This window comes from Paramormyrops kingsleyae, chromosome 16 (genome assembly GCF_048594095.1).
Source record: "Paramormyrops kingsleyae isolate MSU_618 chromosome 16, PKINGS_0.4, whole genome shotgun sequence".
Lineage (NCBI taxonomy): Eukaryota > Metazoa > Chordata > Actinopteri > Osteoglossiformes > Mormyridae > Paramormyrops > Paramormyrops kingsleyae.
In genome coordinates, this window is record NC_132812.1 from 17,781,879 (window position 1) to 17,853,967 (window position 72,089).

Below are 72,089 nucleotides of genomic sequence, written 5' to 3' on the forward strand. Positions count from 1 at the left end.
AAATGAAGACTTTTCTGAGTCAAACCTTGGGTGTGAGACCAAGGTGAATTTGGAACGGAATTCAACCACTGCACTATTCAAAACACACCCACTTGCACTGTCACTAGTATTTGTTTACGTGGTCTGACCAACGATATTGATTTTTAATGCTGTAGGTTTAACATACTTTCCCTTATCAATGGCAATGTATTCTAGGTTATTAATTCATTTTTATAATACTCAGAATTATATTCTTGCAAGAAACTCCCAATGAAATAAATTTATTTAGTCTATTTAAACCTAAGAAGACTGGCAACACTTTACTCAGTGAATCGAGTCATGATGCACTGTAGCTACAGTATGTTAATATTTTAGCAGTATGTCTGGTACCTGACCTGTCAACTGACACGGTCTGACCAGCAATCTCAGCATTTTATCTATCTATTAATTTGGTAATTTTTTATTCAATTTCATTTTTTGCATACTATCTGGGGAAAAAAAACTAGCATTAACTGAAATAAATGGCCAAACAATTCTAACTGTTCTATCCAAAATTGTACTAATTGTTGTGGGCTTCACTGGATACTCAGTGATCTATGCATTTGATCTTCATGGCACTTGGTTACATCTGAAAACCAGCAAGATGAAACTTCATTCTCTTCGGCAAGCATACTGCAAGTGTAGCCTGCCTTACGCTAACCCGCAGCTAATGAGCTGAAAATTCACCAGCTGTGAATTAATTATTAGACAATTAGGATTCATGTAAGACGGCCTTAGAAATCCTCCTTCATGTTCAGCCTCAACACATTCCTCACATGCTTAAGAGCACAACAGAATCTAAATAATCTCTTAAAGCAAGATCTAATGATACATTTAGCTGGATAGCAAAGTTATGTTAAACCTTGTGACTTCTAAGAGCTGCACTGCTCTCCATATGTTGACTGAATAAATAAATAAAAATACTAGGGGCCAATAGCCTCTATCAGCCTGTGTAAATACATAATCAAATGATGTGTTCCTATAGTTATGAGCTTTAACTGCACAGATTATATCAGCTATATATAAAGCTGTATATGATGTCCAATCAGGCCATAAAAAGAAAGGAGCATTAATAGATTACTACAAATGTATTCAATTTATTAAATGAGATTATCTGACAGTGTCAGGCCCATAGCCACAAAAGAGAGTCATGGCGGCAGGCCTGGGATTCGGCAGATAGGGGGCAAGGCTGAGGTTTGGCTTATTGGGGTGCGGATGGGCTTCTGCAATTAGGGGGCAGGCCTGGGATTCGGCAGATTGGGCGTGATCCACTACATACATTTAACCAATGGCAACAGGAAATTGGCTAGTTAATTGGCTATATGCATTTTGGGGAATGTACAGAATGTACATGCTGGGTACTGTGAGACAGTAACTTCTCAATGTCTGCTGGGTGAGAGACAGTGGCTGAGCTTCTCAGTGCTTACTGGGTGTGAGACAGTGACTTATCTTCTCAGTGCTTGCTGGGTGTGAGACAGTGACTTATCTTCTCAGTGCTTGCTGGGTGTGAGACAGTAACTTAACTTCTCAGTGCTTGCTGGGTGTGAGACAGTGACTTATCTTCTCAGTGCTTGCTGGGTGTGAGACAGTAACTTAACTTCTCAGTGCTTGCTGGGTGTGAGACAGTGACTTATCTTCTCAGTGCTTGCTGGGTGTGAGACAGTGACTTATCTTCTCAGTGCTTGCTGGGTGTGAGACAGTGACTTATCTTCTCAGTACTTGCTGGGTGAGAGACAGTGACTTATCTTCTCAGTGCTTGCTGGGTGTGAGACAGTGACTTATCTTCTCAGTACTTGCTGGGTGTGAGACAGTGACTTATCTTCTCAGTACTTGCTGGGTGTGAGACAGTGACTTATTTTCTCAGTACTTGCTGGGTGTGAGACAGTGACTTATCTTCTCAGTGCTTGCTGGGTGTGAGACAGTGACTTATCTTCTCAGTACTTGCTGGGTGTGAGACAGTGACTTATCTTCTCAGTACTTGCTGGGTGTGAGACAGTGACTTAACTTCTCAGTGCTTGCTGGGTGTGAGACAGTGACTTAGCTTCTTAGTACTTGCTGGGTGTGAGACAGTGACTTAACTTCTCAGTGCTTGCTGGGTGTGAGACAGTGACTTAGCTTCTCAGGGACTAGAGAGCATTTGATTGTTATTGATAACTGTGTCTTTAAAAATTATTCCACCTTAGTCACAGTTCCAAATTTAACAACAGAATTGCATGTATTTAGGCATTAATACATTGTAGCCATTGGCAACATGCAATTAAAAAACTGTCTGTATTAGAATATCCTACTTCAGCGAGAATAGAAATATTGAAAACATATTTGGTCTTTACAGTCTTCTGTAAAATGTTAAATTGTATTATCCTCTGCACTCCATATGTTATCTACTATCTTCTGATTGGCATTTTTCCGCATTTAATGATTGTAGCAGAGATCCAGAATTTATCAAAATTAAGACGACACTTCAGCAACATGATTTTAAGTGGAAATTGCTTAACCTGATATGTAATTCACAAATGGGTTTTGTTTGTGTTTCTTTTTGAGAATATCTCCCAACGGACTCTAATGCCTTAAACGTTAAAGCAAAATTATTTGTATTCATATCCAGTAACGAGACAAATGATTCCTGCTTGCTGGATTGGGTTTTACTTGCTCATGACTGCCCCTAATAGCAGTTCATGTTCTTAGTCAGAGAATTGGCTTAAGATTCCTGAGGTGCGGGGATACATTAGAAAAGCAACCCTTATATTATTAACACAGAACCAAATAACCCCAATACTGCAGCTATGACAAAATGATTACAACGAGAATGACAATATTGTTGCGTGTATATTTCACATAAAAGGCTGAAGAACAAAAGAACACAGATCAACCCTCTGGCCATTGTTGACCATCTTTGAAAGCTTCCTTTGCGGTGAGACTGCCATGTCACCACAGAGACGAAAGGCAGGAGAAAAGTCATTTTAGCCTGTGGGATATGTCTGGCCTGTGACTCCTTCAGAACAGTCACTTCCTTTATGAAAAGATCAGAGTGTCAGGAAGAATCTCTCTGAAGCAGTTAGTCAAAGGCCTGCAAGTTGCTTTGTTCCAGGCCTAGGTGCCCTTTGCAAGGCCAGATACAAAAAGCTGAGTACAACTGGCAGGACATGCTTGCTAGGTTGCAAAGGAGAGGTGGTAATGTTTTGATATTAGCTATTATCGATTAGCATGTTAGCAATTAACCAGAAGGAAAAAACTGAAATTGTTTCTATGAAAAAAATGTGATGCAGGCCCTGCTTTAGGTGTCAATTTTGTAACAAATGTCTGAAGGAAGGTCTCCTAGTGGAAACATCGTCGCAGATGTTGTATTGTTGTCTACTGCCTAATGTTGTATTTGCTCCTGAGAGATGGTCCATACCAAGTAAATAAATATAAATGGTAACAAACAGGTAAAAGCAATTGTAGCTTGTGGTAATGAATACGTTTATAGCTATCATGGGAGAAGTTTCGCTATTAATTGGCTTTAAAAGCACCACATATAGATGCATTACGACATCCAGGCTTTTAGATGTTGAGTGCTTATTGGGTCACCAATAAGGAATCAACAGCAACTAGCCTTGTTAAATAGAAGGCTGACAGACTTAGTGTCTTATTCTAGCCATCTGCTGTATCTGACACCTGCCGCCTAATGGTTGGTGGTGTCCATTCAAGATTCAAGAGTTTTTATGTCACATACGCAGTTATACAAGTATAACGTAGTGAAATGTGAAAAGGTTAAAAAATTGAGTTAAAGATAAATATATGAAAGGGCTGAGACTAAGGTAGCAAAATATATAGAAAAAATATATCCAAACACACATTACAATTATAGTCAGTAATTATAGACCGTTGTATTTCTAATGTTGACACAGACCAATGAGATCCCAGTGCATGGTGATCTCACCAGGGGCTCTTCTGCACTTGACTGCAACATGACAACAAAAAAGTTAATTCCAGTTCCATTTGTAGTGGAAGTTTTCAATGCCAGGTGATTATAATGTATATGTACTATGGGAATATAGCACATACAGTATACTAATTCTCCTGTGCTTACTCACACCTGAGATACAATCCCTGAAAACTATGATTTTGTCATTTTCAACACAGTCCATCTGTGGCCCATCTAGAATGTACCGTTACACAGTCTGAGCACCTCTGATCACCAGAGACCGGGAATCTGTGCGCGCGCGGACAGATGTCTCCATTTACCATGTAGGCTATATATATATATATAACACCCTGTATCCAGCCTATATATATATATATATATAACACCCTGTATCCAGCCTATATATATATATATAACACCCTGTATCCAGCCTATATATATATATATATAACACCCTGTATCCAGCCTATATATATATATATATAACACCCTGTATCCAGCCTACTGTACAGGTATATATATATAACACCCTGTATCCAGCCTATATATATATATATAACACCCTGTATCCAGCCTATATATATATATATAACACCCTGTATCCAGCCTATATATATATAACACCCTGTATCCAGCCTATATATATATATAACACCCTGTATCCAGCCTATATATATATATATAACACCCTGTATCCAGCCTATATATATATAACACCCTGTATCCAGCCTATATATATATAACATCCTGTATCCAGCCTATATATATATATAACACCCTGTATCCAGCCTATATATATATAACATCCTGTATCCAGCCTATATATATATATAACACCCTGTATCCAGCCTATATATATATATATATATAACACCCTGTATCCAGCCTACTGTACAGGTATATATATATAACACCCTGTATCCAGCCTATATATATATATATAACACCCTGTATCCAGCCTATATATATATATAACACCCTGTATCCAGCCTATATATATATATAACACCCTGTATCCAGCCTATATATATATATAACACCCTGTATCCAGCCTATATATATATATATATAACACCCTGTATCCAGCCTATATATATATAACACCCTGTATCCAGCCTATATATATATAACATCCTGTATCCAGCCTATATATATATAACATCCTGTATCCAGCCTATATATATATATAACACCCTGTATCCAGCCTATATATATATATAACACCCTGTATCCAGCCTATATATATATATATATAACACCCTGTATCCAGCCTATATATATATAACACCCTGTATCCAGCCTATATATATATAACACCCTGTATCCAGCCTATATATATATAACATCCTGTATCCAGCCTATATATATATATATAACACCCTGTATCCAGCCTATATATATATATAACACCCTGTATCCAGCCTATATATATATATATAACACCCTGTATCCAGCCTATATATATATAACACCCTGTATCCAGCCTATATATATATAACACCCTGTATCCAGCCTATATATATATATAACACCCTGTATCCAGCCTATATATATATAACACCCTGTATCCAGCCTATATATATATAACATCCTGTATCCAGCCTATATATAATGCTGTATATTATATCTCATACACACCTGCTGACCACTTCATTAGCGCCACCTGTTCAACTGCCTTGTTAATGACAGCGGTAAGACATGGATCGCCAGACTGGCTCAAGCTGATAGGCTGATAGAAAAATTTTGAGTACTTTTTTCTGTTTCATATGTAGCTTTATTAATAAGAAATAAAACTTTAAGTCTGTCCATCGTGTTCAGTCAGCTCCGTTACCTCGGTTACAAAGCCCTTCAGAAATCTTCATTGGTTTGCTCTAAGTACATGTGACATGTTGCCACTGCATTTTCAAGCACCGTTTTGAGGACAGTAAGGCATGGTAGAATTATTCTATTGTTTTTTGCAAAATATTAAGGTTTCCTTTAGATAATTTACTTAATTGTTGCCATATTATTATTATAATGAATAAAATAATCAATTAATAATACAATGAAAATTAATGAAATGATGTCTTATGCATGCCAATGCCATTTGATTGATGACTGCATATTGAGATAACTTTCAATAAGCCTTCCACTGTCAGCTCGATTGCTTAATAGTGACTGAGTTGACAAAAGGTTCCCGGAATGTTTCCAAATTAATTTAGAATATTTTGCATTATTATCTGCTGAAGGTCATGGATTTGAGAATACAAACATTTTGTTCTAAAAGTTTTTTCCTTTGTTTCTAAACTTCAGATGTAACCACAGTTCGGAAATGGCTCGCATGCTGTGACCAAAGTTGTACCTCTTACAATGGAAGAGTCTGCTGTGTCTTGTTTTAGGAGTGTTATGGCTACATACTTTATTTAATGCTCAGGGTTATTTTGTGAGGTTTGATGAGTGGGCCTGCTTGCTTATGGAGTCCACCCATCCATCCAAGGTGATACAGGTTTAGCAAGCTACCAAAAGGGGGCAGTCAGTACCCGTTACATAGACCTTTTAATGTGACATTAACAGTTAGCAATTCCTGCATCAGACCCAAGTTGCACGATTTGTGGTTTAGTTGTTATGGTCAAGTAGAGAGCTTGACACAGACCTTTCAGGTGCATAACTGCATATGAATGTGATTCCCAAGCTACATAGATTGAATGTTTTTTAGAGAGAAAAGATTTAAACGTATCTATAGTTAGTGAGTAAATTACCATCAAGTGTTGATGTCTGGAGCAGTTATCTAACTGCAGTCGTCGCAAGTCAGGAACAATGCGCGATAATAATTATGTGTTAATTATATTAATTACGGGCTCAGTGGGGACTAAAAAGGAGTCTTTAAGCCATTAAATGGAAATTTAATAGGCATCTAGCTGGAAAGGGAGTGGAATTTAAATTACAGTTCTAGCTCAGATCTTTAGTAAATGTAGCAATCTGTATTTGTGAATGGAAGATGATGATAAAACAAATTTTGCTGTCCAGGTAGAAGTGAGATTTTGGACTTTGTACAATATCATTACTCAGTTTTATTTAATAATAAGCCTGTTACATATTCAGACTTCAAAGTTTGTGAATTAATGAGAAATTTATTGACAAGGAAAAGACAAAAGATTCATGTATTTTCTTAAGCAAAATAAACATAGCAATTTCCTGCATTTTGTGTAAACATTTGTTCTTGTGTTTTAGCATTTTCAAAATTATTTTAACCTTATTTAAATAATGCTCTCAACATACACAGAACTTATTAGAGTAAAAATGAGTTGTGTGCATGTGTGCATGTCTGTGTGTGTGTGTGTATGTGTGTGTGTGTATGTCTGTGTGTGTGTATGTCTGCATTTGTGTGTGTGTGCTTATGTTTGTTCTCTTGCCTCTCAATCCAGTTCAGCTTTATCATCATTAGAGTCAATACAGGTACACATATAACAAGAAGTCACCTTTCCCATGAGTTCTGGGTACCGTAAATCCTTTGGCAACAGCTGCTTTGCATTACCGTCAGAGAATAGTGATCCGTCATGCTGAGCAGATGTGCAAACCCAGAATTCGTTTGTTCCCCGTGAAACACCTTAAATAAAAAGATTGTTTGAAAGGTTGTGGGAAAGGACTGGCTTAGATATAATTCCACTGGAGAAGCTCTGGGGTGGGATTCTGAGAGTCTGTGATACAAGTCGTGTGAGTAGACCGTAGTGGGGGCGAAATGTGTGGTATCCGGGTTCCAGGTTATTCATGTGCAAGCCACACCAGCGAGAGAGGCAGGGCTGTCTTAATCTTTATAAAAACCTTACATTCTAATGGAAAAATACTGCATAATTTAATGTTAAATGTATTACATTTAGAGTAATTATAATAAAAGCAAAGACTCGGGAAACTCATCAGCATTTGAAATTGTAGCCAATTTACTGATCTGTTTCTACACAGCGATCATCAAGTCTGTTGTCAACTTGTCCATCGTGGTCTGGTTCAGGTCAAGCAACAAAAAAGACAAGAACAGGTGACACCGTATAGTCAGGTCTGCGGAAAAGATCATGGGCACTGAGCTGGCCGGCCTGCCGGAGCTGCACTCATCCCAGGCAGGAAACAGGCAAGGAGAATCTGCACAGCCACCTTCTCTCCTCAAGCAGGCACCAAAACAAACAGGCACCAGAACGGCTTCTTCCCACAAGCCATCACCCTTAGGAGCAGCTCAGCCCCCCCCCCCCCGCCTGCCCAAGCCCGCAATGCCACATGGTTATAAAATGGCAGAACTGTAACATTGTATTATTTAATGCATATTGTATTTATTCAGGCATTCCCTGCATTGACATGCACTCCTGTGCGTTTTATAGATTTATCAACCACAAATGTCCATTGCATATATTAAGTAGACTGTCCCGTGTGGTTGACCTGTGGTGCCCCCTGTGGTTGTCCTATGGTGTTCCCTGTGGCTTTCCTGTGGTTGTCCTATGGCATTCCCTGTGGCTTTCCTGTGGTTGTCCGATGGTGTCCCCTGTGGCTTCCCCTGTGGCTCTGTGTTTTTTTTTTTTATATATATATTTTTATGTTTATAATAGAAATACAGTCCATAGATCATATGGAGCAAAGCTGCAGTACATTTCCATGAGTGTGCTTATTGATGCAGTTCTGGAAAATAGTAAAATTACTGTATGTCACATACGTGCATTTGGGAAATTCTGTGTTCTATGATCAACATCATTCAGAGCCAGGGGGTGGGAAGTTTCAGAGCCCTGTGTTGCTCAGCATCTTAGGCTGGCACAAAACTATTTATTTTCATAATCAATTAATCATGTGATCAAGCAATCAACTACCCAATTAGTTGGGCCAAAATCCAGGGTTTAAGTAAGTGCATACAATCAGAATGTGCAATGAAAAGAGTGTAATACATATTGTTTAAAGCACCAATGCTTTGGTGTTTTCCATAATGTAATAAATTACCTTGTGACTGGCCAAAATAAACAGTTCTTGTTTTTAAGTGTGAAGTGAAATTTTATAGGAAATAGAAATTTAATCTGGAATCTGCACCTGACTTCTGCAGTAACACAAAATTTCTCTACTGAATTTAAATAGGCGCTTCGCTGTGAGAATGTACTGGTTTATATATTTTTTTGAATGCGACTTAATGCAATTAAAGCACTCACTGAATGCAATATGTAAGGGTGTTAAATGGAGTAGCAGTAAGTGAAATTACCATAAAGCAACTGAAGTCATTTTTAAATCCTTGCATTGCATAAATGATCAATGCAGACAACAGTCCTTGTTGAGGAGTGCTCTTATTACTATGAAATAGGCCCAGTTTGATAACAAGGGGATACAAGAAGCACAAACTGCGCTGATAAGCTGCTTTACATAATATTGCTGTTGGCTAGCCTGCGCATTTACATGAAAGCTGTTACACGGAAATCAAAGCTGACCTAGAAAAGTCCCAACATGCTGCAAATATAATATTGCTGTATATCACCCTGCTTACATACTGCATAAAATAGATTAAAACATTTTACCAAGCCCTGTTTTTAATCAGTAATGAACAGACTGCCGCTCATATGGTATGAACAGGAATAGAGAATTGCCGTAATTTGTAACACTTCAGACAAGGAAGCGAACACATCATGCATACATAAATGTATGCATACATGCAAGCATCGCTCTTCTTAAGCTTGTGTTGGTAGCAGAAGTTTGATAGCTAACAGCAATGCATACATTACCAGTCAGCGACTGTTTTTATCTGGGCTGCTCTGCCGCTTCGTAATCGTCTGGTTACAGCTGAATTAAATAAGTAAATACGATTGCTGTGGACTGGTGGGATCTGCACTGGTGTGGACTGGTGGGATCTGCACTGGTGTGAGCTGGTGGGATCTGCACTGGTGTGGACTGGTGGGATCTGCACTCCCCCCCAAAGTGCTGCAGTCAGGCTTCTATCCCTGCTGACGGAGTATCAGCAAGAGCTCACGAGAGACGGCAGCCCCCCCGGAGAGCAGCGCCCGGGGAGGTGCCCAGGTCAGCACCTTCTTCCGGCTCCGGATGGCAGACATGGTCATGAGGTTAGTGTGGGGGGGCAATGCCCAAGAAATAAAGACATCATAACAAGAAATTCTGTTTAAAAAAACAAGGGCGTTTTGTTTAGAGCATGACTTTTCTTAAACCAGGGCCCCTAAAACTGAGTGATCTTAGAACTAAGAGCTATGGTGGTGGGGGGCTTGTAATATTCCTTTCTTCTGGGGACCACCCCCCTGAAATACATTTGTGTAGCCACTCTGTGCACTACAAGGGGCCCAAGGACCCCAGGTTGAACACCTCTAGGTTAGAAAAACTTTATCCCAGGAGAAACAAACAGGTCACTCTAGATCTGCTCCTACTGAACTAGATTTAATGACGAAATATGAGTATGAATACTCATAGTAAGAATTATATCAAATTAAAATTAATTTAGACAGGCTTAAACTATGGTTGGCCTTTTACAACATACCACTTAGTCTCAGTATAAGACAACCTCTCTGCTGTCCATGTTGTGATTATGACATTAACACTAACTTTCAAAACCTGCTGGCATAGTCTGTGGTAATTAAACCAGAGATTATTTATATTTTGAATGCATAAATAATTCTTAAATATTTTATCAAAGACTAGGCTACATCAGTCTAAGACCCAAAAACATATTGACCACAAATTGCATCACAATTCTTCATGCTTATTTCTTTTTCAGATCTTCTGATGAAGCTAAACCCATAGTAACCAAAAAGCTCATCAAATGCAGTGGGTATCTAATTATTCATTCACAATATCATTTTGAAATGGAAAATATAATTGACTTTTGTCCTTTAAAAAATTATTTAATCAACAAAAATGAAGACAATATGTAGAGTTTTTATAAATACATAAATCACTGTCATGGACAAACAGTTCGATAAATGTGGCTAATACTGTTTTGGAGTAACGAGCTGACCTAAGGAAGTAACATCTCACAGTTCCCAGTGTACAGGAAATCCTGTTTTCTTTGCGGTTCCTGGTTGTACTGCTTAACAGATCAATACATCCCTATTGCACTAAAATGATACAAAGGAGAGGGCATCGTCTTTGCAATGGCTCTCGGAGCTGCGAGACAGACGTGGGCTGTTACAGGGGGGCCAAGCCGCGCCCTGACGTTTAAACATTTAGACTACACTTTATCTAAGAGGGTCAGTGAATAGTTTGTCGCCTACAACAGAATTATCTGTAAATTGAATTTCTAATGCTGTCCCTGGACAGGGGTTACAATGAAAATCAGAATATGACTAAATACAGAATATAAAGCAATATATTCCAAAGTACGGGACTGCTACATTTCCTTGACATTCTGCTTCATAGGCAGCGTAAGAGTAAACAAGTGCGAGTTTTTGCATTAAGGTCTAAACTGTTTCTGGGATAAATTTCTACTGAGTGATCCTATGAGTTTGCAAAGTATTTGAGTTATAGAGTCAATATATTATTACAGATATTGAAAATCCAGCATCACCACAGAGTCTCATTTTATTCTTTTTGCTGCATTGGTTTCTGAAAGCAAGAAGCCTGTGAGACTGGTGTATCATTCTGAGACACGTTGATTTTGAAGGCCATTCATTTCCTACTAAAAAAGCCATCAGACTCATCTTAAAGATTGAAGCTGTGCCCCGGGACCCATGAGGCCACCAACATATCAGAAGGTGGGCTGGCAGCAGTCAGCCAGGCCACGGTGGGAAGGTCTAGTGGGGCTGGCCGACCCTTGGAGCACGTCCAGCAGCAACCATGGCATCTGCGCGTTCCCTCCATGGTGATGGTTTCGAGTGTGGCACACCCCCCCCCCCCCCCCCCCCCGTCAGCAAGAATTACTGTTTCAGACACAGAAACTTCCATATAAGAAGCTGTGCCGGCTGAAGCTGGGCTGGCTGAAGCTGTGCAGACTGAAGTTTGACAGAGTGAAGCAGGGCAGACTGTCACTGGGCAGACCAAAGCTGTGCAGACTGAAGTTGGGCTGACTGAAGCTGGGCAGAGTGAAGCTAGACTGTGTGAAACTAGGGAGACTGAAACGGGGCAGACTGAAGTTGGGCTGACTGTCATTCTTATTCGGAGCCCGTCATTCTGACTGGGAGCCCAAATTCTGACTGGGAGGCCATCATTCTAACTGGAAGCCTGCCAGTCTGACTGGGATGACTGGGAGCCTGAATTCTGACCGGAAGCCCAAATTCTGACTGGGATGACTGGGAGCCCAAGTTCAGACTAGGAGCCTGTCATTCTGATTGGGAGTCAGAATTCCTCCCAGTTATGTAGGTGGCACACTTGGGGGTTTTGGGCAATAGTTGTCAGCCGAGGTTCTCAACAGGCTTATGGCTGCAGGCACCTCCAGGCCTGGTCAGAATACAAGTCAGAGAGTGGTGCAGGAGGGCATCCAGAGATGGAGCTGACGGCCATCGGCATGGCAGTCTTCCTCAATATGGGGGGAGGTCTACACAATGAGAAGGACATGGAACCCCAGACCAGCTGTGACTTAGCAAAGTCTCTGGGGTCATTCTGATAAATTTATTGCTACTGCCACCTTCTCATCGCTAAATAAACAAATTTGTTTTTGATTCAGAAGTCTGTTGACAAGGACCAACAAGAACGTAAGAGCAAAAGCTTGTGTAGGTTGCAATGCTCCACATGCATATCTAGAAATATTTATTCTCATAAAGTGAGTAAGTTTATTAGGTGATATGTTTTACCTCTGCTAATGGATATTGCTGTACAAGACTGAGAGACTGATTTGTGTGTTTATAAACAGTACATACCTGCAGCTTAATATGCTCTTTCGTAAAGCTAATGATTGTCATAACGATGCTTTTCCCCACAGAAATCTTGGTTCATAGTTCAATACTATACTTGTCACTATATACTCATTATTTTAGCTGAGCTGAAAACAAGGATTTTTTTATTTTTTTTGCTTTTCAGACAAACCCTATGCCACATATTACCTATTATTTTAAGATGTTTTGTGAAATGTGTTTGCACTCAGCTGGCAGTTTTGATTTACAAACAGACTTAGAAGTGTGTTTCTGAAATAATTCTAATGAGAGAATTGTTGAATTCTTGTTCAGTCTTGTTGATGTCAGGACAACAGTATTAAGTGAGAAAAAGACTAAGTAAGACAGCTGGTGCAGAAAACTAAAAAATATAAATAAACAGGAAACTTTCATAGGAAGGAAGTGGCATCTGTGAGTTTTACGTGATAGTTTACAGACTATCTGTGACAGCTTATCCCTACATGCTGCGTGACAGCCTGCCGTCACCATACCTTCTGCAATAATTTGATTCTCTCAGGAATATGTCTCGACATATAAGTTTTATCCTCATGCGGATCGTTATGTGTTGCTATTTAACGTGACAGCCTATTCAAAGAAAATCACGGAATGTAACTTTTGATATAAACTGTTTTTAGAGTTACATTTGCTTTAAAAGTTATATTCAGTATAACTGGCCCCGACCGGAAAGATGAGTAAATTCTGATCAAATTGCATTTTATACATTTCTCTGTCAAATTCACTTGGTATAAACCGACTATGTTAGCAGCCAAGATTAAGAATAACACGTTTTACTCTAACTGAAATAAAACCAATAGTTCTTTTCACTGAACGCATTGACTCAAGGTAACGAGTGCTCAACAAAAAATGCATTTATTTCAAATTTTACCTGTATTATACAGCATCCCATTTTACTTGCACGTTTGCGATGAAATACATCCCATTTTACTTGCATGTTTGTGATCACTCAGTGTTACCGAACACTTAACTTTCCCCAGCAAACACGTCTCTCCGTGACACTGGGCGCCGAAGTGTTGCTGCACTTCCGTCCGCTCGGTGAATCTCATCGGTAGGTGTCTGTGTGCACTAGCCCGTCTACTTAGGCAGAAGTGTGGCTGGTTAGCTGCTTTGTTTGCATGATAACTTCCAGGATAAAATGTCCATGCAACGGCGCCTCTGACCTGGGGTACTCCCATCTTTTACTTTAAAAGTACGTCAGTAGTTAAAATACACATCACTGCATTAGTGGAATCATTATCAGAAATCTACGATTTTTTTTTTCCAAATGTCGATTATACGGATTTCAGCTTTGTTGCCGTTGTCTATGCATGTGTATAGAAACAGGAAGATCAGAGTTGCAACTTTCTCTCGATGCCAGGTTTCGCTCTTCCTTCTTCATAGGTATGTATGGTACTGGAATTAAACGCTGCATGTGTGGGTAGAATAGAGCGTTAGTATTTTTTACAGTTTATTCATGCTTTATCACTGGCCATTTGGTATATTCCTTAAACGTGTACAAGCAAACTCCATCATATTAAGGTATTTATAGCAGCATGGATTTTTAAATTAAATTATTGTTTTAGAACCCAAGCAAGTATTAAGACATTGGAGTATTTTTGGTTTTATTGGTTTCTCACTATGTTAGTCATAGTAAAATATCAAACCTTTGTTTAAAGCCTGTAAATAATCTAGTTAAATTAAATTATCAGCGCACCTCCATGTGTAGGGAAAATGTACATACCTGCGCACATAAAGCATACTCTTCAAAGCTGATCTGTGGTATTGCGTATGTTGTGCTGCCAGCCTGGATGTGGACGAGAAGGAGTGACTGTAGGGACCTTAATCGTGATGCAGTCAGACACTGGGTTCCGTGAATTTAAGCTCTGGGTGTTAAATGGTGCATCAGACTGGGTGTTCACAGGGCAGGACGTGACAGCCAAATCCCAGTAATCTTGGATTTCACTAGCCCTCTGCTTTACCCCTGAAAGGAGAATGATATTCCTGACATAACATGTAAATTATTATACATGGCTTGATCAGTCATCTTTCACTGTGTTCTTGAAGTGCAGATCTGAGTGTGGTTCTGTCCCATTTCTCCCACTCTCTTCACATTTATTTGCTACCACACTTGGCGTGCTCATTCAGTGGCTTAGCGCAAGTATTCTAGGGTGTCCCGTTCCTCTAATAAGCCAAGTGCAACACTCTTCACATGCACTTTATCCACACTTTGGGAAATACTGCATGGAAGCAGCCTTTGGCTACTCATTCACAACCGATGTTTGCATCAAGCACGAGGAAGCCCACCGGTGCTCAAATGTTTGCATAGCAGAGGTTACATAGAACGATGACCCGAAACACAACTAAGACAAATGACAGCATAGTTGTAGTGTGGCTCTTGATTACCTCTTCAGTATGTCCCACTGGCTTAAAAAACTCCCCGCACCTTTGTGCTCTTTAAATACATGCGTGCACTTTGTGTCGTATGTCAGAACACGTCTGCACACAGGGCACTTGGCCATCAGTGTGCTGAATGTGATCTGCTGCAGAACAAGGGTTGGCCACTAACAGTGGTTTCCGGACATGCTGTCACTGTTTAATTGGGACTAAATGGTGATTTAATCTCCATCAACTGAAGGAATAATTTGATGGAACACACATGTGGAATTTCTCCTTAGAAAAGAGTTCAAGAATGACATACATAAACCAGTGGTGTGAAAATTTAGTTATGCGTCTTTATAAAGATGAAAGGAAAGCCTGATTTGTGCGGCCTGTAGATTTTGAAGGAAATCTCCCAGAAGGAACAATGCTGTCGTAAATTTTTATGTATTTCTCCGTCAGGCACTGTTCTAGAAGAGTAACGCGGAGTCGCCTTGAGTTCTGGTAAAGCAAGGAAGCAAAATATTTACATAATTCACTTCGGCTTTTGGCCATAATCAAGTCAACAGATTAGGTATATTTTGTGGAATTCTGTAAGATGACCTATAATTTATTCCTCCATGCTTGTGTGTTCAAATTGGATGATACCATAGTGGAGATTAAGGAGATTTTCACATATTGCTTTTTTTAATGACCTAGATTGGAGCTGCAGTTGAATCCATTTCTTAAACAAGTTTGTATGATATAATGAGTGAATTATCTTTTTTTATATTCAAAAAATGTTTTTTATATTCATCCATGGTGTTGAAAATATGGTAAGCATTAGATATTGTGTTTGAGCCTAATGTTTACAACTATATATGAAACCTTTACATTTGTTCACACTTTAATCGTGGTTCAGCTTTGAAATACTGGTTTGGATAGTGGAATAGTGGCTAGGGCAGCCGCCTATCAAGCAGGTGACTCTGGTTTGGTTCCTGGTATAGTGGTTAGGGCAGCTGCCTATCAAGCAGGTGACTCTGGTTTGGTTCCTGGTATAGTGGTTAGGGCAACTGCCTATCAAGCAGGTGACTCTGGTTTGGTTCCTGGTATAGTGGTTAGGGCAGCTGCCTATCAAGCAGGTGACTCTGGTTTGGTTCCTGGTATAGTGGTTAGGGCAACTGCCTATCAAGCAGGTGACTCTGGTTTGGTTCCTGGTATAGTGGTTAGGGCAGCCTCCTATCAAGCAGGTGACTCTGGTTTGGTTCCTGGTATAGTGGTTAGGGCAGCCTCCTATCAAGCAGGTGACTCTGGTTTGGTTCCTGGTATAGTGGTTAGGGCAGCCTCCTATCAAGCAGGTGACTCTGGTTTGGTTCCTGGTATAGTGGTTAGGGCAGCCTCCTATCAAGCAGGTGACTCTGGTTTGGTTCCTGGTACTGTATAGTGGTTAGGGTTAGGGCAGCTGCCTATCAAGCAGGTGACTCTGGTTTGGTTCCTGGCATAGTGGTTAGGGCAGCCTCCTATCAAGCAGGTGACTCTGGTTTGGTTCCTGGTATAGTGGTTAGGGTAGCCGCCTATCAAGCAGGTGACTCAGATATGGTTTCTAGTAAATGCAGCCAAACTGATTTCTGTAATGTGCTGTTTGCCTCACTTGTATCTTCTAGGTTTAGGCTCTTAATCCCCAGGCATTCCGATGACTCGCTAATCCATGTTTCTCCAAAAAATGTATGCTGCTTTGGATAAAAACTGCCAAATACATAAAAGGTCAATCTACCTAATCTCACCTTACACAGTATAAAATCACCTCAAATTTCAGGCCAGTTGAAATCAGCAGCTGTGTGGGGTCAAACCACTGGTCTGAGGGTTCTCTCCGAACAGTTTTGTTTCGTCTTTTCTGTTGCAGCAAGAAATGAGGACGCAGTGTCACCTAAGGTAAGCGTGCTCTCAGCCTGCCCTCAGCCGGCCGCGTTGCATCATTTCACCACAGTGTGGCGCCATTTCACCTTCGACCTCTCAAAATTGTATTTTAAATTTGTTCGGGTGACTTTGCTTATCCTTTGGATCATTTCAAAGATTTTCATGGATGTTCTACAATAATTATTTGGTCTGTGTGTTATTTATGAACGGATTCCTATATCCCATCAGGAGGCAACTCCAGCTGTAAAGTAAGTGCTGAATGACTTGATACAGTATTGAACTGTACTGCTTTCACTTGTAATTGCTGTATCCTGCTGACATGTGTGCCTAATATAGAAATATACACGTCTCAATGTTTTAAAGTAAAAATTCATTCTCAATCATTTTCTATCTTCTTATGATAATGTGTGGTCCTAATTTTGTCATAAAAATTTGAAACGGCTTAACATTTTAACACGGTCCCCGATGTCCTGGGAATGACTGGTACCAGACACAATCTCATGTCACTGTCACCATCATGGTGAAAAATGCCAAGAAGGATGACGCCTGTATTTCCTTTGAAGAAGAAAAGGTATTCAGACTGTGCACTGCTGTTTATGAAAGAAACCGATAGCCCTCAGACCATGGGTTTAATTAAACTCCGTGAAATGAATTAACCAGCAGGGTGACAGGTAAAAGGATTTTTTTCACCCTCACCGGATAAACATTTCATGTGCACTGACAGTTATTAATTTGTAGAGCGTTTCATTATAGTATATGATTACACTTATATGCGTTGAAAGCTAGAAGATTAAAAGGCATAGGAGGAAAAAAAAGACAAATTATGGAAATAACAGCACCGGAAATCAAAGTGTGAACCTGTGTTTGATCTATTCTATAAATTAATTAAAATTTTCAGTTCTGTATAATAATCTGGTGCAAATTAGATGGAAATGAGATAAAATATTAATTTAGTTATCTGGGGAATCTGCCTGGAGGGGTTTTTGTAGGCTTCAGTCTGGCTGAAAATGCCGTCCATATGGCAGTCAGGAGCGCTGGTCTGACGCCTCGTGGCGGGGGTGAAGTCTTCTGTGACGCGTGGCTGCGAGGGTTTGATGTGAGAGGAGCTGGATAATGAGGCTGTTGTAAGGCCCTAAGTACAGAGGGTACCCCAGGGGTAGCATACATTACGGCCGACCTTCACCGGCGCTGGCTCACATGCTTGTTAGAAACCCTTTTCTCTCCCGTTAGCCGTTGCTAGCCTATTGTGGCGACCGCAGGGCGAGTCTCCGTAACGCACGCCAGTCCTTGGCATTTAAATGAGACGCGATGTCAAGGGCTCAGCCCGCACCCCCCCCCCCCCTCCCCATCGAGTGTTTCGAAAGTAACGTCAGGAAATAAAGTGCAGGCATCTTCTTTTAAGCCAAAGAGAGACCCATTGCGCTGCTGTCGTTTTGACACGGAGCTGTCCACTCCTGGAGATGCTCCAGCACCCAAAATTCTGCCCTTTATGCTTTTCACCCTGCAGATGAGCGTTGTGGTCAAAACGGCACCACAAGAAGAAAAACACCTGAAGTTCCAGCTGTCGCATCCTGTTGTTCCTCAAGAGAGCACCTTTAAAATACTCTCCACCAAGGTGAGACAAACTGCCTCTTCCTGCAAAGACTCCCTTCTACTGAAAGTTTGAGCAGCAAAGTACTTTAGGCCTGTTACTCGTTTGTACTGCAGGATGTTGACTGAAGCTTAGGCTGGTCATGTGCTGAGCTCACGGGCTCCGGTGCACCTCCAGGTCCAGTTAAGTACTGCTTTGCTTGACAGTTCGTTAATCCTATATATATGGGTTCTGGGATTGGAAGTGGCTGTCGGGCGTATGAGTATTAGCTGGTTATTATTACCGAAATGGTACTAGCCACCAGGCAGAATGCTGCTTCCAGCATTTTTACAGATAATAGGATGATAAAATAGATGGAAACAATTTACTCTAGTTAAATGTCTAATGCCAGGTTTTTATCAATCCTAGAATGGCAGGTGTGCAGGGGGCAGTTTCTTTCTTCAGTAATGTGAAAATGGGTAATAGCTTGGAGAATCGTGTTAATTAGCTGTGGATATGCCAAAAGATTTGCTGTGTTAGTGGATAACGTTAACTAGGAGGTGTTCTGGAATGGAGCTGGTGATAAGTTTGTTTACTAGCTCTGGGGTGGTGTATCTTGAGCAGTTAGATCTGCACAGTGTCAGATCGGCGAGTGGTCAGAGGATGAAGGAACCTGCTCAAACGCTAAAGCCTGTAGCCTTACTGCAATTGGCTAATATGTGGTGGATGCAGCCATCTGATAGACAGTTCAGGGCTATAAAAAGGCTGATCTCTGCTTCGTACCACAAATGCCATTGCATTGAAAAGAACTTCAAGGCCGGATTCCAGAACTGAGGCCATTTATCAGGTATCAGTTGCCTCAGTTCATTTTGGATAACAAACCACATTTGTGTATTTAATACATATGAATGCAAATGGCTTTGGGAGCCGACCACTGCAGACACTCATCTTGTTGACGCAATAACTCAAAAAGTACTTGACGGATATTTTTTAAACTTTGCAGAAACATTGAATGGGACACGATCTGGACCTGCTTGGATTGTGAGACAAATTGCACCAAAACTGAAGCACGCCACATAGTTGCAGCACATGAAATTGTAGGCGCAAATCTGGTAAACCTCACTACTTTCAGATAAGTCACACAAAGTTTTAATAAGGATTTTTTGGAGAGATGAGGAGGGGGTAGGGTGGGGCTACATATTATAGTGGTTGGAGGTGTGTAAGGAGTAGGGATAAGATGGTGGTGGGGGGTGGGGGAGATGGGGCCATCCAGGGAAAACACTGTTATCTTTCCTATAGTGTCTGGTTTTGAAATGAATAATGTCTTGGGAGCTGATCATTTGAGAAGCATTGCAAGTGTTAGGTTGTTTCTGGTGAGCAAGATACATGCGTCTGAAAAAGCAGCACTGAGGGAGGTTGTTCAGAGTACAAGTACGAGTTCAGAGCTGAGGTTTGCCCCCATCTGTCTGTTTCCTTTCCAGTCTTTATTGTCCAATACATGCTGTGTAAAGCAACGCTTCCTTTCACTTAGGTGATGCTGTGCTGAAGATCTATTCATACAACCAGCAAAGGAGATTTAATATGCTTGCAGAATTTTTCTCCCTAAAAATGAAAGGTGCCATTGAATTAATTTTTTAAGTATTTTAAATTGTTGTTTGGTGTCTATATAGAAGGTATGTGAACTTGGATTTGTTGAAAAATGCCCAGAAGTGGTTTTACACCCTATTATTTTGCCTTAAAATGAAACAGGCAGTTTTCCCTTTTTTGGTGGGCTCATTAATACATTGATGTGCTCTGCTCTGATTGGCTGGTTCACAGTGACTCACGTAGAACCAACATCTCTACAGTCATGTGCCACATAACAACGTCTCAACAGCGTACAACATCTACGATGGTGGTCCCATAAGATTATAACGGAGCTGAAAAATTCCTAGTGCCTAGTGATGATGTAGTACGACACATCACTCATGTGTTTGTAGTGATGTTGGTGTAAACAAACCTACCGCGCTGCTAGATGTGTGTAGCGTATACAATTATGTACATAATACTTAATAACAGTTGCGTACAATTATATACATAATACTTGATAATAACAGATAATAATAACAGTTATACTACTGGTTTATGTATTTACTATACTGTATTTTATATCATTATTTTAGAGTGTACTCTTTATACTTTGCCACACATAACTCTAATACTCCCATTTCAGCCTCGGGACAATGTTAGCATAGTCAAAACTTTGTTGTTTGCTTTGCAACAAAAACACTAATTATTTTGCAACTCAGTCAACAAATGATTTTACAATGCTAGCTTTGTCATGCAATTTTAAGCATTTTAAGAAGCTTTGTGATGCAATTAAGAACCCCAAACAGATAGCAAGCTGAGCAGCTTGTAAACGTATTGTTTGTAATGAACTTGGACTGTATCGATTAGATTTAACTTACCAAAAATAGGCTGCAGGCAGCACAGAAGCCTCTTGTCAGTGTCAGTTGTTTGCTACTCCCCGGCTAACTTGGAGTACGTTTCCCAAAACTTTCAACATTAGCACCATACATAATTGCAGTCATACAACTGAATGGTTCCAACTATGTAAGTTGCTAAGAGGAGCTGTTGGGAAACGTACCCCTGAATAGGACTTCCCTTCTTAGCCTACTAGTAATAAATAACCTTACATCAATGGCTGTCAGTGTATATATATATTTTTCCATGCTAGGTGCACATGTACAAACTGTGCACTCAAGCCACTCGAGAGAGAAGATGTATTTTGCAGGGTCCATGTACCAAACTGTTCTTACTCAGCTATGCCAAGGTAATGTGAGATTTTCATTCGATGGCACCTTTAAGGTGCATGCATGTATTGTGTGTATATAATGGCATTTGGAATAATAATCTGCATCACTAAACTCCCACAACTTTGTTGATCATTAATTAGGCATTTATAGATTATACATCCATTTGGAAAAGCCTTTATTTTGTTCTGTGGATTACATGTTTGGCACCCTCTGGGATGCCCGGCATCGCCTGTACTTAAGAGAAACAGTTTCGCAGTCATTGTCCTGACACCGGTGGTGTTAAAATATGGATAATTAGTGATGTTTAACAGAATCCACAATTCCCTGAGTGAATGATTTTTTTAGTGTTTTTGAAAAACTGTTAAACAATAGCTTTTAGTGGTCTCTGTTCCTGTTGTTAACTGAAGTGCTCTATTTACTAGTTACTTATTGTTTGGTTAATTGCTGTACAGTGGATGAACAAAATACCTTGCAGACGCACTAACAGAAACCTGAAAGGAACAGCCAGTGAAGCACTGCATACTGGCCCTGACTTTGCTGAAATGTCACCCATGGTTATGCAGAAGCAAAATTCTTTACTGCAGGAGTGATACGGTTTGGTGCGGCTCGCCTGCCGCTCACACAAATGAAGACGTTGTGCTCCCAGACGCGCTGTGAGGCTGTTTCGGTGGGTAACGGGGCGGGCGCTCTGGCGGTGCTGAGGTGAAGTATGTGTGCTTCGGCGTCTCGTTAGCACAGGGGTGCTAACTTCCCACAGTCCGGCTGCCTGCGGGGGGCAGGGGGTCAGTGCTCACAAAGCCCTGCTTGTTCCCTGGCCTGAAGGGCTCCCAGGGTAAGCCCGGCTCAGAAAGGGGACCGGGGGGGGGGAGCGGCTTAGTGCAGAACCGCCCTACCCCCATGCCAAGCCCGCTCCCCATGCTCAGCAGAGGCTTCTGTGGGGCTCTGTCACACTTCAAGCGACAAAAAGCTAAATAAAATCTGTTTTTAGCACAGAGCCTTAGGATAGTGAAAGCCGTGTAGAGACTGTAGAGCTTCTGATTTGATTAGAATGGGTGACATTATTGTAGCTTTCTGGGTGAATGTGGTGTTTTTCTACTGTTTGTGTTTCAGGTTCCTTCTGAAATAGGAAGGGGTTCTTCCTCTTCTTTCCCCCCCTCAGAGTTTGTTTAATTTGTTCTTTGAACAAAAGTTTCACTTTTCCTGCTCCCAGACGGTGACCTACTTCCCGTGTCACATTTAGTCGTATCTTGAAGAACTTTACTTGAGTGCATTCTGATAAACTCCTAGCTCTGCCTAATGACACGGGAAATGCTCAGCTGCTGAGAGTGCTTCTAATTTCCTTAAATTGGACGTAATAATGCTTTGAGGTATTTCTCATAATTTAAATAAATATCGCCGTACTTTTCCCCGTATGGCTGTCAGCTCTGGTGTTTTGATAAAGCAGTACAGCTGAGACCTGAACGCTGCCTGTTACTGAGGAACGTGATGTGCAGCAGGCTGATTTAGCCTAATGACCATGACGGTGACAGGCCAGCGCTACCGATCGGAGGCCCCTTGCAAATCCGCATCACTTCAGGTCGACTCCTGGGCCTTTCAGCTGCTCCACTCTGGTGCACAAGCCATCAGGAGGTCCTGGATGTGTCAGGCCTGTCACCTTCCTTTAAGTGCAGCCACAGACATGGGATGTAGATTAATATTGTATAGCCTGAGGAAGCTTTGGGACTGTCTTATCAGCAGTATGTGTGCAATTACCACTGCCGTTATTTTGTGAAAACCTGAAACAGAGCACAGCGATAAGAATTGCTCATATATATGTGTGTATATATATATATATATATATATATATATATATATATATATATATATATATATATATATATATATACACACACATTATTTTATAAAAATCCGTAGCTGCAATGAAAAAACTAAAAATGCAGGAACACTTGTATTTTGTTTGGTTACTTATGGTTATGGTTAGGGCTGGGTAGGGGTGAAGGTTGTCATAGTTAGCGTTAGCATTTTTCAGGTAGAAATGAATGAGCGGTCCCCAAAAACATATGATTACACAACTGTGTGTGTGTGTGTAGACATATATACATATATGTTTGTGTTTTTTTTTCTTTCTTCCTGCAGTGTAGCTAAACTACTGCATCATTACAAACAAAATTCCTTTGTTTTCTTGCTTTATTACTGTCTGCCATCGTTGCATTTCATTTCTATTGATCCATCCAAATTCTGTAACGACGTATCAATTTTAGGGTAGTGGTGAATTACAGCCTTGCACTGGAAACACAGGGCATAAAGCAGGATATATTGTGAATTTTATTTTACTACTGGAATTTTGACCTGACTAGCACACTTCCTCATGAAGGTCTTTCCTCTATCCTCTGGGTTTTCTTAATTTAACGCAAGCCAGTTTAACTACTCAAACATCATGAATTATATATCTTGTGCCAGCGATTCCGGGATGTCTCCTAATTATATTGACACAAGACTGATTTCTGTGAAGTCTTCAGTGCGATCTTGATGAGAGGGTTCCTTGCTTTGCCCTGACACCTTTTCATGTTCCCCGAGACAGGCGAGCTGTCAGAAGAACGGGGCATTCTGCCCGTTTTGCTCGGTGCAGGTCTCTGCCGCAGATACGTCAACGTCAGCACAGTTGGTGGGGCCCCCAGGAGTCCATCTCCCTGCTGGCTCATTAGGTCTGATGTCTTTCCTCAGATTGAGATTATGATGAAGAAGAGTGAAGCGATACGTTGGGAGACACTGGAAATGGAGGGGGCCCAGGTTAACATGAAGCCATTCACTCCAAGTGAGTCCTGGAGGTTGAGTATATTGTGAACACCGAAGGTCCCCCTCTTCATGTAGGTCATTTGTTCCTATACAAAGCATATTAGATAATGAAAATCTGAACGGATGCTAACAGATTTAGCCCTTATCAATCTGGAAGGTCCATTTTAGTTCATTTATCACCAGTCCTGTGCTTCATTCTTCCTAAAACAATGTGACGGACAGTGGGAGAGATAGCCGGCACTTACTGGGAGACTTGTTCTTTCAGACCAGTATCCATCCTCTTCCCTTTACTCCCGTAACTGGGACAAACTGGTGAGGGACATTAAGGATGAAGAGAAGAATGAGAAGCTGGAGGGGGACACTGCTCTGAGCGATCTCTTCCAGCAGATCTACTCCGACGGTTTGGATGACGTCAGGCACGCCACGAATAAGTCTTTCGTAAGTCTTTCATTTGCTTCTTAATCATGTAGATATTTCTACACTCAAACCTTCGTATAATGTATAGGTGAAGCAGTTATATATACTTTTGTTTATGTTTATTCCTGTTCCAGTCAAAGTTGCATTAGCTGGCTTGGTAAAGAAATTAATCATTTATCTGAGTCAGCCAAAAACCAAGCAATTAAGTGATTTAGACATTTTCTGTGACAAACTGCTCAATTGTTTTTTGAGATCTATAGAATTTATGAGAATAAAAACATGCAGAGCTGACATCAAGATAATAATAATAATAAAATAATAATAATAAAAAATAATTTCTTTATTTTCCTTACAAACACATTTGGGTTCGACTGATGTTTTCACATGAACAGTCAGTGTAAGCCAGCTCTCGTTCTGGCCTCATTCAGATGGAGTCTGGTGGAACAATCCTAAGCACCAACTGGAAGTATGTGGGTAAAAGAAAAGTGAAGGTGAGACCCACAGTTGATGTAGAGCGGAAGAAATTCTGAAGCCTTCGGTGACCTCTTATGAAAATCTTAAATTGCCTGTATGGCAGCACAGCCACCTGCGCGGGGTAGAATGTTCTGAAGCTACCCCTGGACATAGCAGGCTTGTATATTCCAGAGTTCTTCTCTTACTGAAGGTACACCCATGGATTTTCTAATGGTAATTTAAAAAGCTTATATGTTATATGAAAACATCCTGTCTTTTGCCTGTATAGTATTTGTCACAAATCCAAGCACTTTTTCAGTATCTACCTTTATGTTAAAAAAAGCACTTACTTCTGAATCTAGCAGTTGTCAACTTCATTGTACATTTAAAATGGAATCATAATTACTCTTAAATTACAAATCTGCTTTTAATAGGAGCTGTCCCTTAAAATGCATACGTATATTTGCTACAAGAATCAGCTTGTATGACCATTAAATGTTTAAAGCCATTTCCCATCAATCAGACAGAGCTGTCAAGATCAGTTAAAAGTTCTGGCGGCATTGTCCACATGTAAAGTCATTACAAAAAGAAACTCTCAGATTAACTGTACAGTTCATGTATTGAACCGTGCAGTGCGAGCAACCATAAGCTATACTTATGCATCATTCATGGAGCGTTGAAAGTCGTACGTAATTTTGTGAGGCCATAATGCAGGTTTATTGCTATACATTGTCAGTTTTACAGTGCATTATGCTTTTGTTCATAAATACAGGGTAGGGATTGTGATATACATAAACATTCATGCACTCTTAACCCTAAATTGCTATATACTGTATATTCTGTACTGCATGTAGATGTCATTTGGTCTTCGATGCAAATGACTACATGGCCAGAAAAATGACTTAAGTATGACCATAATCCAGGGTTTTAAGGCATAGTTAGTACACTACCATCAGAAGTACAGTGTCCATTCTGCATATCATCTCCAGTAAAAATGGAAATATAATATATACCAATAAAATAGGTGTGTGAAGGACAGTCAGGGATAGAGCAGGGCTTTATTAATATATCAAAGTGACATGTGGGAATCTACAGTCTTCTTATATAAGCAGCCATTGCAGAAACAGTATGTATTTGCTAATATGATTTACAAGCCCAGTCAAAAGAAGGGGATGAACAACGAAAGTCCCTGTAAGGTAAGAAGGCCGCTGGCCCTTGGGGCGTTTGCATTGGGCCTTACAAACACAGCTCGCCTCTTATTTACACTGAGAAGGCACAAATGAGCAGGCCTTTGTATTAAAATGCAGGTAAGATGGCGCTGGCTGCATGGACTGCTGCTGTCTTCTGCATGAGGGCCTCACACGACACCCAGGATGCGGCCCACCCACCAACGGCAGGGCATGATCATCCTGCAGGCCACGCGGCAGCCTTGGTACTCATAGGGCCAAGGGGAGTAGCCCCCCAGGGGCTCGCAGATCCTCTGGCAGTGAGTGTAGCTGCGTGTGCATTCATTGCAACAGATTCCCAGATGGTCCAGCATGGGGTCGAAGGTCATGGTGCCCTCCTCTCCCTCCAGATTGCGCTGTCGAATTTCAGGAGAGGAAATAATGTCATTGTGTGCTACAGAATGGCTCAGGCCCCATAAAATCACTGTAATGCTTCGGCATATAGTTAAGTCTTTTTACATTTCAATTTGGGTTAGGAAAATAGAAGAATCTAAATCTTTTTAAATGTGCAGTTCCTTTCTGATGAGGTTTTTAAAGATAAAATTAGATAATTTCCCACATGTGATCAATAAAGTATATTTTCATCCATCCTCCCATCAAATTTTTCATCGCTCAAATTTTTTGTTACTCAAAAAGAAGCCTTCCAGAAAAGTGCAGGGGCAGACTCCCACAACCCTTATATTTCTCATCTGGCGCCGCTCACATGATAGGGGTTTTCTGGGTTAAAGGTCTGCTCCTCCCTCTCCTGCTCGTTCTCTGGGCGTCCTCTGCTGCTGCTGCTCCTGTTACGTTGTGTCTGGCGCTTTGCTCGCATCATGACGCTCCGTTTCTTCCTCTGTACGTCTTAAACACAGTAAGCAGAGAGCAGTTACAATGGCTCACCAATAACCCCTATGCAGTGCTCCTGTTAGGGGCCCGTCCTGTGCACACTGTCTTGGTACAATCAATTATAATCTCCTGATCAACTGGTTACAGTTTAACATCTATATGTGTTCATAATTTTGTGAAAGGTACACAAGATTAGTAAGTAAAAGCTGAGCTGACACTTATCTAATACCTTTATCATAGTGTCATTCACTGTGTTTCTTTACGTGCTTCTAACAGTGTTAGGCATTTCCTACATGCTGCCCCTAAAGGGGAATTTCTCCCTCGATGAGTTATGCCAGATGGAGCCATGGAGAGCTTAAGGGGCTGTACCTTTAGCATAAGTGGGACGAAGCCAAAAAATGGGAAGGTCTCCACACAGGTCCAAGATTTTGGAGCTCAGGAAACTGCTGTCCTTAAGTGGCTGGTCTGCAGCCACCCAGATCAGAGACTCTTCGTCAAACTTGACTGGCATGATCTCATCCTCCTAAAAGGATTATGTATCTCATCAGTGGCTACTTGTGAAAATGGCATAAATTCGCACTAGATCACAGGCAAAAGCCAATACATTTCAGGAGAGGGTTTCCAATATTTTCACCCATGTTTATTTTTCATTAAAACAGTAATCAAGCACACCATAAAAACTACATTCCCTTTGGTCATGGCAATTATATGAATAATTCATGCACACGTTTGGTAATTTAAATGAAAATCCAGTGCATTTGACATATTTTCCAAAGGTTACAAATAACTCTGTAAAAGGTTAAAGAAATACTCCACAGCCAGCTGTGTAACGCAGAAATACTCCACAGGCAGCTATAGATGTGACACATAAATCCTGCACAGGCAGCTATGTGACGCAGAAATACTCCACAGGCAGCTATGTGACGCAGAAATACTCCACAGGCAGCTATAGATGTGACACATAAATCCTGCACAGGCAGCTATGTGACGCATAAATCCTGCACAGGCAGCTATGTGACGCATAAATCCTGCACAGGCAGCTATGTGACACAGAAATACTCCACAGGCAGCTATGTGACGCAGAAATACTCCTCAGGCAGCTATGTGACACAGAAATACTCCTCAGTCAGCTATGTGACGTAGATATACTCCTCAGTCAGCTATGTGATGCAGAAATACTGCACAGGCAGCTATGTAATGTAAAAATACTCCACACTATACAACGAGAATATGAAGAGTGAATTACTCAAAAGGCTGCAGCAACGCAGAAGGGCAAAGAAATTAAACATTGGAAAACTTTAGCTTTTTACATTTCAGATTTCCATTCCTCTTTTCCAGATCATTCCCAAATGATGACTTTTTCAAGGTTCTAAATACAGCCATTAAAAAGCTCCTTTTGGGTGAAGTTCCAACCTACCAGATCGAACATCAATGAATCCTTGTTCAGCGTTTCCACCTGCGGGAGGTGCGCTTTGCCTTGAGTCTTTATGTAACATTTCTCCCCACCGGAGAACCTAATTCCAGTGATGCCCTGTTAAAAATGTTGAGGATATTAAATCACTGAAAAATATAGTATATGTTTAAATGCTGTGCATTTAAGAAACAACACAATAATAATGATTATATAAAAAAAAAATATACTCCACTCGTGCACAAGGAGAAAAACTGTGAAAACTCACAATGTGAAAATCGTGAACTTCCACTGCTTCGTCGTTCCCACTTCCCGTTACGAACCTCTCCAAATTATTCTCGGAATCGATTTCCATGGAGCCCTCCTCGATTTTACCATTGACACTCATGCTGTAGTGAACATTGTACACCTGTTGATAATACCAGCAGTCCATCTAAATATCGTTCCAACATGAAGTATTTATCTATTTCTATGTTTTCCTTCACAAGATTTCAGGTGATGAGAAATGATCATGATAATTTAGACAACACTTAACACACTTTATTGTGTTATTATATTACTCTGTTTATAGATATTTTGATTGGACAACTGGCACCACGCTTTAGTGTTTTACGTTATATAGGTTTCCAGACACCAAGAAGCCAAGCCTAAGCAATTCAGATAAACGAAACTGCTCACATTAAAATATTGATAGGTCTAACAGACAAACGTATAAAACAGCTCTTCCAGAAAGCTTGAGTTAAGGCTGTTGTAATACCTATAAAAACTTGCGACAATATAAAGATGAGCATTTTAGGTCGGATTTGTAGCTTTTAATGGTCTATTAAATAATCGATTCAACGTTTCAATAATTTCATTGATGCAATTAAGTTAAATCAAATAGGAAAAATACAGGGAGTTTGATCCACTACGAAACCGTGCATTGTAAACTGGGGTAAGCAGTGGACGGTGCGACATAGAAGTCACACCTCTCGATCCTAGGGTTACAAGGAGACCATCTGCATGTAAGTAGGATTAAGTCGCTTAATCATCTCTCTACCAAAGTTCTGTGAGAGCCGTGTGTAGAAACATAGGCCTATACATGGAGATATACAGCAGAAAGACGACCTTACGTGTTTATCGGTAACTTTCCAAAAGTAAAAAGCACCAATAGCTCCGAAAAGCAGCAAGATCGCCCCAGTGATCAGTAGCGCTGCTCCTATCTTCAGAAGGCGGCTACTACCTGAGAGCTTCCCAGTCACCGCAGCGTAAGCCTTCGGAAAGAAGTGCTCAAATCATTAAAAGCTGCATCAACTGATCAACACGCTGTTAACATACATTTCATCTAGAACTGCAATCACACATGAGATATCGCTCTTCATTCGCATTTTTCCGACATTTTAATTTGTCATTTTAAATATAAATTGCGTGAACTGGGTAATTGCTTCTGACTCTTTACACCTCATATTCAGGCAGAAGACTTCGGGAAGGCTCCAAGCATTTCCTTGTGCAAAATCCACACAGAAAAATATACATAAAGGAAGCATTCGTTGAGATATCTATAACTGCAAAATTCAATTCCCTTAATAAACAGTCCAAACTTTTGCAAAGACTTACAGGAGGCAAAAATTGTTCCACGTCGTCTGGTCCAGCCATTGCGATGGGAGTTTTCTCTGTAGTGTCTGACATGCCCGCGTTTGAGGCTTCAGGGCACCTATGTGCGGACCTCCCAGCAACGCCGCCAGTGACGACGCAAATATGAACACCTAGAAGCTTGTGGTAGCCTATTAGTTGTCCCCTAAAACAATGGATTTTTTTCTTTTGCTGGTGGTTTTAATGTGAACCGTGTAACTATATACATATAAAACATATGAAATACTCCATGATTTTGTTTTCCCTCAAATATCTCGGGTCAACTCGAGTGCAGCTGTAGCAATTCTTACAAACTTCTTAAAAGGTTAAGTTCCTACTTTAACACATAGGTGTTCCGTGTCCATAGGCGACCGCAAGCATTTCGCCCCTCGGCCAAGAGTAAACGTAATGGGTGGACAATTGCTGTGTAAAACTGTAATTTCATTACAATCTCTATGTGCAATGCAACTTGCAAGTCGACGCTAAATATGTTTGATGACAAAGTGAACTGTTACGGTATTAAATTGGCAATGATGGCAACCGGTGATTGAACAATGTCACACCAATCAATGGCATTTAATGACATAATGAAAACGAGACTGTTGCATACATGCCGTTCGTATCCCTCAGTCTCTGGATGCGTATAAATGAATGCATAATCTGTCTGTGACTGCCGTAGCAACAGCACCACCCTCCGTCTCTGTCAAAATGTAATCTAAAAGGGAGGGCAGAAGCACTGCTTTCAGCGCAGCGGAATACCAAGACCGGAGACCTTTGTGCGTTCTGAATGTAAAATAAACAAGATTTGACCATTTATTTTCAGCAAATTGTGATGAAGGCGTAAACAAATATAAACACATTAATGTTTAAAAAAAACCCACATCTTTCTCTGCTTCGTATGGGTCTTCTCCATACTGAAAACCAAAGGAAGTGTGATTGCAGTTGCAGTTTCATTAAAAGCATGCTTTTTAAAACAAATATTTAATTTACAGTTGCATTTTTGTCTTACAAAAATATACTATATGTACAAAATCTTGCATAATATACATAGTATTGTTCATACAAGTGACTGGATGCATTCGACTCACATTAATATAAATTAAATACCTCAAAGCCCTCAAGCGAGATACTTTATTTTCCACTAGACATTGTTAAAAACGCCTGACTAAACCGTTAAACATCATTTGTCGGACATCGCGATGTGATGGCCGAGAACACCGGAAGGGTACTCTCATTAGTTCCCTGTGCACTGACAGGCTGGCCTGGGGAAACTATAACATAGTCATAATCTCTGTGCTGAACTTTCTCATACACGCTTTGCAAACCAACTGTTTTAGGTATGTGCGCTTGGTAACAGTTGTCTCTCCTATGGGCGTCACGTGGGAGAGACGCCGTCTTAGCGAAGGAGCTGGCGTTAGCGCGAGATGCCGAAGGGCTCCAGCATCGGTCCGAGTGGCCCAGGATCTTGCATTCGCTCGTGCACGCCCACAAACCTGCGAGGACAGAAATTAATATTGTTACTACGACTGCTACATACAATAGTAGCAATCGCATCCATTTATGCAGGGCCGTAGGCAGGATGTATAAAATATCGAGATCAAAAGTGTTAGCCCTTCCTAGGTGTGTGCCGTAATGGGTCGTGGCTATTGGAGTTACATTAAAAATGCCGAGGACTTGACCTCGGTGTCCTCAACGGTAGGTACGAGCATGCATCTATGCAATCTTAATTAAATTAAAGTTTACATTTAATCACATGTAGCCTTACGGTCAGAAACTGACATTATAAGTTGAAAAATATGTTTCCAGATTTGAACGTAGCATAAACTTACAATGATTGATATTGTAATTGCCGACAACTAACACTGGCGTCTATTATCATTATTATTATTATTATTATTATTATTGTTGTTGTTGTTGTTTTAAAAATAAGAAATATGCGTACATATTGCCAGCAGTCTATACTACGCAATACATACTTTCGTGCCCACCTTTCTGAATGTTTTGGGGACAGTCCTTTTTTAGTCCATCACCACTTATATCTGAATCACTGTCGTTGAAATCGCTGTCTCCCTTCCCACTGTCTTTTCCGCTGAACTGGGGATCTCTGCCTGAGATAGCAGAGTAGGAATTGCCCTTCCATATTGCGATTGGCTTTGCAGCTTCTTTTCCGTACCCAGGAAGCGTAGAGTATCCCTGTGAGGAGAAAGCAGGGGATTTTTAGCATCAGGATAAATATAACGTTGCACAGCACATGAGCTGATAACCATGGCATAGTCGAAATTACATACCTCCAGCTTGACACCTCGCATCCTGTTTTCAGGATCGTAAGTTCGTGCCCTTTCGTTTCCATTTTCAGAGCAGGATCGCCTGTTATTGTCCGTGTCTGATTTAGTGGAAAACGTGTGGCTTTCAAACACGTTGCCATTGTGATTTAAGATCAGAGAGTCGCTGCCCATTTCCCCCTTCTCTAATTGCGGCATATCCAAATCTTCTGGGAAGCCGCTTTTTCTCAGCCTCTTCCGTTGGTTGCAGGTCGTTGCGATCAAGATAATGGCGAGCAGGAGGATGGAGCAACTCCCTGCCAGAACGAGAATTAGTACAGTTGAAGTGTCCCATTGCATGAACTCCTCTTTGTTATTCCGCTTCAGAGACGGGAGATCGCTTGGGGGAGACGGACCGGCAATGATGGTGAATCTGATATTCGCGGTGGATGTCAGCGAAGGTCTCCCGTTGTCACTGACCGTGACAGTGATTTGCAAGCTTTCGTTAACATCATACTTCAGCGCATGCTTTAAATATATATCCCCCGTGGATCTGTTGATGGAAAATAATGAACCTTCCCCGTTAACAATTTTGTAAGACAATTCGGCGTTTGTCCCATCGTCATCGTCTTTAGCTTTTATCTGGGTTACAATAGAACCTGAGGGTGCATCTTTTGGTAGCAAGACTTCGGCGGATCCGTTTTTTAGGGTGGGTTGCGTGATGGAAGGTGCGTTGTCATTTTGATCAACTATTTTTAGGTTGATGGCTGCCTTGCTGTGAAGCTGGGGCGAGCCCCCGTCGGCGGCTTGGACTTGCAGCGAGAGCTGCTTCATCACTTCGTAGTTGAAACTTCTTAGTGCATAGATTGCACCCGTGCTGGGGTCAAGGGACACAAACGTAGCCACCGGAGACCCCATGACATAGGAATCCAAAAGTCTATAAATAACTTTGCCATTCTGCCCCAGATCCAGATCTCTCGCCACGACGGTGGTGATATACGCGCCGGGCGCGTTATTTTCCACAATGGAAACTTCGTACACTTGTTTGCTGAAAAGAGGGGCGTTGTCGTTCTCGTCGCTCAGCCTAATAGTGTATTGCGTTATTGTTCTGAAAGGCGGCGATCCCAGATCTTCGGCAACTACCGTTAAATTGTATTCTGCGATTTTTTCCCTGTCTAGGGGCGCCGTGGTGACAATCATATAGCTGTCTTCGTATGCCTGCTGAAGTTTGAAATGATCGTGCCCGTACAGAGTGCAGTGAACCTGTCCATTTGCCCCGGAGTCTCTATCCGAGGTGCTGATTAGAGCCACAAAACTGTCTTTCGCCGCAGCCTCTGTAATGTACGCAATACCTGCCGTGATGGAAGTCATGGGTGTGATACTAATTTCTGGAGCATTGTCATTAACATCTTGCACTTGAATAATTATTTTGCACGTAGACGGCGTCGGATTAGCACCTAAATCATATGCTTGTATGTCTAATTCAAAGGTTTTCTTTGTCTCGAAATCGATTGGATTTTCAAGTGTTAATCTACCAGTTTTACGATCCACTTTGAAAAGTTGCCGTATCTCGGCAGATACGTGATTTCCAAATCCATAAACAACCTCACCATTTAAGCCCTCGTCGGGATCAACTGCATTTAGATCCAGCAAAAGAAGCCCAACCGGTGCGTCTTCAAATAAGTCAACAGATACGTTACTCTGTTCGAAAATCGGACTGTTGTCGTTGAAATCTTTGACTTTGACGTTTATTTTTGTAGTGCCAGACCTGGAAGGGTTTCCTCCATCGACAGCAACAAGCTCGAGAAGATGAAATGACTGAGTTTCCCTGTCAAGCTCTTTCATTAGCACCAACTCCGCATATTTAACCCCATCTGCTCTGATCAGCACATCAATAGTGAAATGACTGTTTACTGAAATTTGGTAGCTTTGAATGTAGTTTGCGCCCACGTCTTCATCCACGGCAACATCTAAAGGGATTCGGAGCCCAAGCGCTGCGTTTTCAGAAACCTCTATGGTCGATTCCTTGTTAGGGAACTCGGGAGAGTTGTCGTTGATGTCCTTTACTTCAACTTCAACGTGGATTAATTTAAACTGCTCTTTGGAGAAATAGACAACGTCGAAAGCGATGAGACACTGGAGAGTATTTTTACAGATCCGCTCTCTGTCTATTCGTTCGCCAATGGTAAGCTGCCCGTCGCTTTCTCTCAGTCTGATAAAAGAAGCGTTGAACTGTTTCATCATCCTGAAACTGGTTTTGGTATCCAGCCCGGCATTTAAGAACATGTCCTTGGCAAGGTTCCCAATCACCGTATCAGGAGCGTCTTCTTCGTAGGTCTGGTATTTCATTGTCTTTCCCGCAGAGAAAGCGGGTAAGACGACCAACGTATGCATTAAGGTGAAACTGAACATCCACCTATGCCACACAGTCATAATACCTCCCAGTCTTTTTGAAAACATATTCATTGGTTGACTTTTGTTTAAATAAAAGTTAACTGTGCATTTAAGCCAACGCAACTAACAATCTTCCTTAATTGTCCCCGGTTGGAAACGCGGATTCTATAATACGGGAAGAAAGTTCCCGAGGAATCCTGACGGCAGCTCTGCCTTCCGCAAACTCTGCCAACTGCAGTGTCGGACAGATTTATAGACAGCCGCATGCAAATGACGTGATGTGCGGCCAATCCCCTGCTTTAAAATAGCGACTTTTATAAAAACCTATAAGCTTATTTTGATGTTCATTGAATGCGCAATTAATTTAACACTTTATATACGTGTGTGTATAGAATTTCTTCTTATTCATTTTATATTCCTCTCATTCCATGAATAACATTTCTGATCAAATGAACCAATTATGCAGACACATTATCAAGACAGACAACAACAACTAATGCAATAGCATTGTTATTATTATTATTATGATTATGATGATGATGATGATTATTATTATTATTACTGTTACTACTTTCGACGTTGGGAAACGTCCTCATGCACTTGACAGGTGATCACTACCCCACGTTACTGTTTAGTCCCTTTTCATAATCTAATAAACTAATTTATGTCGACTAAAATATTGGATTAATTAGAAGCGCGGTTTATTCAAATTGTGCTTGACTGCTTCACTCCAGCGATCCCCGGTGATCAAAGCTCTCATTTGCTATTGAAATGTTCGCTGTTAATAGTTTCAGCATGCGTGCCGCTGCCTATGCCGCTGTTCTCCAACACTGCCTGCTAGCAGGTGAAGAAAAACCGTCTCAAATAGGATTTATCGTAAACACCGGGAGATTTCGACGAATTTCTATAATCAGATTATATCAAAGAGTGATGAATGCCTCGTTAGCAGTCGAGATATAATAGCAGTATTCCTTTGGAGACAACGTCTGTATTATATCCAGCCTACTGGGAGAGGAACTTCCAGTCGTTTTGATTGAGATCTGCGCATAACTTGAGTATAATGACTGGGCGCCACATGTATCTATTGACCCATTTCATTAAGTACCAATCACTGCCACGGTTCTCTGACTCGAACGATGACAGGCGCTAAATGGTACAGGATTTTCGACTCGTATTAGAATACATTTAGCGACTGACCAAGGCTGTCACGGTCGTTTAGGGGATTTCCTCGCATTGTCTGCTCCAGAGCTTTGAAAAGCAGCACTTGCCGTCCAACAGAAGGACAAAACATTCGAGACGAACCAAAGGAAATGAAACCATCTGTCTATATATTATTATTATATATATATATATACATATATATATATACATATATATATATATATATATATATATATATATATATATATATATATATATATATAATCTAGTCTAGATAACTAACCTGTTTTCGGAGACTTGCTGAGAGGACTACAAAATGATTAAATGATTTGAAATAAGGACTGTGTTTCCAAAACCAACCGTTTTAGCGACTAAATGAACAAACTTTATAAAGTCTATTTATAGAATATGTATATTTAAGCTTGCAGCAGTATAGTGCGCTTGAAATACAGAACACTTTGATAATGCTTACGGTAACTGGCTTGTTCGTATTGTGTTGACATTCTCCGGTGAACTTGCATTTATATTACCTTTTTTTTTTTAAAAAAAAAAGAGCAAAGTCTACATTTCTGAGTTCATGATGTGTCCCAAAATACGATTACAGTGTACATTTGTGGCGCGCCGCGAGCGCCAGCGTCTTTGAGCCAATAAATAAATAAATGGATGAATGGATCTCGGTTGGGTGGATTATTTTACTTGTGTGAGATTTCGGGCTTTTAGAATCTCGTTAGGATGCAAGACAGACTTTCTCCCACCGATCTGCCTTTTGTAACCAGCCCTTGGTACACCCATTCTCTCACACGACCGCTATGTCAATCTTGCCTTCTGCACACGAGTTGTGCATTTTATGTGCAGCGTATTTGCATTTTTTTTTCAGCCACTGTGGCTACATTTGTTCTCATGATCGCCATGCTGTTGCCTCTATGAGGCGTCCTTTCGAGAAGGCTTAGTGCTTTTGGTATGATAACGAGGCGATTTGTCCCTTTGTTACTAAGAGACGAAACGGCCAAAAGGGGATCTTAAGCCGTCGATCCTTAATATAATGTGGTGTTTAGATTAAAAATTCCGCTTTCTTCAGTGTCTGGCGCAGCTCCAGTTACCATTGCAAGCTGAACTCGCGTGTAGTCACACTATCCACTAATTACTTGCCAGTATAATTAGCAGTAGACCTACTTTGAATTGTGAACTCTGGTCAGTTGTTTTTTTGGCTACCCTGAAATCTATCTAAACCTGTTATAGAGATGCCCAAAACTGGGCTGGCAATGCGTTACAAATCACCGCCTTACTGCAAACCAGGATAACAGGAAGTTCAGAGATTCACATAAAACAACAAGACTTATGCTAATTATAAATATTTGCAATATGTGTGGACAGTGGAGTTACATTTTTATTTGTGTAACAGAACAGAGATAAAATGGCAGCATGACTAGATTATTCTGGTGGACTAAACTCCATTAAGCTGCAATGTTTTTGTAATTACAAAAAGTCTCAAATGTCATGTTATAGTCGAAGATCTTCACCGACAGTTAATTTGAACTGTTGTCGAAAACTTAAACAATTCATTACTTTACTTTGAAATAATTAGTGTTACAGTTATCCCAACCCAAACCCCATGGTCACGCTGTACTGGACCTGGGGTTCCAAGGTTTCAGGAATCTTAAAAACCCTGGATATATAAGTTAGAAGACAGAATCGTTTTGAAAATTTAGAGGTTGTAGAGAACAAAAATTATTTCTTTCAGTTGGAAGCTGAACTGACTAATCATTAGCTAGCCGCAGATGTACCGCTCTCTGGCAGGCAACAGTCCGAGAAGACCTAAAAAAATCTGTAATAAAAACCAATTAAAACAAAAAGGTTAAACACTCATGAATAAATCTGTAACACAGCGAAAAAGGGGGGCTGTTTTATGGGCTTGCTGGATGCTCCCTGAAACCCGCCCTCCTGGCTTCCAGTTTATTTAAAGTGTCATCTAGAGAGTCAGTGCCTTTGTGTTTGCCTCGCTGCAGTTTGCAGTCCAGATTAACCATATTTCACTGGGACTCAGGAGCCTCATTTGCGCCCCACCTCCTCCATCCGTCAGCAGCGTCTTCAATAACACTGACTTTTGTCTAATTCTCGCGGTATCTGCCGTGTTTCGGAGAGACCACAAGAAGAAGAAAAAAAGAATGATTGAAATTCCATTTATTGCAGCTAATAACAGCAAACAGGCATGAAGTTGCCGTGCTGCTTTGAAATAATGAATCAGCTGTGTTTGTATCTTCATGATAAATTCTTAATAAACTGATTTGGTTGGCCAGGGAGGCAAAATATTGATTATCAAGGTGTTAATTCTATGTAATGTACTTCATTACTATATTAGAGAGATTAATCTGTTTCACATGTTTGTGCTAATGTCCAGGCATATGGCATTGCTGGATGAGGATTAGCAGATTTTTACCCAGAACCTATTGTCAAGGACTTTACATCATGCACTTTCTTTTGTTTACCAGTTTGTTGTGTCCCGAAATGTACTCTGTCCATTACTCCGTACGCCATCACCTTGTACTCTTCAATTTGTTCGGCACCTAGTTGTTCACATCCTTGTGCTTTGCAATACCTCATTTTTAATATAGAACTCATTCTCAGTGCAATCCTGTTATATCTACCACCCATGTGCAATATGCTGACTCTTCCCTTCTTGGAATCTTAAATATAAATATTGTTTTTTAAAGTAAATACCATATCTGTCTCATTTATATTTGCATTTATTTGTATTGATATTTGTGTATTTTTATTAAGTCTCCATAATGCACGTACAAAATATACGTATGTAACAGGAGCTACTACCTAATTTCATTTTACTGGTGAAACCAAAATTACAAAATGACAAGAAAATCCTTCATCCTTGTTTTGTACATCTGTTACTTGAATGTGGATTTGTAGGTATTTGATAATCACTGATACAGTCATACCTTTTAAAACACTCTTCTTTGCTAAAGAATAGATGATATTTAGTAATTTCCTTGATCATTCTATGAAAAGCATACCGTTATATACAGTAGCTATAGGTTTTTGAAGGAGCAATTCAACTATGGAGCCTTGCTGAAAGTTCGCTTGCATGTGCAGGTGGCTCCTGGAATGTGAACCAGTCAACCTATAGGCAAAAAAATGCCAATTTGCTTGCTGCCTATAGATGGCAGGAAAGATGAAGTATGAGCCTGTAAATGCAATGCATTTGCATTGTTTTTACAACCATGCAACATGAAAGACTTATGGCTTCATCGCAGGATTGCAAATAGAACCATGTCATATGGTTGAAAGATAGGAAGGAGTAGGGACTTTGCTTGGGGACAGTAGAGGAGCTGCAGGAGATGGATGCATGAGCGCAGCGGAAAACACAAAAGAAAGCATCAGGTCACCGGAAGTCCAACACTGGGGGCAGGGTAGGGCGTCGGCGAATGGCATCGGCCTCTGCCGGCATTTTACTGGGTGAGATAAAGTGGAAGTACTGCAAATGTACATGTAATTGACTGGGAATATGACACAGATGACCTGATTGTCTATGCTCATCGCTAAAAAGTCAGATTTTCATAAAATATCACTGATATATTTCTTAATCTGTTGCCTGGAGACAACAAACTGCTTAATTATTCAGCTGTCATAGTGGTTTTTTTTTTGGATCACAGTAATGTTTCAGTGATCAAGACTCTCATTGATGTGCCTCTGGATAAGAAAAAAATGATGACAGACAAAGAAAAAAGAAATGACAAAAAAACAAAAGGTCTTTATTCTGTGATGAAATGAGACATAAGTAGTGGGACATGAACATTCAGCAATTGGTGCCTCTAATGTTGCCTCGAAGGATTCATTGTTTCAATCGTTCTCTGTTTCTCTCAACAAACACCAGATTATCATATAAAGAACATTACCTCTGTCACTTGGGACTAACTTGTGTTCAAAATATTAAAGATTCCAATCTTTATTAAGAATAATCAGACATATTCTTGCAACCAGACACCATGTGTACCCAAAAAGCCAAGAATGAGTCATGAATGACTCAAAGGAGGTTCTCCACCTGTTTTACAACCAGGCCACGGACTTTTACTTTGGGCAAAAAGCCAGTTTGGCACAGATAACTTCTACTAGGTGGCTGCGCTGTTTGTAAGTCTTTCGGTTTTAACCTTAACTTCTGCTTCTTCTGAATGCCTATTAGTTCAGAATGTTCATGTGTCATTGCATTCATCGCTGTACTCCTTACAGTAGTAATTAGCTGGTCGCTACCCAGAATAAGGACAAGCAAGCAAATATTTATTTGGACCTACCGGTCCAATCAAATTGAAAGCATTTATGTTGAGGGTATTTTGGGGCTCTAATATAAACCACTTGGCCAATAGGATTCTTTATTATCTGAATGTTTGATTTGCTCTTTTGAATCTTTTGAATGTTAGGCAAACCTGAAATTTAGCCACTGTAAATTAAATTTTTACACTTAATCTATGTCTGGCTGCTGATATGTGCTATAAATATCTGTATTGTCTAATAAATCTGCATTCATAAGTATAATAATGGTTTGAGAATAACAAGCAGGGTCCATTATATACTGTATAACAGTCATTTTAATGACTGTGCATTGCTGGCATCCAAAAGTTAACTACTCAATTTTCTCCAAAATAACAGAAAGGTGCCAGGGAATCACACGGGATTTTCAGCGGCAGGATTTCGAGGTGCCTCTCATTGCTGGCTGTTCACCAGTCTGTGGTCTGTTCCACCTTCCCCGAGCACCCTTTGTTACTGGTCAAAACTTGCTTAACCAGCACTGAAAAGTGAATGATATGTACAACTCTTTCCTTTTTACTCTACTGCCTTTACCTCCTTTGAAGGGCAATATGGATAATGTTCATTAAAATTAGCATAAAGGTTTGAACTTTCATAATGACCCAATATATTTGCAATAGTAAGTTAGTTGCAGCATATAGTTTGAGATGGTTTTCCAGTTTACACTCACACCTGTCAATCAGCAGTCTGGGTGCAGTTCAAGAAATCTTTAGCATGCAGCAGAATGTGATTAATCACAGTCATAGTTATTGCTGTAAGTGTGACAGGTGAAAAAACACCTGTCACATGTAATGGTGGGCAGGCCAAACCCTTCAGACATAGCCGGGGGGGCGGGGGGGCACCACATTATACATATCAGGAAAGGTACTTTCAGCTGCTTCGGGTTATACAAACTAACAGCTAAATAGTTCAGTTCTTGTTGTGCTTTGGTTTGTTTCCTTGATTGAAAGCCTCATCCAGCTGTTTCACATTAACTTCAGTGGCTCATGCATGATTATAGGAGACTGACCAATCGGCACACTGCAAAAACCTGGTGCTTACGTGAAATCCACGTCCTTTTGATTGAAGTGGTAGTTTAGAAACCCTGTCCGAGCTGAGTGTACCCCCCCCCCCCTCGACGTGGATTAACTGGTCACCCTCCTGAGAAGTATCGCTTGCACTCTGGCATAATGCTCGCCCTTCAGATGACTCACACTATTTCTGCATTCTCTAATGTTACTGTCAGGCATTCAAGGTTTTTGAAAATTAAACTCATAATTCCATCTACAGAGTACTTTAAAATTGGCGTCAGTGGTTAATGTTTAGATGCACAATGTTTCACATATTTGAATAAGACACTGTAAATATGACTGTATGACTCTCTCTGGCTGAGGCGATAAATCAGTCCACACGGTGTAGCGATGGGAGGATGTACCGGAGAATTTGTTTTGGTTTGGGGTTTAGCTAAATTGGAGAGATATACAAGACAATTGTTTCGCCACCAGAACATGACAGCTGTTAGATAGCACAGAAAGGACAACAATCTCTGAAAAAATAGAATGTCTGTTTTATACGATCAGTGACTTGCTGGTGAATGAAGGATTCCACCATTGAGTGTTGTCCAACATTGTGTTGTTTTGCCTTGAAGCCGGACGTTTTAGGTATTACTCAGCTGTCAAGTAAAAATGACATTTCTAGAAAGACAAATGCTGGCCTAGAATGACCAACATACTGAATTTTTTCTTCCACGATAACTTGTGCAGATGTTATAGAGAACACAGACAAGAGCTTTATCTAAGTAGTACCTGGTGTTAGAGACAAATGCATCAAATGGAACATACAGTCAGGATGAGTTAATAATAGGTATTTTATTTAGTTCATTGAGTAAATGGAAATGTATTTCAACCCTTAAAATGCAGGATGAAACACTAAATTATTTAATGACCCAAGACTGCAGCCATAAAAGCATAATCATTTGCAGTTTTGTTCTACACAAAGGACTTTGCGGCCGTTCTTGTCAAGTGTAACACAAAAGACACAGACAGCATGTGGAATATGACATTTTGGAAGGGAGGTTTCATGTCCTGGTGAACAGAAACATGATAAACAGGCTCAGTTCGGCAGCCTCCTGCCACGTAAAAACATCACTGACCAGGCAGTAGGATACATCCCCTGTCTGTGACATTACAATAATTAACAACTGCTGGTTTACTGCACGATGATAGCAATGCACCATTTTAAGTTTGTTGGATTCTTGAAAGAGGGTTGTGAAAAGGGGGCATATAAAAATGGGCCCTGATTGACCCCCCCTCTCAATTTTATTCATGGAAGCATAATTTGCTTTTTAAGTGCGATGCCCTGATTGATACACCACCATGGCGACAATATTTACATTTTAATACCAAGCACCTTTCAGGAGGGAGTGAGCTGCATTCTCTTTGATATTTGCAGACCCATGTCTGAGTGGGTGTTTGTCAGAGTAATCAGCATGTCTTGCTATTGGAAAATACTTAAAATCAAATAAAAAAAAAATAAAAAAAAAAATAAAATAAAAAATTTAATCAAATATAAAAGCCCCTTTGTTCTGAAAGCATTTTACATTTTTGAATTTTTTTAACATTATGTGTAAGAATTCAATATTTGAACAAAAATGGATTCGCACTTCACAAAGCTGATTTAAGGTTCCTTACGTCTTCCATTAATAAATATATTTATTCAACAGACACTGTTACACAAAGTGATGTAGGATTGAGACATCAAAGTCAGGGACTGTCCCTGGAGCAATTGGGGTTAAGGGCCTTTGCTCAAGGGCTCAACAGTAACATCACAGTATCAGCCATGCGATGTGAACTGGTGGCCTTCTTTTCATAGGCACACAGCCCTTACCCACAGAGGCACTGTCAGTGAAGCAGCAAGGCTTAAGAGATGGGCTTTTTACATCAGAGATGACACTCTTTTAGTTTCGGTGACTGGACTTCATGTTAAAACAGAAACTGACAATTTAAAAACTAATAGTTATGTTAATTAAATTTTTTTGTAGCTTGCTAAACTAATCCAGTGTGTAAAATATATATCCTCGTAAATTTTAATTTGTAACTGACTTGACCCATGCTAAGGCGGTGTTATACAGTTATTAAGACGGACTTGGCCTACACTAATGTGGTGTTATACAGCCATTAATACTGACTTGGCCTACACTAATGTGGTGTTACACAGCCATTAATACTGACTTGGCCTACAATAATGTGGTGTTATACAGTTATTAAGACGGACTTGGCCTACACTAATGTGGTGTTATATAGCCATTAATACTGACTTGGCTTACACTAATGTGGTGTTATACAGTTATTAAGACGGACTTGGCCTACACTAATGTGGTGTTACACAGCCATTAATACTGACTTGGCCTACACTAATGTGGTGTTACACAGCCATTAATACTGACTTGGCCTACACTAATGTGGTGTTACACAGTTATTAAGACGGACTTGGCCTACACTAATGTGGTGTTACACAGCCATTAATACGGACTTGGCCTACACTAATGTGGTGTTATACAGTTATTAAGACGGACTTGGCCTACACTAATGTGGTGTTACACAGCCATTAATACTGACTTGGCTTACACTAATGTGGTGTTATACAGTTATTAAGACGGACTTGGCCTACACTAATGTGGTGTTACACAGCCATTAATACTGACTTGGCCTACACTAATGTGGTGTTACACAGCCATTAATACTGACTTGGCCTACACTAATGTGGTGTTACACAGTTATTAAGACGGACTTGGCCTACACTAAGGAGGTGTTATACAGCCATTAATACTGACTTGGCCTACACTAATGTGGTGTTACACAGCCATTAATACTGACTTGGCTTACACTAATGTGGTGTTACACAGTTATTAAGACGGACTTGGCCTACACTAAGGCGGTGTTATACAGCCATTAATACTGACTTGGCCTACACTAATGTGGTGTTACACAGCCATTAATAATGACTTGGCTTACACTAATGTGGTGTTACACAGCCATTAATACTGACTTGGCTTACACTAATGTGGTGTTACACAGCCATTAATACTGACTTGGCCTACACTAAGGCGGTGTTACACAGCCATTAATACTGACTTGGCTTACACTAATGTGGTGTTACACAGCCATTAATACTGACTTGGCCTACACTAAGGCGGTGTTATACAGCCATTAATACTGACTTGGCCTACACTAAGGCGGTGTTATACAGCCATTAATACTGACTTGGCTTACACTAATGTGGTGTTATACAGCCATTAATACTGACTTGGCCTACACTAAGGCGGTGTTATACAGCCATTAATACTGACTTGGCTTGCACTAATGTGGTGTTATACAGCCATTAATACTGACTTGGCTTACACTAATGTGGTGTTATACAGCCATTAATACTGACTTGGCCTACACTAATGTGGTGTTATACAGTTATTAATACTGACTTGGCCTACACTAAGGCGGTGTTATACAGCCATTAATACTAACTTGGCCTACACTAAGGCGGTGTTATACAGCCATTAATACTGACTTGGCTTACACTAATGTGGTGTTATACAGCCATTAATATTGACTTGGCCTACACTAATGTGGTGTTATACAGCCATTAATACTGACTTGGCTTACACTAATGTGGTGTTATACAGCCATTAATACTGACTTGGCCTACACTAAGGCGGTGTTATACAGCCATTAATACTGACTTGGCCTACACTAAGGCGGTGTTATACAGCCATTAATACTGACTTGGCCTACACTAAGGCGGTGTTATACAGCCATTAATACTGACTTGGCTTACACTAATGTGGTGTTATACAGTTATTAATACTGACTTGGCCTACACTAAGGCGGTGTTATACAGCCATTAATACTAACTTGGCCTACACTAAGGCGGTGTTATACAGCCATTAATACTGACTTGGCTTACACTAATGTGGTGTTATACAGTTATTAATACTGACTTGGCCTACACTAAGGCGGTGTTATACAGCCATTAATACTAACTTGGCCTACACTAAGGCGGTGTTATACAGCCATTAATACTGACTTGGCTTACACTAATGTGGTGTTATACAGCCATTAATACTGACTTGGCCTACACTAATGTGGTGTTATACAGCCATTAATACTGACTTGGCTTACACTAATGTGGTGTTATACAGCCATTAATACTGACTTGGCCTACACTAAGGCGGTGTTATACAGCCATTAATACTAACTTGGCCTACACTAAGGCGGTGTTATACAGCCATTAATACTAACTTGGCCTACACTAAGGCGGTGTTATACAGCCATTAATACTGACTTGGCTTACACTAATGTGGTGTTATACAGCCATTAATACTGACTTGGCCTACACTAATGTGGTGTTATACAGTTATTAATACTGACTTGGCCTACACTAAGGCGGTGTTATACAGCCATTAATACTAACTTGGCCTACACTAAGGCGGTGTTATACAGCCATTAATACTGACTTGGCCTACACTAATGTGGTGATATACAGCCATTAATATTGACTTGGCCTACACTAATGTGGTGTTATACAGCCATTAATACTGACTTGGCTTACACTAATGTGGTGATATACAGCCATTAATATTGACTTGGCCTACACTAATGTGGTGTTATACAGCCATTAATACTGACTTGGCTTACACTAATGTGGTGTTATACAGCCATTAATACTGACTTGGCTTACACTAATGTGGTGTTATACAGCCATTAATACTGACTTGGCCTACACTAATGTGGTGTTATACAGTTATTAAGACGGACTTGGCTTACACTAAGGCGGTGTTAGACAGCCATTAATACTGACTTGGCCTACACTAATGTGGTGTTATACAGCCATTAAGACTGACTTGGCTTACACTAATGTGGTGTTATACAGTTATTAAGACGGACTTGGCCTACACTAATGTGGTGTTATACAGCCATTAAGACTGACTTGGCCTACACTAATGTGGTGTTATACAGTTATTAAGACGGACTTGGCCTACACTAATGTGGTGTTATACAGTTATTAAGACGGACTTGGCCTACACTAATGTAGTGTTACACAGCCATTAAGACGGACTTGGCTTACACTAATGTGGTGTTACACAGCCATTAAGACTGACTTGGCCTACACTAAGGCGGTGTTATACAGCCATTAATACTGACTTGGCCTACACTAAGGCGGTGTTATACAGCCATTAATACTGACTTGGCCTACACTAAGGCGGTGTTATACAGCCATTAAGACTGACTTGGCCTACACTAATGTAGTGTTACACAGCCATTAAGACTGACTTGGCCTACACTAATGTAGTGTTACACAGCCATTAAGACTGACTTGGCCTACATTAATGTGGTGTTATACAGCCATTAAGACGGACTTGGCCTACACTAATGTAGTGTTACACAGCCATTAAGACGGACTTGGCTTACACTAATGTGGTGTTATACAGCCATTAAGACGGACTTGGTCTACACTAATGTTGTGTTACACAGCCATTAAGACTGACTTGGCCTACACTAATGTAGTGTTACACAGCCATTAAGACTGACTTGGCCTACACTAATGTAGTGTTACACAGCCATTAAGACTGACTTGGCCTACACTAATGTAGCGTTACACAGCCATTAAAACTGACTTGGCCTACACTAATGTGGTGTTATACAGCCATTAAGACGGACTTGGTCTACACTAATGTAGTGTTACACAGCCATTAAGACTGACTTGGCCTACACTAATGTGGTGTTACACAGCCATTAAGACTGACTTGGCCTACATTAATGTGGTGTTACACAGCCATTAAAACTGACTTGGCCTACATTAATGTGGTGTTATTTATCAAGCTGGATTCATCACAAGACTGCAATGAACATAAATAATGAGCAGGCCTGAGCCTAACTACACATATTCATCAGCAAGTCGGATTCAACCTGATATAACTGATGTGAAGGACTTTATGTGCTTTATTTTAGTGATAGCTCGTGCTCTTTACATTAATAAGTAAAACCATTACATTTCTTTCATCTTTTAAAAGTGTAGGAGTCATGGTTAATGTGAGGGTTAATTTCTGAAACAAGTAAAAATCTTGTGCCGCAAGATATACATTCATTTGTGCATCTGGCTTAAACTCAATGGGACAGAATTTCTAGAACGTATTGATGTTCTGAATTTCAAATGTGGGTCTTTAAGGGCACAGAGGGGTGTTCGTGTGTGATTTTCTGGTTTTAAGGTCACTGGATGAAAGAACGTGACACATTCAGACCCCTGTGGAAATGAACGAGGGCAGACACATCGTCATCACGCATTGACAGTGAAGCAAAGCAGCGGCGTTAATGGCTGCTTCATCATCCCCTCGCTCAGCTGAAGCCAGGGCATATGAGGAGAAAGTGCGGGGTGGGGGTGCGGGGAGACAAAGATGGGAATTTATCAAGGACAGGCAGAGGAGAGCTTGGAGTGTTCTCAAGTGACACTTCAACCAAGAAATGGAAAAAGAGTTTGAGCTCTGAAGTTCCCCTCCACAGGATGAATTGGTCTTAGTATAAAAAGTGCAGGAAGAAGATACAAACGGTGTGTGTGTGGGGGGTCTCTTTCATCAGGACTGGTTAGTGAAATAAAATGCTTAAGCTATGCCGGGTGAGGGGGCTGCCGTTTAATTGGCCCCTGGGTCAGTCACATTCAGGGTGCACCACTGAAACATTCATACACTGCATCTGTTCTCCTCACGCAGCATCCTTTGAACACCGCAAGACAATTACGCCCTCAAAAGGAATCTTTCCTTTAGTTTTTTTTTCACGATTATTCTGTACTGACTTTGGTCATTAAAATTAATGGAAAATAGATTAAAAGGTAATCCGACAACACTTCTTGTTTTTTATTTCTCCTTAAAGTGTCTTTTGCCTCTGTCAGAAAGTCCATTGTGAGAGGATTTGTATTTTGCACTGAAGGACAACAACAGAAGGAAAACTGAATTGCACTCCCTCCCAGAAAAAAAAAATGCTTGAAAAGTGACACAAGATCGGGTATGGATTAAATTTTTTAAATCAGACTTCCATCTGTTTGTCCCAAACTGGAAAAATAACAAGACCAGATGACCAAAGCAGAGAAACTGAAAGCTTTTATAGTGACAAGGTGGTAAAATGAGTTCCTTAATGCGGCCACACGTTTCATATTAATGTCAGCTGGGCTGGCACTGCTGCATTTACTCCGAGTGCCCGTGTGATGCAACAATTCCTCAGACCTGCAGTGATGCATTTACTCCAAGTGCCCATGTGATGCGACATTTCCTCAGACCTGCAGTGACGCATCGCTCTTCACTTTCATTGTAAGTCCAGGCACATCTCTTAATGTTTCATTGGGATTTGTTTATAACTCTGTAATATATCATTACATGCATCTGAGAAAATATAAACACAAAAAGTGGACAGAATAAATCTGCTTTAATGAGGATGCAGGTAATCCAACTGTCTTCCAAGCGTTCGTCCTACTGAAGGTCACAGGGGGGCCTGGAGCCTCTCCCAGACAGCTCAGGGTATTTAGAGACACCCAAATATCCAGCTGCATGTATTTAGACATAAGGATACCCATGCAGGTATAAACAGTGCATGCAAGCTCCAAACATGTAGGGTAAACATATCCTTATGGGGACCGCTCATTCATTTCAATGGGAAAAATGCTAACGCTAACTATGACAACCTTAACCCCTGCCCTAACCATAACCATAAGTAACCTAACAAAATACAAGAGTTTTTGCATTTTTATTTTTTTCATAGCAGTCCCTGATTTTTATAAAATAGAGTTTTCCCTTAGGGGACCAGGACACCGGTCCCCATAAGGGAAAAAAACCGGATATTAATCACGTTATGGGGACATTATGTCCCCATAAGGATAGGTAAACCCGCTCGCACACGCACACACACACACACACACACACACACGCGCGCGTGCACAGAGGAGGCATGACACCAGCCCCCAGCCCTAGAGGTGTGAGGGAATGGAGCTCCCCACTAAGGCTGCCCCAGGATGCAATTAACAGCCTTTAAAATTTTTAAACAAACAAATATGGCATATGCCTGCAAACTGTGTTGGCAGCTTGAAGCTAGAATAATCTTACCTTGGGACCAACTCAAATTTAGTCTAGTTATAAATGGTTGAATTTACAACAAACAAAAAAAAAAAATCAGTGGAATATAAAGGCTTTTATAAGTGTGACGACTGAATAGAGAAACTTTAGCAAATCTTGTGATTGCAGCGATGGACGAAGCAATTACAGTGATGAACACAGTGATCGCAGTGATGGACACAGCAATTACAGTGATGAATGCAGAGATTGCAGTGATGACTGAAGTGGTGAAAAAAGTAATTGCATAGCTCGCAGGTGCCTATCATGCAACTTACTCTGCTCCAACTTTTAAAAGAACAGAAGAGTGAATCCCAAAAAACGAACCCTGAAGGAGGTTTGTTAGCGGAGAAGGAATTTGTTTAGAGAGGTGGATGTGTCATTAAGTTCACCATTCAAGAGTCAGCACTTTAAAAATTAAATACTTGGAGACCTGCTTTCTCAATTTTCCTGGAATAAATATGCCCAGCATGGAGCATCTCTTCAAAGATGTTAATATGCTAGATGACAGATGACTAATGCACCTTTGAATCCACTCCACCTGGTCTGTGTTGTCATCCAGATTTGAATGCACTCGAAGAGTGATGGAGGTTGAAAAAAATAATCTCTCCCTTTTAGTCTGGTATCCAATAAGGATGGCTGGTGCAGATATAAATAGGGAAGCTGAAAAAGCAGAAAGGTGATATCAGTTTCAGGATGATGTGCCCTGAGGTGACACACAGAAGCTCTCGGCACCTGTGATTAAGGCTTCTAGCTATTAACTCACACCTTCTACTGACAGCACAGTCTCTGTGCATGGAAGAGTCAAATTAATTAATTATCTACCCATCCATCCATCCATCCGTCTGTCCATCCATCCGTCTGTCCATCCATCTTTCTGTCCTTCTGTCCATCTGACCAAATTGTAATTGTTCACCCAGGGTAGAGTCATAGGGACCATCACATTATTAATTAGGATTAATGAATATTTCTTATTCAGCTACATAGCATACATACAAATTATTTACACATATATAATCAACACATAAATCTGCATAAATTATAGTCATTCTCAAGAACATTTTGCAATATTTCAGTTTAGCAGCAAGTTGCAGCAGAAATTATGGTCATTTGATTATCAGAAAGTTATGTCAGGTTACAGAACTTCACCCAGACTGTCAAAAAATATCAATGAACAAATGATGGCGTCTTGTAGCCTTATGGTGCAACAGCAGCGAGCATTCATATCATATTTACATTTTAGCAATCTTGTGGTGTAGAAACCAGAGCTGCTGTTACATTTTCATAATATCTGATAAACAAACAAGCTTGAATCTTTTGACTGTCTCACAGCTGTCACAAACAGCGGTTGTGCTGCAATGTGAGAAGCAATTCATATATTGCAAACACTTCCCAATGACTGACATGAAATGGGTATAAAATAGTTGAAATTTGTGCAGAAACCTCTGGGATAGGGGATCGGCGGGCGGGGGGGTGGATACTGAGTCATTTGTGGTGCAAGGATGTTTTTAAAGTGGTATTTCTGACAAATTGATGTTGAGATTAAATACTCAAGTGTTCATGCAAATACGGCAGAGAAACAGGTATAGAATTATAAAATGTGAATGGACGGGATTTTACCACCTCTGTCCAGTTATGAGTACTCAGGATTACTGCACTTATTGCCTACTAAGCAGTGCTTGAAGTGGGCCAGGATTCACTGATACACAATAGCGGTACTTCTTTGTTTTACTCTCTAATCTGCCAGTACTGAATATCAGGGAGAGTACAGGCTCCTGTTTTTCCCTGTTCAAGCACTGCTACTAGCAAACTTCACACACTTCTCTGTGTCTGAGTTGGGCGTCTTGCTGAAATGTTTTCAGATGACCAGCTTGACAGCGCTGTAGCCAGGAATGGAGCCGTTTGCCCGCCCTCAGCGGGGAGGCCTGCTGTCATTGTTACTGGGTACACAAAGGTAGGACTGCGGCGTGGACAAGTCGGAGTTACGTTGGCCCTCGTCCCTCAGCAGGAGGACAATGACCGCCGGGCAGCGGTGGGCTCAGCGGACAGGACACCAGCTCCCACCACTACAAATTGCTTGCAGGACTTACACCGGGTATAAACATGTCGAGTTGAGCGCACACATCTTTTCCGCCTGGGTGGGGTCCCAACCCCAACGGAGGAGCTCAGCAGGCAGGTGTGGGGTCCAGAGCACTCGGGTACAAAAGCGGGGCGGCTCCATCAAAAGAGAGCCATTGTCATGCAGCCCGGGAGAAAGCGGCCTCCATTAAATCATTATTGTATAGTCATTAGAAAGCTGGCAGCGAGTGGAGCGCAGATTGTAAGGCGGGCACACAAAGCCCCCATTTTCTGCTGCACAAAGACACCAATGAACTGGAAGGGAAGGGGCGGGGCCAGCGGCCACATTTCCTGTGCCGCCCCCCCCCCCCTCCCTTTACTGCTGACATTCATTTGCCACTGTGTTGCTATGTGTTCAGATGTTATTCAGGAGTTGTTAACCATTGTCTGAGCTCTGCAACATTTTATGTGTCTGACCCTTAACCCAGCCATATGTTGGACCCAGCCTCCTTCTTGGCCAAGTAGGACACAGCATCTGGACACCTGACTGCAGGCTTACTGTATGACAGACCACAATGCTGTTAACATTTGTCCTCCACCTACTCCCCCAGGCACACGCCGACCCGCAGTCCCCATCTCTCTCCCCTGCACCTACATCCTCGTGTGCTAGCGAGCTTGGTGCCCCAAGGCGTAGCCGGGGAGCCTCCGCAGCTTTGTCAGAGGTGTAGCACTTCTTAACCCGTGCCTGTAGAACACAGCTGCTTATCAGACAGGGTACAGGCATGTGCCGTTGGGGCCCGGAGGTCTGGAAAGCGCGGGGAAGAAGATAAGCCTGCTCTCCGCATGCGTGTTTATAAGTTCCTTTGATTTACCAGAAAAAAATATATGTACATAAATGAATTTTTTTGAAGCACTTGCTTGTTCAGCATAGGCCTGAAATTCACCAAGCGACAGGAAGCTTCCATGGTGCTCGTGGTTTGCCATGGCTGGCCCTCGTCTGTCAGCACAGGGAATTTAGCAGTTATGGCAGACAAGCAGAAGCCCTGCTCCCAGCTCCCAGTATTTCATGGGAAAACGCCAAACCCTGCCGGAGTGGGGAGCGTGGAGATGGTCAGATGTCCCGAATGAGCTGCTGCAGGCTTTGCAGTGTGTAACGCATTGAGTTGCACTGGTGGTAGCGCATATTTCTGAATTTAAAATAAATCACTGATTTAAAAATGTGCAGCTTCTAGGTTTGCTAGTAAGCTACAAAAAGGACTTCAGTGTCTGGAAAACAACCAAGTCTGAAAAGCTGCGTGTGAATCCAGAGAAAGAGGGATTGAAGACAAGAAAGAGGAGAGGAAGACAAGAGAGCCTGTTGCAAAGGTGCAGAGAGAACAAGTGGATCTGGAGGACTGATGAAGTCTGAGAGATCAGGCCGCTCTTGATTTACCCCTGACAGATGGAGGCATGCTGACATCAGCTCTCAGTGATGACAGAGGAAGTAGAATAAAGGAGCTTCCAGCCATGGCTTTGATACAGACGATCTGAAGACGCAGAAGTGCAACCAGCCAAGGAAAGGCCAGCAAAGTAAAGAGTCCCGCTGCTGTGAATTTACAGACTATAAAGCAGAGTGATTGTTTGTATTTTGTGTTTTAAGAATTTTATATAGGGGAGGTAATATTTACCCCACAACCCAGGCTAGGATAAATAGCTAGGAAGTGGGTAGATAGACGGATGGATGGATGGATGGATCTGTAGATGTAATATTTATGGAAAAATACCTTTACCAGCTTTGTAACAACATGCCACTGACCTGAGAGCATCATGGAGCACACAGGAAAGGCTTTAAATGCATTTTCATAAAAAAAAAAAAAAACTAAATGCAAGTCTTTTTACATGGGGAGGCCAGGAAGGATATAAACGTATCTTCAAGATTAAAAGGGTACGCTGTACTTGAGCATGCAGGTAAGTGTGGCCAGTCGATACTGTTCCTCACCTCACTTGTCTCTGTGACATTGATCGGGCGACATTGATTTGCCAGGAGCAGCTCTTGCAGTGGTACTGTGCATTATGGGTAACAGAGAAGATGTGATCGTTGCCCCTTAAAAAAAACAAACTAGAAGCTTAGGTACTGAAAATTGTAAAAGCCAGGTGTAAATATTACATAAAGTTTTCCCTGATGCATGCCACTAAAACTAATGTCCCAGGACCCTTCAGCTTAGTGTGAATCCATATCCATAGCCCATTTCATAAGAATTTTGGGTAACACTTTACTTGAGGGAACATGAATAATGTAGCAGTACACGCTTACTTAGTTACTAGTTAATTTAAAGCAATAAGTGTTTGTTAAATGAACATGGGATCCGTACTTATCATTAATCAATCACAAGTTCATGCATTTCATGGGGAAACCTATATTACTTTATGATTTGTTCTTGAGTAGTAAATGATTTAAAAAGAAATTTTCCCCCCCTCAAGTCTTACCATCATTAACTAATCAGTTAACTGTTAACTTATACTGAGCCTGAATGGAATGCATGAACTGTCATGATTTATTAATGATGAACAAGCACTTAGTTACTCAAGTAAAATGTAACCGAATTTTTCTTATAGCACTTGTGTGAAATTCTTAGATTACAAACGATAGGTTAAAGGTTAGATATGTACAAGTTCATGAGTGAAAAAATATCTAAACAGTGTGTACATATTATATTTCCAAAACTTTTTCGTCTGGGTATTGAATGGAGGCTCAACATAGTTGACAACACAATGTCGAGGAAGTCTACATTTCAACCAAAATGAAATAATGGTTAAACTAATAACTACAGAGGTAGGTATTTTCTGTTATTCACTCTGGCACACATTCATAATTGCATTAACAGCATTTAAGCCCATTTTATTATTTATTGCCGCTTCCACTCCCTTGCACATCCACACCAGCTCTCCGTCAACGTGTCCTGCAGCTTTCTGTGATCTTGTGATGTAAGGCAGGACCTCTGCAGTGGCTTTCGCACATTTGTAAGGTGTTGTGCAGAGGGAATAACGGAATAAAATGAAACCTACTTCTAGTGTTGAAAAATTGATATTATGTGCTTGTGTAGTGAGGAACGCCATATTTATTACATGAGTGGCCATACATTCATCTTCCAAGGTTTATCCTGGTCAGGCTGGGGGGGGGGGGGGGGCATTACATAAATGTGTACTATGGAATGGCCATATATGCTGAGGGAAAATACCTCAGCAGCATAATTTTTACATAAGCATTTTTAATAGCCAATAACCACATTTTCATATGTCCACGATAGTATTTATTCAGATTTCATTAGTCATCATGTCAACTACCAAACAAACAATATACTCCTATACTGAGCAAGTGTACTACCGAATGATTATATTTAATCCTACTGATAAAATTAATAAGCTTTTGATAGACGGAGCAAAATTCTTGATAAGATCTTTTTCAGACTGTTTTGATTCTTTTCTCCTGACAGATTAATAATTATTAAACTCCAATTACTTCAACGATGTTTTAACTAGAAAGGATAATTCAGATCATCGTGAATAATTAATGCATCATGCATAATATACCACAATACGGGTAATGCCATTATCATCATCATAGATTTTTAGCTAATTATAATTACGAGGTTTCTTGCCCCAATAAGCCCCTAAGAGAACCTTTGGGTGATCCTCAGCTTTGTCTGGATTTTGAGCAGCGAGCTGCCTCGCCCCTTCCCCCTCCTTCATGCACTGTCTCTTCCCCTCTCCCTGGTATAATTTGTTGACAGCCCTCTCCTGTGAGACCGGGAGGGCAGCGCCGACCCCTCCAGAGCGGCGCCTTCGTCGCGGAGTAGACGCTGCTGTGACAGCCGGCATCGCCTGCACCTCCTTTCAGCCCTCCGCTCTCCATGCAAACGACAATTTCCGTCTCCTTCGATCCTTGCCGCTCAGATTTCTAAATTTCCCAATGTGACAGGTCGGTCAATTATTAAACTGTTAGCAAGGAATAAGTCCCTAATTTGGCAGACAGATACTTAACAAAAAATTGTTACAATTCTTTAAAAAAAATCTTACTCTTGTCATTGTCTTATCTAATTAATTGTTTAAGATCAGGTCTATTTGTCAATTAACAGAAAAGCAAAAAAACACTTCCGTAATTACTCGGTTATAAAATGCCTAAAACGTGTCATTCATTATATAGTTACATGATTTCAAATTACATCACATTATATAGGTACATAATCTCAAATTACATCAATTAAATATGGCTCAATTGATTTCCCAGTCTACCAGTTTAAAGTCCTCAACCTAGAGACCCTTAGAAGTTCAAACTCTACTGCCAGTATAACACACTTTTCAGTAAGAGGGTGACATTAACGCCATACTCTGCGGTATTAATAAACAGGGTAGAAGTGAAGACTATTACAGCCGAAATGGATGCTGAGATAAGAATTTATTCAACTGAGATTATTAGGCTTATTTAATTTTTAAAGGATGGATCTTAGGCAACGGGACCGGAACAAACGTACAAGATATCCACAAATGTGCTCTTTCATCTACTGCTGCTCCATGAGAGCATGAAAATGTACTGCATTTTATCAAAGGGCTTATTTACCTCAAAGAACTTTCAGCTAAATATTTTTTATAATATTATTTCACTTTGACTGCTGCTTCCTGGGCTGCATTCCCTATCTAAAACTGAAACTGTCCAGAGCCTCGAATCTCACACAAAAGCTTAATTTACTCTACACCGTGTTACACGCTGCTGATGTTCAGCATGTAGCGCTTCTGAATCCTGGATGAACGGAGGCGAAGTGGTCAGTGTAGGACCTGCTCTTCTGATGTGGTATTCTGAGCACTTAATCACTGACAGGTCAAAAACACAATTCCACAATAGGCCTGCAATATTAATTTAAGCTAACCAACTCAAATCTCCATTTACTAATTTTTGTTTTGATCGACACAGCTATACATCCTCTTGTTTAATCTCATTAACATGAAACCTCTGAAGTAATTCATTATGCAGAAAAGAAAAATGTTTGCATTGATGAGTACACACATTAAACAGCTGGATAGATTTTGGTATCATTTTATACAATAAGTTTGTATTATTCTGTATCAAAGTAACAAATAATACAAATAATTCAAGGTGTAACTTATATGTTTTTATATGTTTATTATGTATTGTAACATTGTATTTGACAAAATACTGAACATGTGTCTAAATGTTTATACACTATATGGACAAAAGTATTGGGACACCTGGCCATTACACCTACAGAAACTTTTGACATCCTTAGGCTTCATTAAGGCTTTGGCCCCTCCTTTGCAGCTATAACAGTTACCACTCTTCTGGTAAAGCTTTCCACCAGATACTGGAGGAATAAATCATTCCCCCCCCCCCCCCCCCATTCATCCAGACAAGTATTTGTGATGTCAGACACTGATGTTGGATGTGAAGGCCTGGCTCACAATCTCCATTGTAGTTTATCCCAGAGCCGTTTGATGGGGTTGAGGTCTTTGCTCTGTGTGGGCCAATCAAGTTTGTCTATTTGTCTACATTACACTAACCCAACCATGTCTTTATGGACCTTGCTTTGTGCACTAGGGCACAGCCTTGCAGGATCAGAAAAGGGCCTTCACCAAACCGTTCCTACAAATGGAGCTTTTCCACTGCCACCAAGAACCAAGCCGTACCAAAGCCATACTGCAAACTTGAAAACATAATATAACATAAATCATAATGTACACTGTGTAAACAGTGCACAAGCGTCTCTTCAATATTTTGTCACCGTCACTTTCCAAACCCGACAACACCTTTATGAAGCTAACGCTTCTGCAGTGGAAAACCAAAGTACATTGGAACTGCCCAGTAACTAGTCTCTCTCTGTGGTATGGCTCAGTTCCTGTATGCCAGTGGAAAAACTCCAGAAGTTGGAAGCATAGAATTGTCCAAAATGTCTTAGTATGCTAAAACATTAAGAGTTCCCTTCACTGGAACTAAAGGGACTAACCCAACCCCTGAGAAACAGCCCCATACAATTATCCCTCCGCCACCAAACTTCACAGTTGGCACAATGCAGTCAGGCAAGTACCATTCTCCTGGCAACCGCCAAACCCAGACTTGTCCATCTGACGGCCAAACAGAGAAGCATGATTCATCACTCCACAGAACACGTTTCCACTGCTCCATAGTCCAGTGGCAGTGTGCTTTATACCACTCCATCTGATGCTTGGCATTGTACTTGGTGATGTGAGCCTTGCATGCAGCTGCTCGGCCAAGGAAACCCATTCCATGAAGATCCTGGCATGCAGTTTTTGTGCTGGGGTTAATGCCAGAGGAAGTTTGGGAGTCTGCATTAATTGAATCAAAGAGCTTTGGTGACTTTTACACACTATGCGCCTCAGCACTCTGTGACCTTGAACTGTTACTTTACTTGGTCTGCCACTTCATGCCTGAGTTTGTTATTCCTAATCGCTTCCACTTTGCAATAATACCACTTACAGTTGGCTGTGGAATTTCTTCAAGGGTGGATTTTTACAAGAAGCGCATTCGTAATTGAAAGATTGCTGGTTTGAATCCCCGACCAGCAAGGCACCACTTTGGTACCCTGGGCAAGGTACCACCCCCAAGCACTGCTCCCCGGGCACTGAATTAGCTGCCCTCAGCTATGTCACATGTGGGGTAAATGCAGAGGACACGTTTCGTTGTTGTGCACTGTGTGCTGTGGTGTGTCAACAATGACCACTGATCACTAAATTCTATTTCATGAACTTATTGCAAACATAACATCCTATGAAAGTACCACCCTTGAATTCACTGACCTCTTCAGAACGGCCCATTCTTTCACAAATGTTTGTAAACCTGATTGCAGGACTAGGTGCTTAATTTTATACACCTGTGACAATAGATCTGAATGAAAGAGCTGAGTGCAATGATTAAGAGGTGTGTCCCAATACTTTTATCCATATGGTGTATGTAAGCCTACACTAGTATCCTTCTGTACTCATGAGAGAGGCACCAATAAACACAAATCGCTCCCAAACATGATAAATATCGTTTAGTTTCTTCTGCCCAGGGGAACAACCTGCATTATAGAGAACATGGGAAATTCCTGAGGGATTAATAACGATAATTAATAACACTTTCCCTGTCATTTTCTGTTTTCCAAAAAAATGGGACAATTTTGCCTTGGCAATAGAAAATGTTTTGTTATGCAGATTCTCCCTCGTTGTTGCCATCTTGTGGTCAAACAAACATTGCCACTGGCAGTGAAAATACTCCTTATTCCGGAGTCAGCTACTCTATAATGCATTATTTCGTTCATGGTGTAACGCCATGTCTTATCTACCATAAAATGGAAACGGCAAACATTTTAAAGCTTGTGTTTTAAAAAAGGCTGGTGTTTTATGCCTAATGTCTAAAAGCAGGCAAGCTGGAATAGTTTGTGAAAGAGAACTGGTGCTCCTTTCCACATGTAACAGTAGAAAGAGCTACTGGTGAGACCTGCGGACAAATTTCACTGTCCAACACCCATCTGAAAGCTGTTGATAAGGTGCATTGTTTTTAACTGCAATTTCCACTGGGAAAATGAACCGATTTTCCACTAAACTGTACTCATTACAACCTGCCTGAATTTAAATAGGCATTGTGAAAGCATTTCAGGCTTACGTCACTTTCCTGTGAGGACCGCAGCACCCTTTAAAGGTGACACATGACAAATAGGACCTATTTTTCAGGTCCCCTCTGTTGCCAGCTGACCTTCAAATGTCTTGGGGTGGGGCGGGAGTGGGGGGGTTTATACTGGAATGGGCCACAGAGGACACAGATTAAAGAATCCATAGAGTATTCATAAGAACTCAAAGACACATATGAGTCATAGGTATAAAAAAGACAATGCTGGCAAACTGGAAGCTCCAGAGCCCAAAGCTTGTAAATGTTAAAGGCGAGCTGGGCGTGACAGTTATCTTCATTATACGGCAGTTTAATCGCTTTACTGTATTATCACAGCCCCAACATGTTTGGTTCCATGCATATTAACTGAGGCTGAAATCTCTTTCTGTGGAGGTTATAAGCAACCTACTGTTCACTGGTTGACATAAACGAGGCATTAAACTTTTAGCCTCAAGCTTGTAAAATGCAGCTTTTAAGCAGTTTGCACAGTATGTGTGGATATAATTGGCCTCCTTTGCAGGCTGTACTCCTGCCCTGTGCCCTTTGCTCAGGTTCTCATTCCCCTCGTTACCCCACACTTTTAAATATAAGGGTTTATGTGTAGCCGTCCATTTCCCATAGCCACGTGCCCTATTCCGGGTTGTGGGCATCGTGGGCACACAAGGCAGGGAATTACTCAGGATGGGGCTGCTACCTATCACAGGCTGCACTCACACAAACACACACGCACACACATGCATGCACTCACACACATTGGTGACACCAATTCAGCTCAGGATGTTTTTGGACGATGGGGGTGGGGGGGACTGGAGAAAAACCCAGCAGGACAACAAACCAACTCCACAGATGGAGACTCAAAGCCCAGTCGCAGAGGTGTGAGGTAACAGTGCCGACTGCCTCGCCCCTCCCCCCAGTTTATGTATACAGCATCGCTAAACACCTGGAGACTATAGGGTGAAATTTGAAAAATGACCAAAAAAATTCCAAATCAAATGCGTGTTTATTTTTTTCAGAGCTGCACATTCTTTTCACCTTGGGGTGGTAAAATGTGAATAAATGTATTCAGCATAATTGGATTGAAATATTCACTGGAATGTTATACATATGATAAGGTACAAATCATTCTGTATGATTAACATATTCATGAAGCTAAGACTGATTAAAAAACACACACAGCTTTCAACTCTTGGCTAGTAAAAATATTGAGGAGCTTTGCTAGCCCAGTTCAAAATGTAATATAACCCACTGAATTTGTTTTGTTGTATCATTTCAAACTCTTTTTAATTGTAGTTATTTGAATCATGTTCATCATTGGAATGTTTCTATTAGGTGTTTGACACAGTTACCGGAGACTAATGTATGAACATTTTTTGCTGAGAACCACATTAGTCTATATGTTAAAGAGCAGTGTTCTGTCATTCCATTTCTGCTGGTGCCACTTTTTTATCACTTCCTATTGTTTGCTTTATCTTAAAAATGATACTAAAAATGATACTACAGCCGTTGGGTGTGAGAGCGATGAAACCATCGTATAACAGACAATAATCATTTCAGGTTCACATCATTGTATAGAAGGCATAAGAACATAACAAATTTAAAAACGAGAGGAGGCCATTTAGCCCATCAAGCTCGTTTGGGGAGAACTTAACTAATAGCTCAGAGTTGTTAAAATCTTATATAGTTCTGATTTAAAGGAACCCAGGGTTTTAGCTTGCACTACACTAGCAGACTTATGGCCAAGAGTTCTAGTATTTAAACTAATATTAAAGCAGCCATTTGGCTAAACAGCATTGAGACCTGTTAGAATCTTATATACCTGGATCATGTCCCCCCTTAATCTCCTTTGCTCAAGGCTGAACAGATTCAGCTCAGCTAACCTCTCCTCATAAGACATTCCTCTAAGAGCAGGAATCATTCTTGTAACCCTACGTTGAACCCTTTCCAATGCAGCAATGCCCTTTTTAAGGTATGGTGACCAAACCTGCACACAGTATTCTAGGTGGGGTCTTACCAGGGAATTGTATAATCATAGCATCACCTCCCATGACTTAAACTCCACACACCTAGAGATGTAACCCAACATCCTATTGGCCTTTTTTATTGCTTCCCCACACTGGCGAGAGTGGGACGTGAGCGCATCAACATACACACCGAGGTCTTTCTCATAATCAGCTACCTTTATTTCAGTGGAACCCATAAAATATCTTTACTTTATATTTCTGCTCCCTGCATGGATTACCTCACATTTATCTACATTAAATTTCATCTGCCATGTATCAGCCCAGTCGCTAATTAAATCAAGATCCCGTTGTAGCCTCTGTGCTGCTAATTTAGTACCCACCTTGGTGTTGTCTGCAAATTTAACCAGTTTACTGTATGTATTGGTGTCAATATCATTAATGTTAATTAGGAACAATAATGGTCCTAAAATTGAACCCTGCAGTACCCCACTATGAACGCAGGCCCACTGTGACATTGTGCCTATAATAACTACTCGCGGCTTCCCGTCGGTTAACCAGTTTTCGATCCAAGCTGCTACAGTTCCTAAAATCCCTGCAGTTTTGAGCTTAAGCAAGAGCCGTTTGTGGGGGACAACATCAAAGGCTGCCTGGAAATCTAAGTAGATCACATCGTAGACCTTTTTGTGATCAATTTCTCTTGTAGCTTCCTCAAAGAACTCAAGTAGATTAGAAAGAAACAGGACCTACCCTACATATATTTGTCATAGATTACACTGTATTTGTACTAAATGGTGGCAGGCTACTTGTGTTCTCTACTGTGAACACCCGTGTAAAATAATCATTAAACTCATTTACTATATCATTATCATTTTCAATTATATGGCCCTTACTATCCTGCAGATTAGTGATTTTAGCTTTTAGAGCTCTTTTGGAGTTAAAATATTGGAAGAAACTTTTAACGTCATCCTTAGCCTCCAATGCGATCTTCTTTTCTATATTCCTCTTGGCGAGTCTAATGTTATTTTATAACTCAACCTGTAGACTTAGATACTCCTGCTTTATTTTGAAATCGTTAGTTAATTTCCATTTGTATAAGAGAGCCCTTTTCCTCCTGACTTTATTCTTAATTTCCATAGTAAACCACCTTGGCTGCAGTTTCCTAGGTTTAGTTTTGCTAGAAACAGGTATAAAGTCCTATTGCACTTGCAACAATGTGCTTTTAAAAAATTCCCATGCCTCTCCAACAATTTTGCTGTTTAACTCCATCCAGTTTACAGTTTCTAGTTTCAGTCTCCTTTAATTCCATTAAAGTTAGCCTTCCTCACATTGTCTATTTTTGTTTTGGACTTTACTCTTCGTACACTAAAATAAACCTCAAATTTAATCATGTTGTGATCACTACCGTCCAGTGGTTCTAAAACCTCTAATTTCCCAATCCTATCCTGGTTGTTAGACAAAATAAGATCAAGAAGGGCATTTCCCCTGGTAGGGGTATTAACAAACTGAGTAAAAAAACAATCCTGTACTAATTCCACCATCTCAAGTCCCACTGTATCCCAGGTAAATTAAAATCACCCATAACCACCACATCGTTTTTATTACTCATAATCCTGATATCATCATATAACATTCTGCTTTCCTTTGCAGCTAACACCGACAATTAGGCCATTTGAGTTTTTAGCATCTAGTTTTACCCATACAGCTTCTGTACTTTTATCTCTATCAGTGAGATCCCTTGCCTGCAAGTTTTCTTTTACATATACTGCAACACCACCTCCCTTCTTGCCTATCCGGTTTCTACGGAACAACGTGTAACCATCCATATTATATTCTTCTCCATCATTGACACTCATACATGTTTCTGTTATTCCTATAATGTCGTAATAGTCTGATGAAATTAAAGCCTCTAAATCAAGAATTTTGTTTCTAATACCCCTAGCGTTTAAGTACAGACCGCAAAGGCTAGGCCTTTTACAGTGTCCACTTTTAATATTAATTGGGGCTTTTCGTCTCCCCACACCTATATTCATAACCTCCCTGCCCCCCCAGTCCCTAGGTTAAACATTCCTCAACTACTCTACACATACAATACACTATTTCCCCTCTGGTTCAGATGCAACCCACCTGTTCCAGAAGGTCTTCCACTGCCCCATAAACCTAAACCCCTCTTTCCTACACCACCCTTTTAGCCACGCGTTTAATCCCCTTATCTCAGCTAACTTAGCCTGACTTGCACGTGGCACGGGAAGTATTCCAGAGAACACCACCGTGGATGTTCTGCTTCTAAGCTTATCCGCAACTTCTATAAATTTATCTTGCAGAACAGCCCTCCTACCCTTTCCTATGTCGTTGGTGCCAACATGCACCATAACCACTGGATCCACCCCGGCTGGGGCCAAAAGCCTGTCCACACGATTCGGAAGGTTCCCTACCTGGGCACCAGGCAGGCAAGACACCGTACGGGACCCTCTATCATTGATGCACACATAACTATCTACACCACTAATAATTGAATCCCCTACTACCACAGACTCCCTCTTCCTGGGGGGAGGGGGCTCCTTGGTGCCCAAGGGCCCACCTGCCTCCCCAGTCTCTTCCGGCTCTAAAGCTGGAAACACTTGAAAAAGTGGTTAGACACAGTCACTTCAGGTGATGCCGCCTCTGTGAACTGTGTATGCCCTTTCCTACATCTATGACCTACATTCACCCAGCTCTCTCGACCTCTCTGCCCCTCATTCTCCCCCCTCCCCACTTGTGACGTACACACACTCTCCCGATAAGGCGTATTAACCTCTAACTTATTGTTGTGTGGGATAAGAGCCAGTTGCTCCTCTAGGTCACGAACCTTGACCATGAGTGAGTCCAATAACTTACATCGCTGGCAGACATCCAGAAGGCAAACATCTTGCAAACACAACACTGAGCTGACCCTAATTAACTACCTCACTATGGCCCCGTCCTTTACTCCCAGCCCCGAATATTTATATAGCGCATTTAACTTTTACTTAATTTAATTAACGTATAGTTAATATAATAAAATGCCGAGTACAATGAAACACTAAATTAAGACTTGCGTTAAAACGGAACTTTTTAAAGTATCCGATAGGTGCTGGGAGATAACCTTAGAAATTAAACCTTTAAAATAACCAAATTAACAGTTATTTACCCGATAATAACTTCCTACTGAATCACGTTTAACTCAAAATTAAGGGAAGTTGCTCTTGGGAGGCTGAAAAACCACAAAAACCCATTCAAAGCAGGCTATTGCCGGAGCGGGGGAAAAGTGGAAAATGTCCTCCCTGCACCGACTGGCGACCGAGCAAAGGTCAGGAACAACTGTCCTTTTCCGAGTTAATGTTACCAATATTAGATATTACCCTGCGTAACGTTACCAATATTATATATTACCCCGCGGGTGTTTGTATAGCGAAGGTACGCAGACAGAAACGCCGCCCACGCGACACCCGCAGCTGTCGGTAACACTAGCGCTGTTTACTAGCAAAGACAGAGAAGCACTCACGCCGACCGGAAAGAAACGTAACAACCACCCACGTACCGTACTGGCACACAAACACTCAAATATACTTCCAAATAATTCCAATCAACCGCTTCATCAGGCGCACAATACAACACAAGTGCAGCAATCCCAGCAGACGTTTGTTTAATGAATGCGCCTTCAGCTTCACCTCACATAACAAAGCATCTCACTGCACATGGTACTGAGCATAATTGTGTGTGTGACAATCCATGTTTAAGAGTTTGAATTCTGGTCCCATGTTATGTAGCAGAGCCCTATGGGGGAGGGTATCCCTCTGTAAATTCTGCTGATCAAAACAAAATTTGACCAGGTTGCGGTTTACTTGGAGATTGTCGGTGATTGAATAGGACCCTAAAAAGGAGGCAATTTCAATCATCCAGGCCAAGGGAGAAGTGCTCAACGCCCACCACCCACACACACACACACACACACACACACACACACACACACACACACACACACACACACACACACACACACACACATCTCTGTTACGTGGAATTCCTGTGGGAAACTGGCCCCTCCTGCATATCTAGCCCGGTAATGGACCGGTGGCCCATCTGTAGCGTATCTGTCACCCTGCAGTAGATCAGGGTTTGCAAGATGGGTGAATGTATGGACATTATATGGTGCTTTTCCACTAGCATATTGGGATCTACCTGTACCCGAGCCATACCGCAAAGATACTCGTTACAGCGCAATTCCAGCTCACTTCGGATTTTCACTGCAGAAGGGTCGGAGAGATGCAGAAGGCGTGCCAGGTTAGGTTAGGCTAGAGGAATTAACATTCACTTGTGCAAATCTACATTATGAATCCATTCATTTCAGCTGTTCTATAGTACTTTTTAAGTAGGAGGTTGGAAATTTTCAGGTTCCAAGTTATCAGGAATAGATCAATACATTGCAATGTGTGATACTACTAATAATGAATGATATATTCGAATGTGCCATTTTTTTCCCTTTTTCGGAAAATACTTGTGCAGAACACCAGTATCTCCCTGCATTTCGACCAATCAGATGGTGGTGACACAACTAGCTCAGTTTGCTCATGCTTTCTGTATTTTAGTGCATATAGAGATGACACACTGCTCGGATAATTTATGATAGAAAACAGTCAGTTCTCGGGATGGCTCCGAAACATCTCATAATTTACTATGAAAAACAGTCAGTTTGCAGTGCGACTCAGATACAGCTCGGATAATTACATTGGAAACCTGTCAGTTCTCGGTACGGCTCAGATAATTTACAATGGAAACCTGTCAGTTCTCGGTACGGCTGGGGTACGGTTCGCTTCTTGGTGGCAGTGGAAAAGCTCTAAGTTACTGCCCTATATTTCTTGGTATAGGCTGCAGGCTCACTGTCACCCTTTGCATATAACTATATATGCAGTTATAGAAGACAGACTGTTAATGAAGCAGTCAACAATACTATATTTCTGCCTTTAACTGCTTGAACTTTGCATTCAAACACAGAATCACTGGGAGGTATAATTATGTCATACATACAGGCAATAATTAGCATGCATTCTGAATGTCACAAAGCAGCACTGGCCTAAAGCCTAGAGCTCAAAAGCGGCCTGTCCTTGGGGCAGCAGTCCCACAGCCCTGCCTGGCGTAGCACGTTCCGCACCTCAGAGCCTTTAAGCAAATTGGCCAACAGACGAGAACATTTCCGCATTTTTGAACAAGGTAGCTAATTCATTTGCAACCTGGGTTTCTGGAGCCAGGCTTTGAAGGAAGAGACAGTGAGGTGGGGGGAGGGGTGGCGTCACTGATGCAGTGAGGCAGACAAGCACGGCTTATTTCAGAATGCTAATGTACCTTTTGATCCCTCTCTGTCCTCCGAATATGCAGCACAATAGCATGCTGGATTCATCGCTGCTGCCTTATTGATTGCCTGTTAGGATCAACCGTCTGAAGACTGTGAAAAGACAATATGTACTCATATATACTGCATGTCCATGTTAAACTGTGCTGTATTCACATTGGCTGTAACAAATCCATTGAGATCCAATTACAGAATGCCTGGGCATTTTTCAAGCAGATTCTTAAAGACTAATTAATTTCTCATGTAAATGTAGGATTACTTGATATTTATGAAACATCTCATGCATTTCTTGAGAGTAATTGGCCTTTGTTGTACAGCTCTGTTAAGTTCTCCTTGACATAAAATGCAGACCAATGATCTAATATTATGACGGTATTAGCAGCGGAACCTATTACCAATAACCCCCAACTTAATGATAAGACATATAAGACAATAAGTGTAAGAAAGGGGCAAACCAATAAGCTACATGTTTTATACATTATTTGCCCAGAATGTTTGCACTTGATCACTTTGCTGTTTGACTTTCTACCATGATTTGAATACTAGACTTAAAGGATACTTGACATAAATATCTAAAAGCTTACATCATAAACTGCAGTGTGAGAATATTCAGTCAAATCCCAACTATACCATTCATTTTTTCGCAGCGAAAATACCTTTTAAAAAAACATTAAACAACGTTACACTTGGCAAACAAACAAAACATCACACTCACCTGTGAAATGATGCTCAGTATTAAGAAATAATTGCTTAGGAAAAGTAGTTGGAAGATGTTGGGATGGATGGATAATTAATGATACAGTGTCTGGTTTTGAGAGCTAATATTGCATCATCAGTCACCTTTTCACCAAACTGATTGACCTACTTGGGCCTTATGGTTATGCTCAGCAAAAGGCAAGCATTTGACAGAATAAAAGGTTGTGTTCCTCAGCTAAGAATGTTTGCTGACACCCGCCATCAGCACCAGTCAATCACCATCACAGAGCCTGTTGCCTGGGGTGCTAATGCCGCGGAGATGGGGAGCCGGTCTGGTCTTCTCTCACCCCTACATCTGCTGCCTGCAAGTCCCCCATTTGTGCCCGTCCTGGTTGGTGATAAGCCTCCTCTGCCTATTAGACCAGCCAAATGGCTTAAATTAAATGTCACCTCTCTGTGTTGCAGCTGGCCCCGTGTCACCTCAGGCGTGAAATACACACCTCTGATTACTGGAACATTTCGGGCGGCTAGAAGAGCACAGTTAGCAGCAAAAGCGCAGCAAATGGACTGAGCTGCTCTACAGGGTGTAGGAACGTGTAGACGGAGAGGAAAATCGGAAATGTTATATCACAAAATTACTGTATTCCATTATATTTTGGCGTAGTGGGGTAAATAATATATGTGGATAAAATGAAAGGGTATTCACAAGGCTGAAACTTTGGTTTGAACATGGGGGGGGGGGGGGGGGGGGGTCGCTGGGTTGCGGTCTCCACCTATTTAGGGCAAGACATGGTTTTTGGGAAAACGCTTCTTGTATGTGGTCGGTGTTCATTAATTGTTCATTGGTAAATGTTCATTGCTGCGCATGTGGTCTTACCTTCAAACGACACCCTGTGAAAATACTGGCATTCATTAGCGCCCCCCAGGTCGCGATTTGAACGTGAGCCAGTCACATCCCCCCGTTTGCTAACTTTAAATTAAAATACCTGTTAACACCAGAGCAGATGGCTTATCTTGTTTGTCTGACTCTAACGCTCTTACTGCCACAACAAAGGTCTTTATCACAGCTACGATCTTCCTTGATCACATCTCTAAGCGGCCAACAACTATCAGCCCAAGGTGACAAGACTAACCAACGGATTTTTTCAACCTCGACAATAATATTCATAACAACGGATGTCAATAAATAAACACAGTCAAATGAATGAATGAATGAATGGGCCAGGTGAATGACGCGTGTGTGGTTGGGGATTACAGGCCAATAAAAATATGGCATCAATATGGCATAATTAAAGAAAATGTCTGTGATAATTAAAATATAAAATATGCGACATCGAATAATTTGAGTGCCTTTGGTTTCATTTTATGAAGGAGATAAGCTTTAACCCCTTTAAAGCCTTTTATAGTGACAAACAACTCATTTAGCCTAATTGTTTAACAATTATCCATCAGACCCCCTAACTGGTCATAAACCAGGGATTTATACGCCAAATCTGCCTGAATCTGTCTGCTTTGGTGTAAGGCCATTTAACCTGCTGTCGCTTTGGACATCTGTTTCCCTGTCGATGTTTGCTTTCCACACATTTGATGTGTTCCGGTGATATTTTTTTTGATATTTTGAACTCAGAGAAGAAAATGAGATTAATTTAATGAATATATTTATAGCTACACTTAGTAGCCTACGTGACATTTCTCTTCGGAGTAATACGATTAATTTTATTAATCGACGGTAGATTTATAAGGGGATATTAGTGAACACCAATTCACAAACAGCACCATGGAGACAGGAATCGGCGCTGTAGGTACGCTTATTCTTTGATCAGTTTTTTTTTTTTTAAATGGAACTTTACTTGCCACTTTGCGAAACAAGTTGTACGGCGGATCTCGGTCTCACTCGAGGACCATATGTTGTTGAAGGTAACAGGTTGAAGTCAGCCGCACTGAAGCAATTCAGGGCACCGCCAGTTTCTTTCAGCGATTCCAGATCAATTGCCTGATAATGAATCCCCGGGGGAGTTCGAATAATGATTGATCAAACGTCACTTATTGTAGCGGGACAAAACCCGCCGGAGCATGTAAATTTGTACCTGTGAAGTCGGAAGTGTACGCTTCGCCTGATCTACTCCAAACATATCTGCACACGAAAAGAGGCAGTTGTTGGAAATCTAATGAATTTGCCAAGGAATTTATAGTGCACTTAAATGGATTCTGAAACTGATGTATTGTAGCCTATATAATATAATACACATGGATGCAAAATCTATCATGATAATTTAGCATAGTTTTAAGCTGTTGGACATTAACAGAGCTAAATATTCTTTAGTAAATACATAAACCAATAAATCAATCCGTTTTTTTATATGTAGCCTCATTGGGGCTGCAGTCTTACTCTGGATATTTACGGATACATTTGGGTTTAATTAGCCTACCTCACAAAAGGGTACAAAGGAGCTCAATTTGTGAGCTTTGCATGAACCTACTACCTTCAGGTCACAAGAGCATTTGCTAATCAACCTCTTGTTGCACAAGCAATAAAATCCAGACAAAGTGAATTCATTAAGAAACGAAAATTCTGTGAAGCGTCTTAAGTGTTTAAATCAAACAGGAAGTTTCTGTTCTCGGGTGCTGAAGGTCTCATTTCATGAACAAACTTAAAACCTAAAAGACTGAAACACACTGAGGTACCGGATCTGTTAGGCGTACTATTTATTTCCTTACATAGGCGTCTTAATCTCATCGTTAGCATGCCATCGAATTCATGTAACTAAACAAGACATCTGGGTAGTAAATAAGCATGACCAAATAAAGTCTTTCCTATCTTTGTATGGGTGTACACACATTAAATATCTGATAGCGACTGTGTGAAATGTATAATATTTTGATGAAGATGTTCTGCTCAAAACGGTGGTAGCACCGCTGCTTCACGGATCCAAGGCTTTTTAATTGTTTGCATCTTATCCCCGTGTTGCCAGGGGATTCCTTTGCACTCTGCATTCCTCTATCATTGCAAAGGCTATTCCAGAAAAGTGATAATGGTCGTGCATTGTTTAGTTTTCTGTATGCCTAAACCCAGTGATGGACCGGCTAGGGTGAATCTTACTATGCGTATTACTCCGGATTACTACTGGAATCCAAAACTTAAAATGTTTGTCCCCCTGTATTTGTCCACCTGTTTTTAAACTGTGCTAGCAGCTCCTTCTATCGAGGTAGCTGTCTGTTTTATAGTATTGGCAACAAGAAAGCAGATCCTGATTGTCCTTCTTAGAAGCCTATTTACCTACGAGAGCATTGTAACCTCCGACGTTAGTTAGTACATTTAATATCAATAAATCATAAATGCGTTTTACACTAAATTGTTTAAACCATAGTGCGTATTATATACAAATATATAAAAATTCCATAGGTTATTTATACACGAATTATATCACTTAAAGTATCAGTCTCCCATGGTCAAATAGTTAAGTCTATCGGACGTCTTACTCTGACTGGAAGCCTTTAAGCTAGGTAGACCAATTTGTAATAAGTTACAAATTATCATTCAAATGCAAAATGCTTTTAATTTTTGGGACGTTGGAATTTTTACAGTTGTGTTATGGTGAATCGCTTTGAAATTACATTCTTATTATAAATCTTGTGGCTATAACGTGTTAGAAGGTTAAAAGTGCCTGGTAGATACTTGGGACAAACTGACACACGACACAGAAGGTATCTGTAACTGCATGTAAACATCCCAATTTGCGCACCATTTGTGTGGGACACCCAAGTAATTCCATATGGGGAAAACACAAACCGGCCTGCAAATTGATAGGCTCCATTTGGTAGATGAAACAGACAGATCGAGTGTTCATTGGTCAACAAATAACTTATTTGCATAAGCAACTGTTTAAATACAATGGGGATCGGAAATAGTGATACAAAGACGACAGTGTTTGTAAATGAGCAACTTATGATCGCCTAAACGGTGAATCTAGTCCACGCTTATTTTTCGCTTTATTCTTTAGGAATACTGTTTTCTTAGATAACAGACATGATTTTATGGAAGATGAGTGCACAGATTGTTTGTGTGCTGGTCTTTATTTGGCTGCGTACAACTCATTGTACAACTACGAAATACTACACTTACGAAGAGGACGCTCCCGGCACCGAAATTGGAAACCTGTCAAAGGATTTGAAGATCGAACTGGGACAGAACTCGCAGACAAGTTTCCGCTTCATGCAGAAGACTAATTTTTCCCATGTCCACCTGAGACAGATCGACGGACTTCTTACGGTCGGGGAAAGTATTGACCGGGAAGAGCTTTGCCCCCAGTCGCTGGAGTGCTTGATCACCTTTGATATTGTCATCTTTTCCAAGGACAGGTTCCAGTTGATTCATGTAGAGATCGAAGTGATGGATATAAATGACAATTCGCCACGATTTCCCTCCAACGAATCTTATCTGGAGATTTCAGAAAATGTGGCCGTGGGTACAAGGTTCCCGCTGGACATTGCGGTCGACCGGGACGTCGGCATTAACTACATTCAAAGCTACCAGATCTCTTCCAACAGCCACTTCGACGTTGAAGTGCGAGAAGAAGAGGACGGACTAAAGTACGCCGAACTCATTTTGTTGAATGGACTGGACAGGGAAGCGGACGATTTCTATACAATCGAACTGACAGCTGTGGATGGTGGGAAACCACCCAGGACGGGATCGATGACTGTTAATATAAAAGTGCTGGACTTCAATGACAACAGTCCGACCTTCGAGCACAGTTCTCTCAAAGTCGAACTTAATGAGGACGAGCCCCTGGGGTTTCTTCTGCTCAAAGTGCACGCTTCTGACCCTGATGCCGGCATTAATGGTGAAGTCGTATACGGTTTTGCCGAAGATACCTCAGACGAGATACGCCGTGTATTTCAAATCGACTCCTTTTCAGGTTCCCTGACTTTAAACGCCGCCGTCGATTACGAAAACAGGAAGTTATATGAGCTAAATATCCAGGCTTAC

At 40.9% G+C, this 72,089-nt stretch overlaps 4 protein-coding genes across 11 annotated transcripts in view; 2 read left to right on the forward strand and 2 right to left on the reverse strand.

Moving 5' to 3' along the window:
- Positions 1 to 13,702: 13,702 nt before the first annotated feature.
- LOC111851515 (protein SGT1 homolog) lies at positions 13,703 to 26,454 on the forward strand. 7 transcript variants are annotated; one of them, XM_023826514.1, is made up of 8 exons: positions 13,703 to 13,795; positions 14,065 to 14,127; positions 16,985 to 17,013; positions 18,506 to 18,613; positions 24,088 to 24,178; positions 24,425 to 24,597; positions 25,005 to 25,067; positions 26,337 to 26,454. In XM_023826514.1, the coding sequence occupies exons 4-8, from the start codon at positions 18,506 to 18,508 to the stop codon at positions 26,379 to 26,381; spliced, it is 480 nt and encodes a 159-aa protein (XP_023682282.1). In that variant the 5' UTR covers positions 13,703 to 13,795; positions 14,065 to 14,127; positions 16,985 to 17,013; the 3' UTR covers positions 26,382 to 26,454. The 7 variants fall into 7 exon arrangements, with proteins under 7 accessions (XP_023682282.1, XP_023682284.1, XP_023682281.1 ...); XM_023826513.1 differs by having other exon boundaries at positions 13,789 to 13,912; XM_023826512.1 differs by lacking the exon at positions 13,703 to 13,795 and adding an exon at positions 13,809 to 13,936.
- On the reverse strand, positions 26,387 to 30,198 carry cnmd (chondromodulin). Its single transcript, XM_023826509.2, has 7 exons — positions 30,091 to 30,198; positions 29,607 to 29,747; positions 28,763 to 28,903; positions 28,501 to 28,614; positions 27,453 to 27,606; positions 26,959 to 27,098; positions 26,387 to 26,611 (listed from the first exon to the last, which is right to left on the reverse strand). Exons 1-7 carry the CDS (start codon positions 30,160 to 30,162, stop codon positions 26,387 to 26,389), a joined length of 987 nt encoding a protein of 328 aa, XP_023682277.1. The 5' UTR covers positions 30,163 to 30,198.
- A 1,024-nt stretch (positions 30,199 to 31,222) lies between these two features.
- LOC111851503 (protocadherin-8) lies at positions 31,223 to 35,044 on the reverse strand. Of its 2 annotated transcripts, XM_023826489.2 has the most exons (4): positions 33,977 to 35,043; positions 32,394 to 33,718; positions 32,094 to 32,298; positions 31,223 to 31,598 (listed from the first exon to the last, which is right to left on the reverse strand). In XM_023826489.2, the coding sequence occupies exons 1-4, from the start codon at positions 34,830 to 34,832 to the stop codon at positions 31,279 to 31,281; spliced, it is 2,706 nt and encodes a 901-aa protein (XP_023682257.2). In that variant the 5' UTR covers positions 34,833 to 35,043; the 3' UTR covers positions 31,223 to 31,278. The 2 variants fall into 2 exon arrangements, with proteins under 2 accessions (XP_023682257.2, XP_023682256.2); XM_023826488.2 differs by having other exon boundaries at positions 32,394 to 35,044.
- A 35,813-nt stretch (positions 35,045 to 70,857) lies between these two features.
- The window catches only part of pcdh8 (protocadherin 8), a 4,389-nt gene continuing 3,157 nt past the window's right edge, over positions 70,858 to 72,089 (forward strand). Inside the window, exon 1 of the mRNA XM_072700463.1 lies at positions 70,858 to 72,089. This exon is cut by the window's right edge and continues 1,398 nt beyond it. Coding sequence (XP_072556564.1) covers positions 71,127 to 72,089 — 963 coding nt within the window. The 5' untranslated portion in view covers positions 70,858 to 71,126.

Coding starts and splice junctions, on each gene's coding strand:
- LOC111851515 (XM_023826510.1), top strand. CDS start 14,055: ATGTGTATAGAAACAGGAAGATCAGAGTTGCAACTTTCTCTCGATGCC. Junction 18,614..24,087: donor TTAAAATACTCTCCACCAAG/GTGAGACAAACT, acceptor GTCTTTCCTCAG/ATTGAGATTATGATGAAGAA. Junction 24,598..25,004: donor ACGCCACGAATAAGTCTTTC/GTAAGTCTTTCA, acceptor GGCCTCATTCAG/ATGGAGTCTGGTGGAACAAT.
- cnmd (XM_023826509.2), bottom strand. CDS start 30,162: ATGTCAGACACTACAGAGAAAACTCCCATCGCAATGGCTGGACCAGAC. Junction 28,615..28,762: donor AAGTTCACGATTTTCACATT/GTGAGTTTTCAC, acceptor CATTTTTAACAG/GGCATCACTGGAATTAGGTT. Junction 26,612..26,958: donor ACCCAGAAAACCCCTATCAT/GTGAGCGGCGCC, acceptor GAAATTCGACAG/CGCAATCTGGAGGGAGAGGA.
- LOC111851503 (XM_023826488.2), bottom strand. CDS start 34,832: ATGAATATGTTTTCAAAAAGACTGGGAGGTATTATGACTGTGTGGCAT. Junction 32,299..32,393: donor TGCGAGGTGTCAAGCTGGAG/GTATGTAATTTC, acceptor TTCTCCTCACAG/GGATACTCTACGCTTCCTGG. Junction 31,599..32,093: donor TCCCCAAAACATTCAGAAAG/GTGGGCACGAAA, acceptor CTGTCCTCGCAG/GTTTGTGGGCGTGCACGAGC.